Consider the following 72,089-nt stretch of genomic DNA (forward strand, 5'->3'; position numbering starts at 1 on the left):
CTGGCATGTATTCCACTGCCATGTGCCTGTCTTTCCCCTTTTCAACTTACTAAAACCTACAAAGTTGTAAATCTAATCTCTAAGCTGGCACATGCTGAGGCGATGAGACACTGCAGATATCTGAGGGCAGATAATCCTGTTTGTCTCCAGAGCTGTGGAGGCTGCAGGAAGAACTGGCAAGCTGCAAGAGGCCCTGACATTTGTCCATCAGTGTAAGGACGAGCAATCTTTATGTTGTTGTCATTCAGCCCGATGTCTGGGATTTGGTTTAGTTTCATCATTAAATAAAAGTGGTGCTTCTCCAAGAAGATCACTGAAAAATTTGATTCAGGAACAGCCTTTTTATTTCTTGATGTGGAGGCAAGTTTTGCTCTACTTCAGGACTCACAGCTATCATGCAGACAACTGTCAAGCAAAGGAGACCCTACAAAATGAAGAAGAAATGGAGATTAAAGCAGCACAATGGATTTTCAAGGTAAGAAAAAAATGCAGGGTTACCCAAATGTCCTGAAGGAGGGGGTGAAGTGGTATAATCTGGAAAGAAGGAGAAAGAAAATGTTAACATCATGAATAACAGCCATAGATTGTTTATCACCAGGACATTCATGTCGTTTTCCTTTATTCCTGAGCCTTGTCTTCTGCACTCTGTTCCTCAGTGTGTCCCAACCACAGTGAAAAATGAGGTGGTGATCCACCTTCCTGTTAAGTGTCTGCTTTCAAAGAACATTTTAAACATATCCATCTAACTCATAAAAATGATTAATACTTTGTGGAGCTAATCTGTTGTTAAAAGGGAGGGAAAATATGGTGAGGGAAAATATGTTGCTTCATGGTGTTTAGACACTGAAGAGGTCTGCATTCTTTAATGATGCTATGTCAGTTGATTTTTATTGGTAGTTAACAAAAGGAGATATGCCAAAGAAATCAAACACAGCATAATACTAAAATCTATTAGGGTGTTACAGTAAATCCCCTTCAGTGAGCATATAGAGCTGAACTGTTTTCCTTAATTAAAAACAACAGTCATGTATCCTCTAGATTTTGTCAAAAGCCTGAAAGCCGCCTGAGGGCTGAGCTGTTATTATTTAAGGTGAGAAGCAAGCTCTTCTGTAGCTCAGCATAGCAAGGGAGACAGGTGCAAGAAACTGTATCTTATTAAAGCTTTGGTGCAGAAGTAGTGCACCCTGGTGCATGATAGGGAAGAGAATGTGACAGCGAAGTCCTGCATTCTTGGAAACACTCTAATTTTGGCATTTTTTCGGACTTAAAACCAGTAGAGAGGGGCTAAGGCAGGCAGTTGAGGTTGTTGGCAGGGTTGATGAAAGGCAAGACAGGGAAAGAAGCCATTCTCCATTCCACATCTGCCCTACAGAGATTCAAGTTAAAGCTAGAATTGACTTCTCCATCCCATCTCCTTAGCCAATGCATGCCCATTTCCACAAGGCCATTTCATTTGAATTATAGGAATGCACTCATCCTAAATAACTTTCATTGCTTTTGCTGAGAGGAAATGCTCAATCTGCTTTGCTGCATTGGGAAACTGTTTCTGCTAATGAACAAAGTACACTCCTTTTAAAATTTCATGTCATCTGTCTCATTATCTGTCCATTTAGCACGAGAGCCGGGGGACTTCTTGGCCCTCTTGAAGGCAAAGGGATTTTTTTTCACAGGTACAATGGCTCCTGAATTTAATCCTTTCTGAAATCCATATATTGAGTTCTTGACAGCTCGTGTTCCCAGACATTTCTGTTTTACCCATCCTTTAATTCATCTCAGGTTAGTTGTTCCCTTCAGCTTGGGGATTAGTTTTATGGATGTTGCCTGAAATTGTAGTTTGTCACTGAGTCTCTGAGAACATGGTGCACAGGACTGAGTCAGGGACCTCACAGAGGACAACTTATTACTTCTCTGATCTGCAAAGGGATTTATCTACAGAGGTATCTAAATGCCATTGAAAGGTTCAGAGCCACCTACTGTCCGCGGTTCCTTTAACAGCAGTGCTGCCAGCTTCCTTTCTGCTGGCTGGCTGTCCCATTTGCTTTGTTCAGTGCTTTTGTTTATAAGTGCTGCAGCTCTGCTGATGTGGCTCTCATCTCTGGAAGCAGGGGCAGTCTGCAGAGACTACCCAGGAGATGCTCTATAGCCATTTCTTGAGCTCAGGTGAGTTGAAGCTGCTGTCACATGGAAGCTCGTGTGTGAGGCTGCATGCCTGGGGGAAACACATTTCAAAAACTTCATAAACCATATCAGCAAATGATCCTTTCATATATGTAACATAAGCAATGTTACTAGTAGTTAATGAGTCTACAAGGATTGGGTAAGTGATAGGAAGTTAGAAAACTTACCCATCTAGAAATGTGTACAGCCCTAAGGCTAGGGAACTAAAATAAATGGCAAGCTTTACTTAACATAGGAAAGAAATGCCTTTCTCTTTTCCTGATAGGGAACCATGGCTCTAAGGTTTACATGATTTCCTAGTAGTATTTAGGAAACCAACTTGAAGTTTGTAAGACTGGGTTGTCACTTACACTTCCAGAATAGAAGAGATCATGTTAAAACTTACTTTTTTTTTTTTTTAATTCCTTGTGGCATTAAAGTATACAGAAAGTTCAGATTCTTTCTGGTACAAAATTTCTATATGTGATGCTGGTTACTATAGACAGACTGTTCCTAGACTTGAAATCTGTGTGACTGGCAGTGTCCTTGATTGGACTGATTCCACAGTTCTCATTAATTCCCATGTTCCCTTTCACTTTAGATGAGATTTTTAATTTGATGCTTCTGAATGTGAGTGGTGGCTGCTTCTGAGAGCAAGTTGGCATTTAATTCAACATGCTGAAGAGCATAAAAGTCAAAATATTAAATAGATTATTCTTAAAAAAAATAGCAGTACACTTGAATTAGATTTATTTATTCTTGAATACACTTTCAAAAAGAAACTGAATTACCAAAGAAATGTTTTTGAAAGGTGGTAGGCAGAGCTTAAAGGCCTTTTAAATACTCTTTGTGACATTTACATTAGCTGAAGGAGTTGCTTGTTTCTAATCTCCATTTGCATTGCTTAAAAAGCCTTTCCCTCTGACACGTTTGCATCTTGATTTGTAGAAGTGTTAAAAAGCAAAATGGAATAAACTCTTTTTACCAGTCTCAACACAAAGATGCAAGAATTTTCTTAACCCAGAGCGAACATGGACACATTCTTGTGTACTCCCAATAAGCTTTATGCAAGTTAACAAAATAAACACCCCAGAAAAATTACATAGCACAAGGAGGTAGTGCAAGGTTTCAAACACATCACAGCTTTTTCTTATTGACAAAATTTGGCGAAAGTCCTGTTCCACAGAGCTCATTGCTATCGCTTCCTCAGAAGACGATGAGAATTCCCAGGCAGCTATCAGCAAGACAAGAGGGCATGGTCTTAAGCTGTACCAGGGGAGGTTTAGGTTAGATATTAGAAAGAATTTCTTTACAGAGAGGGTAATCAGACATTGGAATGGGCTACCCAGAGAAGTGGTGGATTCTCCATCCCTAGAGGTTTTTAAGACAAGATGTGGCACTCAGTGCCATGGTCTAGAAACCGCAGCGGTAGTGGATCAAGGGTTGGACTTGATGATCTCGTAGGTCCCTTCCAACCCGGCTGATTCTATGATTCTATGATTCTATAATTTTCTCCACAGGAGTACTACATTTTAGTTCATGTCCAGATTACACCTGGAGAGAACCTGTTTCACTTCTATAACATAATTATGATTTCTAAGCCTAGAATCTCCAGATTTTTTGGGGGTTACATGAACAATACACCTACAGACAATAAGTGACTGGGCAAGTGCAGGTGGACAGCAGTGTCAGGGCTCTGAGGGCACTCACAAATGTTAATGGCCCTGACCAGCCTCAGCTGGAGTCTCCACCCTCACCGGTGGACCCAGCAGCTCTATTTAAGTTTAGCCCTGAGGGCCTGTTCCCCTGAGCTGTTCTGAAGTGATCATCTCCAGTCAAGTGACAGCCATGTGGTGGAGCCACCTGGTTGAGCCCTTAACCCCCACCCTGGGCTGACTTTCTGGCTTGATCTTGGCTGTTTCCTGTCAGTGTGGGCTTGCCTGGTGGTTGATCTGAGGAGCTGACTTCCACCTTGCTATGACACTGTCTTATGGTCTGGATGTTTCTTGGATTGTCCCTGTGTCTGTGCAGTTTACCTTGCTCAAGTACTGTGGTATGGGATGTGGGATCTCCTTGCTTCCAGCTCACCTACTCTGAGGGAGCAGCCCTGTTCTTGCTGGGGATTCAAGCAGAGTCCTTTCCAGCTGCTGTTGACATTTGCCTCATTTGTAAGGGCATGGAGAAGAGAGGTGAAGAAAAGCGTAGTGGTAAGTGAGAAAGTGTGTGCCAAGGAGAGGTAGAGAGCAAGTATTAAGCCTCCTTAAACAATAACCTGTAGGCTGAGACATAGTGATACCCTGGTTATACCAGCATGGCCTTTCTTCTTGCCAAGTCCAATTCTGTGTGGGAGGCCAGGCAGAAATGGAAATGGCCACGAGCATGCTGTCTGAAGGAGCAGCCCAAGGGAAGTATGGCATCCTTTTTCCTTCACCTAGCTAATCTCAGGTCTGCAGGAAGAGCCCTTTGGGTCTGGAGATGTCAAACATTATTCTGTGAACTGCTTGTAATGTGGAAGTTACTCATGACCATACACAGCTTGGTCACATGATTTCTTTGATAAAAGAGGAATCCATTCACAAACAACTCCAGAAAGCTCAAAAATCATAAAAGATGTTATTTTCAAAGCCAGACATGCTAGTTGAATGATTGCACTGCCTTGCCAAGTATTCTAGTACCCTCAGGTAGCAAGTGCTATCAGTCATTAGTTGCTATTACTCTTGACAGTCCCTCTGAAGTCAGATATTGTCTTTCTCTTTTATGAGAGTAGGAAACAATTCTGATATTAGTAATATATAATTATATTAATATAATATAGATATTATATAAATATACTCACCCTCTTTAGGCAATATAATCCCTACTAGGTACATTTTTATGTCAGGAGTGAAGCTTATTTTTCATACTTAGTCACGATAACATTTGTATGTCTGAAAGCTTGTGATTGTGTCATAGGGTGTTATGAACATACCAAGCAGTAACTTATACCAAGAGCACATTCCTTCTGTTCTTTTGAGCAGGTGTTGTGCATAAATAGCTGAAACATAGTTCAACAGTCACATTTTATCTAATTCTTATGTTTGAGATGGGCAGGGGATGGAAACTGTATGGGTATGGATTGAATCACTTGGCAGCTAGCATTCTTTGTCTATGACAAAAATAGTTATTCTTACATAGCAGATGTAAAATTTGAGATGTTTGATGCTCTGTTTTATGCAAGAGCAATGCTTTAAAGGGAGACAGAATTCTGGGAAAGAAATTAGCAGTATTACCGAGCATTTAGGATCACCAAATTATGAGCAACTATTGACAGCTTCTTTGGTGATACAGTATACTTTTTGGTAAAGAGTGGGTTTTTTGCTAAATAGGTATAGATCAAGATAAAATAAAATCATATGCACTTAGTTTTAAAGGTAAGCAAAATTTTTTCTAGGACAAACTGGAGAACATTCTCTCTCTGTGCTCTTCTGTGGTAGTTAATTTTTTATTTCTTGACATGTATCCTTTATAACAAGGATATGTCCTGTCCCTGAAATGTTTTCACTAGTTAAGAAAGGGCTACTCCTGCACATTTTTACAGACTGTATAAATCCTTTTGAGACCTGCAGTGTTATCTTGGTTTCAGATGGGATAAAGTTATTTTTCTTCCTAGTAGGTGGTGCAGAGACCCTTCATGTTGGGTTTGGAGTTTTCTTCTCATATTTCCTCTGAATATCCATAGTGTACTATGGATAGCTCAAACCTTTAAATGTAACTCCTTTTAAAACTGTATGTTTTAATGTTTAGCATTATGCATGAAAGTAAGAACAGATGAATGTGGCTTATGCAGGAATTATACTATCAGACAGAAAAAGTTGTGTGCTTTTTCATGATGGGGTGGTGGAACAGTGGGACAGGTTGCCCAAAGAGGTTCTGAAGTCTCCATCTTCAGAGGTCTTCAAACATGAGGAACAGGAGGCAGAGGCCCCAGCCAGTCTCAGCTATTCTGCAAAACAAAGAGCTCTTCAAAGTCTTTCTTTTTAAACTGTTCTGTAATTATATGCTATAATAATATTTTTAATTCATAAAAAATTTTTTTTGCATCCAGAAAAACTGTTCAGAAAATAGCTGGCTGTATTGCTCAGCATTGTCAATGAGCCAATAATAGCATGTAGACAGCAATCAGAGGGCATTCTTTTGTAAAAGTTGTCAAAATAATAATGTACTACACATTAATGGGTGGATTACTTGCATATTAATGGTGTGCAAATTTTCTAGTCCTCAGAGATAATTTGTACTAATTTGCAATCATGTGGTTTTCCAATTTAGTGATTTACATATTTTACTGTTGAATTAGTCCTAAGGCTTCCTTTTCAGGTGTGTACCTTTGAAATAGAAAAAATGCAGATTCCTGGGCTGATTAGGATGTTACTGTCAGAAAGAATTTAGTGAATATGAAAATCAAAAGGCAAACTGTTTCTACACTAGTTCTGGAAATTTTTCAGTGAAACAATCCTATACTGACCTGAATTACAGAGATTGGTTTTTATAATATACAATGACCTTCTTTAAGTGGAACAAAATGTCATACTGGTTAATAAATAGGCTATTCAGCCTAAATCTAAATCAACTCATTTAAGATATTCAGATTTACAAAGATATTAATTTTGGATACCCTTTCAGCAGCAAGAATTAACAGTTTAGATAAAGGACACTCCATCTTCTCTGGAAGATGATGGAGACTTTCTTAAAAAGGCATCTAGTTTGGGTGTCTGGCAGTCAGAAAGAATTTACCTTTATTCCATAATATGTTTCTCACAGCCAGAATGATGAAAGTAAATGATTTCCAGTAAAATACAAAATTAAAATTATGTACCTTTTTGCATCACCAGCCCAACATAATACAGTTGGTATTGCTCTGACTTGTGGTTTTGCCTAGATACCATGATATGTTAGAGACCACCTGAGCACAGAGTTCCCATTACACTCTGCTTTATTTCCACTACACAGAATAAGTTGCAGGTGTCAGCAAGTCCACTCTAATTAGCAAATCCTTCCAGTGACCAGGAAAATGATCTGGGGTGCACTATCATGGTAATCAGAGGGCTGGAACAGCTCTCCTGTAAAGACAGGCTAAGAGAATGGAGGTTGTTCAGCCCTGAGAAGAGAAGGCTTCTGGGAGACCTTAGTCCAGAATTCCAGGGCAAACAAGAGAGCTGGAGAGGGACTTTTTGAAGGGCATGTATTGATAGGACAAGGAGGAATGGCCTTAATCTGAAAGATGGTAGGTTTAGATAAGATATGAGGAAGAAATTCTTTACTGTGTAGGTGGTGAGGCACTGCAACATGTTGCCCGGAGAAGCTGTGGATGCCCCATCCCTGGAAGTGTTTAAGGCCAGGCTGGATGGAGCTCTGAGCAACCTGGTCTAGTGGAAGGTGTCCCTGCCCATGGTAAAGTGGTTAGAAATAGATGATCTTCAAAGTCTCTTTGAACCTAAACAGTTCTGTGGACTATGGTAATCAAAGGTGGTTCTGGGTGGGAGTTTGAAAGTATCATCTGACCTTTGCTGCTAGGATCAACTCAAATATCCTTGCCTGCTGTTTAAATTCATTACTCCTTGCTGTATATGTAGTGAGCACGAAGATTAATTTTCTCCTTCTCCTTGCCAATTTGTACACAATGCATGCTACCTGATATGCATTTTACATGAGTGGTGCAAAAACACAAGAATCATTAATTCCACATATGCTTTTTCACAGTAATTTATTTCCACAAACATTTCAAAGACTTTAAGGGAAAAGCAGTATTTCTTTCAAGCCTTTTAATGCTTACTCAGTCCTACATTTTGATGATCCCTTCTGTGCAATAACATTACTCTCATTTATTTGCATCATTTTCCTAAGTCAGTTTTATCCAATCAAAAGAAAGGTGCAAAAAAGGATCAGAATATCCTATCACAAATATCTTAATTTCAAAATCCACCTCCATGTTGCTAGGTGACAGCTAGATGCATCCTTCTCAGAGCAGGTTGAACTCAAAGCCCTGCCAAGCCAGGAAATGCCAGGGAGAGACCCTCATGGCACAGAGGCCACGTGTGGGATGAAAACACCTTATTAATGTACAATATAAGTAACTGTATCTGTCTTCTTAAACTTTAAACTGAGGCAGGCAGAATGTTGTTTTTCCATCGCCACATCTAAAAGGTGGGCTGAAGGGTAAAGCTTGGGAAATGACAAGGATCTGTGAGCAGGGGAACTGATGAAGCCTGGCTCACAGCAGGTCTGTGTCTGCCTATTGACTGTTCTGGGTGTCTGAGAAGGCTGGGCCTTTCCCACAGCCCCTCCCTATTCTAACACTGATTCCAATGGAACTTTCAGGAAATTAGATGTTGAGATCTTTAACTTAACAGATATTCATTCTACCACCAGATGTGGTTGGAAACAGGTCAGGAGGCTATTGCCCTCAATATTATACTTTTAGTGTCATTCTGAAAATAAATCCAAACTAAAATGCCATGTCAACTGTTAAAGGTATGAACAGGCTGCAATAAATCAGGAGCTGCCCAGTGGTGCCTGCCAAGCAGCAGCTGATTGTCTTACAAAATGTCACATCATTTTTCCTGTTTCACTCTTGCAAGCACTTAATTACTCTCTCAAGAAGGATGAAAATTATTTTCAGGAGTCTAGAGATATCAGTTCTATGTTGAGGAATTCATACAGAAAAAGGGGAAAGGCTCAACTTTGTTTTGTTATGCATCTGGTTCCAGTTGTGAACACAGCTTGATTTCAGGAAGTAGCTGTGATTTTTTTCTGTGACATCTTGTGTGATTTATTTTAGGACTACATAAAGAAGGAAACAGTTCTTACTGTTCTGTCAACTTCACGGTTTCCTTTGAGGGTAATCAGGTTAAGAGCAAAAACAATGGGTCAGACTTAGACCAAAATAGGAAAAATTATTAGTTCTTGAACTGTATAACAATTGTCATTTATTATGAGAGGTAGGCAGATTATAATATTTTAAAGTACTAATTTTCTTGCACTGCAGTGCTTGATTTTGTAAAATCTGTGCTTTTCTCTTTTTATTACCAAACTAATTTGTTTAAACACAAGGATTCTTCCAAGACAGATGTCTTTGGGGAAGAGAATCTCCTTTTAGGGATTCCTTGCCCATCCTGGAGTTTAGTATCCCAAATAAGCTTTGGCACTCACACCCTTTGTGCTTTTTGGTACTTGGAACTTGTGCACAGATTTGCACAGATGCACTGGAGGGGCAGCTGAGTTGCTCCTCTCTGACCCTTTGTCCTGTTTTTTTCATTTGCAAATTCTTGCTCCATTTACTGATTTACATTACCCCAAATTCTGTATGTCAATACATGGGACACCTATAACATTTATATTGAATATGGGTGTTTTTCAGTTTGCATCCAGGTCTTCTGGATGGTTTGGCACAGAATAGTTCTACAGTCAGAAGACTGACAAAGTGAGTCACAGCCCTTAAATGCCAAGGACATTTCTGAAAACTGGCTTTCTTAATGTTCACTGAAATGTTTGATTCTGAAAGATAGTTGCTATTTTTATGACAGACTAGTCTTCCTCACTGCACTGCATTTATTCTGTTCATACAGACCCTATGCAGATAAACGCACGTGCTTCATTTCAGTACAAGAATAGCATCTTCTTGAATGATTTACCTGGACAACAATGGCATGCTCAGACTATAAAATTGCTTCAGACTCATAAAATTACCATGATTTCTCAAGTATCACACTGGTTTCTAAATGGGCACACTTTAAACAAAAAAGGCTGGTTTCTTACCAGCCTTTCCAAATAATCAGAAGAAATAAGTTACAGGTGTTACAGGTCAGAGAAAAAGGTACAGGCTATTGAAGACAGGAGACTTGCAGTCTCACTTTGTCTTTTCTGTGTTTGGTGAGGTGGTATGTTTGAAATGAACTGCAGAAAGGATGTTGGAAGGGATGTTTTGTCTGTCCAGGAGGAGGACATGATCTTTCAAAGCAGTAGTTTAAGGGAGGGAAGCCACCACAAGTGTGGCCTGTCAGTGAGTTGTTTTGAACAGTGATGCATAAAAATGGGACATAAAAATAGGTATATCCAGAATTCTATGCATCCTGAGTGCTGTTCTCCCTCTCAGGACAATTCTAGAATCTGCAGCAAAGTGCAGTGCAGAGAAACATGATAGACAGCCTGGAGTGGCCAGAGGAAAAGCCTGGCCTGCAGAAAGGAGTGTCAATCTCTCTGTGCATCAAACAGGAGAAACGCGGTTTCACAGGAACACATCAAGTGCCTCCCCAAAAAGCTTAGTAAGTCTGAGCCTTTTTTTGTTTGGGTTTTTTTTGTCTACTTGAGATCCTCTCTGACTTTAAGTTGTAACTCAGTATTTGTGGTGTCAAGGGAACTGATACCATTTGTAAATCTGCTTCTAAGCCTAAAGCAAACATGACATTCAGCCAGTAATTTGTGCTGTCTGCAATCACAGTCACTCTAATCCAGGCCGGTACTCCTACATGGGCAAGATCACACAGGGCATCTCTGAAAGAAATATTAGTGAGAAATTCTGCAACAAAGCCTCAGGCCTTTCCATTCACTTCCACAGGGATATCTACATGACAGGGATAAGAGTTCAGTACTACTGATAAATCAGTACTCTGGCATAGATATCACCTGAAGTTTTCCCATTTCCAAAATATATTTACACCTTCTCCTAACTGTCATTCTTATCAAATCAGTTCTTTTTCCTCTCATCATCATTCATATACCTTTTTAAGATGCTGGATAAATACTTCTGGTCACTAACTCAATCTAGTTTGCAATGAGACAAATACAGAGTTTGCTCTTCATGACAGCATCTATCAGCCTACAGCATTCTTGTTTCTGATACTGTCTTTTAACCTCATACTCTTTAGCAGTCTTTGATTGCCAGTTCTTTATTCTTTTGCTCTTCTTTTTTAGAGGAATTCTAGTACATTTCTCTTTTTATATTTTCCACCACGTCCTATAAGAGAGCTCTGTTTTCTCCCATCAGTCTTTTAACGTGGCTGCATAATTTTCTGAATGCATCCATATTTTATAAGGTCCAAAACCTGATGGAAGTTAATGGCAAAAATCACAGTGTCTTCCTCAGGAATCTTGTCAAGCTGGAATATTACTGTGCAGCAGCCACAATGTGCAACCAGGCTTTCAGATTCACTTTGAACTACTCAGCTACTCTGAAATCTTGATCTGTTCAGGAGCACTGGTTCCAAATTGCCCTGTTAATCTTCTTTTCTGAACCAGCTCTAGAATGTAACTACTAACTGTTTTATAGACATAAAAAGTGCAGTCATGTCAGTTTTTATTTTGTCTTTAATTTAGCTGTATTTATTACTTACCAAGCACGTGTGGTAAGGATCCTGCATAATAATCAGATTATGCATGACCCACAGTATATCAGGAATATTTCGGCAGGTCATGGTTAGATAGGTACCTCTTGAGTGACAGTGGTATTATGAAGATATTTTTCCTTTTCTAATTATGAAAAAAAAAAAGAAGAATATTTTTCTCTATTGTTCTTTTAATTTCCATTATCGATTGAGAAGAGAAGCCTTAATAGCAAAAGGAGGAATAGTGCTTTGGCAGTAATACTTAAATATTGAGGTTTCCCATTCAAAATATAGGTGCACAGCGACACCTTCTGGAAGCTTGTCATGAGCGTTACCAAGCAGCTTCCTCCATCGTTTGAAAACTCACAGTTTTGTATGTAGAAGCTAATCTCGTTCTGGTCAACATTTTGCCCAGACATTTGGTACAGGGTCTTTCATGTCGTCGGGACATACACTAGTGGAAAGTTCTTGTGATGGAAGAGATGTTTCTTTTTGAATCAAGCCTAACCTATAAGTATTCTTAATGATTCCAAATAATTCAAAGGTTTCTGGGGGGAAAAAAAAACAAACACAAACCAACAACAAAACAAAACAAAACCACACACACGCACACACACACACACAAAAAACCAACAAACAACCAAAAAAAAAACCAAAACAAAAAACAAACAAAAACCCAAAACAAACAAACAAAAAAGCCACCAACTCAGAGGATAGAACTAAAGATGTTAATCTCATGATTTTTAAAAAAATGTTGTTGGCATTATATTTTTTATTTATTTATTGTAATTCATCAGGTAAGATGGTCAGACAGAATATAGTAAAGCTTCAATTTGCCAAACATGACAAATAAAATGAAAAACAGAGTTTCGTAATACAGTCGCACTTGAGCAAATATTTCATTTTCTGTATGTGTCATATGGCAATTTCTAATTAGACCTTCTTTGCCCAAGCCACCGACTTCCTGGGTAGTCTGTCAATCTGCCAGAATCTCTGAGTCACCAAGGATTTTAAGCACATGAGTTGCACCACAGAGCTCCATCCGAGGGCTCACAAACCCCGCGGAGTCTGCGCCCATCAGCTGGACTGGGGCCAGAAGGGGGAGTAGAACCGTCGCTGAGCTGACTCTGACGCTCTGAAATCCAGCATTCAGTCCTATTACTAGAAATCATATCCTTATTTCTTATATTTAATTCCATCTCAAATGTTACTTGTCTTTAAGTTTTCCTCTGCCTTAGAAGTAACAAATATGTGATATGTAGGAGTGGAAAAGAAACAGAATTGCGAGTGGACACGGTGCCCTGACTTTGGGCAGCTTTGGAGTAGAGACTGACTGATACAAATACTGAAGCTAAGAGTTTTGGCAGAACATGCCTATGGGACTGGACAACTCTGAGAAAATACTTTACCCTAGAAAATAACCTTATGGGGCTGAAATAACTATCAAAGCTCTAAGCAGAGCCACCAATTAAAAAACATTCTGCCTGCACAGAGATCTAAACCAAGTCTAACTGCTGTGATAATTTTTGAGCATTAGTCCTAATGTAATGCAATCACAGGTTTTAGCATCTAGTCTTGAGGAAACTTAATCCTCCAGCAAAAGGCTAAGAGACACCCTGTGACATTATGAATGACATGGCATCGGGAAGAACTTCACAGTGGGACTTTCACACTTGGGCTTACACAAAATGAATTCTACTGGTGAACTAACATGAAAAATTAAGTACTAAAAAGCATCCCTGCATGTAGGACAAGTTAGTTAATGGTCTGTGGGACCATGCTACTCTATAGTTGGTCTTACATGTTTGAAGACTTTGGTTTATTCTGCCTCCCATCAACACGTCTTCTATTTGAAAGCAATGACTAATAGATCCATGAAGAAAAGTTACTTACACTTGTAAGAAACTGATGTTGAAAAGATGTAAATATTTAAAAGTTCAACAAAGCTGATTCCCCTAATATCACTGGTATTATGTTCACTTCAAAATATGGTTATTTAAATGTATCTTTTATTTTTCTTTTTACATTTTAGCTTTTATCAAGGGATAAAATAAAGAAAATACTAGAATACTGCTGATATATAAATAAAATTGAAGTTTAGTTAAGTCCCTGGAAACTCATTCTCCTTCTGAAAATATCTCTTCTCCCACAAAAGCCTCTCAATCTTCAAAATAATTTGTAACAAGTGCACTTTCATGTCAAGAAAAAAGTCAAAAATGGCTTCTTACTCTCTGTTTGAATTGCTCCCTAATTCACTATGAATCAGCTCCATTCAACAGTCTAAAAACTCTCTATTTAACAATTTAAGTGAACATGAAACACTGAAATAGCCTAGTACCCATAAGCTGCCATACAAATGTGTATGACCTCTCCTTGGGCAAGGAGCAGAAGTTCAGGTATGAGGCCCAGCAATCTACCCTAACATGTTAAAGCCAAACAGGCCCAAAAAGAGCTAATATGTGCATTATGTCACCCATTGAAGTGTGACTGCAAGAATGTTGGAATACAATGTTATTAAAATATAGATATGTATTACCTTTCTTATAACATGTTCTTAACAATGAGAACAAATTTATTTTTTTTTAAAAAGGTGCCATACAAATTTTCAGTAAAATATAAAATAAAATAAAATAAAATAAAATAAAATAAAATAAAATAAAATAAAATAAATAAAAACTATAACAGGTTTCTTCACTTCCACAGAGACAAAATTAGGAAGATATATTAACTGGACAAGTTGGCAGAAAGAAGGAGGCTGGAGTCTAAGAAACATACAAAGGGACAATATAAAATATAAATAGCAAGGACACCCTCACATAAAACCATTCCTTTCTGACATAGAATTAAATAAAACTACTGCAGACCACTTCCTAAAAGTTTATCAATAGCTTATGTAGACTACTGTGAAATATTCAGAAAAGTCTGATAAGTGGTAGAGGTGGGTTTTCTGATACCTGATATAATAGTAGATAATATCAATATTGAAATCGAATCCTGATTTATTATTTACCTAGTATGTTACACTCAAAGGTGCCACTATATGGGATAATTTTATTAAATACACAGCTCATATGTAAACATCAATTTTCCATAATCTATTTTTTGGAACAGAAGAAAGAGCCAGGTCAAATACTCCCATGCCTAGCTAGATTGTCAAGGTGTTCACATTTTGCTTTCTTTCTGTCCTAGTGAAGTTGAATTAACCTGAACAAAGCAGAGCGGTCATGGGGACCAAGAGTAAGGTCACAGCCACACACATGCAAAGCAAGCTACTCTCATGACTGAGGGAATTTTCTTTTGCACATGAGAAATGCATGTTCAAAATTCTTTTAGAGAGAGAGAGGGTTTCAATCTGTGTCTCTCAGCTCCCTCAACCTTAAACCCCATTTCACTGAAGTCCAAGCACTTGTTTATGCAGTTCTGTCTTATACAGCTGGACATCTGCACACATCCATTATTCAGGGAGAAAGGAGAAGCTGACTATGTTACCAACCTTAGGACATTAAAGGACGATATCTCCGATAGGAATGATGTTTTGAGAAGGGCTGGACCTTGATTGAAGAAACGAAGCCCTGAACAAGAACAGGTAGAAAACACTTTGAGAAAGGACATTAGGCCTCCACACAACTTAGCTGTTTCAGGATTTAGGTGGTTGTGTAGACATACAGTGATGCAGATGTACCTGCCTACAGAGCTAGACAGATTAGCCTACAAACACCAATCACTGGAAGACAGTTAGCTTAGGTGGATTTGTTTATCTAACAAGATTTATACTAGGGAGCATAAGTACCACATTTTTATACAACACTATGCACCATCACTGTGTGTCATTAATTTTGGAAAAAAAAACAAAACCAAACTTCTTTAATTAGTTGTTATTTACAACCATAGAATGGTTGAGTTGGAAGAGACCTTAAAGATCATCTTGTTCCAAACCCCCTACCGTGGGCAGGGACAATAGGTCGTGACTCTCCTGAGAGAAATGCAAAGGATGATGGAGCAAGAACACACACAAAGAAGTTACACTATGCCAGTATTTTAAACTTGAACTTGTTCAAGCATTCCTGCTAAGATTTAGAAAGCCACCTATGACCATAGACTAGAGAGGTCTTAGAGGAGGCACATTTACTCACCAGTCTGAATTAAATGACTGCCCTTCCTGGCAGAGAGACTAAGAGCTGAATTCAAAGGCCAGTAGTGTTAACAGGTATTTTGAGCTTGGTCTTAGGCCACATGAACAACTGCCTTGGTACACATACTGAGACTTTCTTCCCTTTTCTCTGACAGTGAGGCAATATCATTTAATTCTAATTATCAAGTCTGTAATATCTCCATAGGTCCTCTCTGGGTCTTGGCAATTATGGTTCAGCACAGAAGTCTATTTAACATCCCAGTTGTGTGCTTTCTGCCGTGACCAAAGGAGCAGAGATTTGCAGAAGAACTCCTTGCCATTGGGATGGTGAAATACTGAGGTTGTGGGGCAGGAATAAACCTTTCTATCTTTCTATTCTCCTGGGAACATTATCCAGCTTCTACCCTAGTTCATCTCTCCAAACACATCTAGGGGAACTCTCTGCTGCTAAGCAACAGCAAACTCTCCTTCTGTGCTGGAATGGCAGCTTTCCCCGCTAGTCTCAGCTCTAACAAACACCTTTCCCTGGCATCAATGGCACCATAGCCGTGTTATCCCACTGAAGTAGCAGTGCCTTTGGCCTTCAAAGGCAGTGCCATCACTGTGGGAAGGACTTTTTTCACACTGTGCAGGCTTCAGTTCCTCCCTGTCTCTTTGATGTCTGGTTGTAGGCCAGAAATAGGGATGATGTTTTGGGAAGGGCTGGAACTTGATTGAAAAAATGAAGCCTTGAACAGGAAGAGGTAGAAATCACTGCTAGAAAAAAAGAGAGGCAGAGCCCACACGCTGGTGATTTCTGTCAGTTCCTACTCAGCTAGGGCTCGTGGTCTAGCAAGGCGGGTTCCGCTCCGCAGGACAGTGACACTCAGCAAAGAAGGGTAAGGTTACGCTGCCCTGCCGCCTGCAGAGCGGGGCGGGCTCGCTGAGCTGCCCGGCCACTGCGGGAGGTGGAGGGGAAGGGTCAGGACCCTGGACAGGGCCGGGCGGCCGTGGCTCTGCTCCGCTCCCATCCCCGCCACTTGGCCCGCCTGCCGCCGCCACAGCTCCGTCCGTCGTTTGTGGTTGGCTTTTTGGGTGGGGATTTTTTTTGGAGATGCTCTTTTCGCGTAAATAGTAAGTGGCCGACATATTCCCCATGCTCCTCTGGCACTATGGCCAGCCCCCACCCCCAGAGCACTGGCTGGGCAGGAGAGGTCTCCTCTAGCCCTCACCTAAAGGGCCGGCTCAGAAAAGTTAAAAAGACAGAGCGTGCATGCAGGGCGTGCGGAGGAAGGCGGTGGGGGTTCAAGGTTGCTGCCCCTCCACCCCTCGGATTAGCACCTCGGTGGACGGGCTCTGCTGGGCTGTGCAGAGTCCCTGCTTCCCCCCCACACCCCCCCCGGGTGATGCTCACTTTGTGTTTCTCTCTCTCTCTCTCTCTCTCTCTCTTCCCGCCCCGTCACCCCACTCCCACATCTCCCCCGCACGCTGCAGACTCCGAGGCCTGCCAGGCCCCTCGTCCCGCTGTCAGCTCTGCTCTCCAGTCCCTTCCTGCGGCCGCAGCTCCCCGCCCGCCGGCCCTGCCCGCGCTTCGTCTCCGCGCCTCGTCGAGACGCGCCGGGGCCCCACTTCTGCCCCTCGTGCTTGGCGGCGCTGCTGGCCGGGCCCGGGGCCCGCTGCCCGCTCGCCGCGCTGCTGCGGGGCCGCTGGGCTGAGCCTCCGCCGGCCTCCGCCCCGGCCCCGCCGCCGCCGCCCAGCCGCCTCCCCTCGGAGCGCCGGAGATGCCCGGCGTGCCACGGAGCCGAGCCGCCGCAGCCCCGCGCTGCCCCCGAGCCTCCCGGCGCCGTGAGTACCGCTGCTGGGGCCGCATCTGCCCCTTCCTTCTCCTCCTCCTACTCCCCGCGCCAGGGAAGCCGCTGTCCGCCCACGTGTCCCAGCCGGCACTGGCGTGGGAGTCTCGGGGGCGCAGGGCGAGCTCCTGCGGCTCAGAGCCCCAGGCGCTACAGGCGAAGCTCGCTGCTCCCCCATCTGCCATCCCCAGCGTTTCCCGGGTCCGCGGGCTCCAGCGAGGCGGCTCCCGTGGCCGCCGTGCACCGCACCCGGTGCTCGGGCGGGAAGCGAACAGCCCAGACGGCAACCGGGAGTCCCGCTCCGGGAACCGGGAACGCGCAGAGCATTCACGCATCGAATCAATCTGGGTTTCACGGGAAGACAGTGTCACTCTGCCCGTGGACGGCGGTGGCACTAGGCAGCCGCAGTCGTCCCGTTAACCCTTCTCCGGCAGACGGCATGTGGGACTGCCCGGGGAGTGGAGGCGGCGGATCGTTATCGGTGAGATAATCCCCAAAACGTGGCGGTGTTGGTAAGGGCGCCGCTGCCGAGAGGGCCGACCCGAAGGAGCGGGGTGAGCGCCGAGCCCAGCGGCCCCGGGCACTCCCCTTCCGCGGGGCTGCGCTGCGCGGCTGCCGCAGCCGGGTCACAGCTGCCCCGCTGGAACAGGAGAGCCAGCCCGGGAGAGCCCGGCGGCGGTGAGCTGTGAGCCGCTGGAAGGCAGGAGGCAGCAGGGGGATGGGAAAATATGTATCCCTGCAGTCACTTAAAATGCGACCGTGTTCCAGCCCCGGGTTGATAAGCCCGGCTCTCCTGTAAGGCATCTGTATTGAAGCATCAGTACCAAGCCCCGAGGCGGCACCGCCGCCTCTCCAAACCCTTCCCACCCCTCCCCTCGGCGCGCACACACACACACACACACACACACACACATACACACGCACACACACACACTCCATTCACACGCTCCCACACCGGTCCCTCCGGCATTTCTCCAGGCGACGCCGGCCCCATGGCTCCCCCCGCGCCCTCCCCACTCCGCCGCCGCGGTGTGGGCGCTGCCGCCTTCAATCCCGTTGCAAACCGGCCCTGAGCCGTAGCGGCCCCCGGTGTTCGCCTCGCCGGGGGCGGCCCGGCGCAGCCCACCCCGTCGGGCCGTGCCGGGGCGGGGAGCGTGGGTTGCCGGCCTCGCTCTCTCCGGCTGCGGTCGCGGTAGCGGAGCCCACCCGCGGCCGGCACCGTGAGCGTCCGCGGGGACCGGGCGCATGCGTGGGGCCGGCGAGCCGCTGATCCTGGCCGCCCATCCCGCCGGGACCGGAGGGGAAGCGGGCGAGGACGCCCGTAGGGGTCCCGTCGCCGACACAGTAAGTAGCGCTCGGTGCCGCCCGGCGGTGACCGGGCACCTTGGTCCCGCCGTCCGGGCAGCCGCGGGCTCCTCGCCGGCAGCCACGACCCCCGCGCTGCAGCTGGGTCCGATCCGGGTGCAGCGGGACGGGACGGGACGGGACGGGACGGGCGGTGCTGCCGGCGGTGGCTCCAGTGGCCAAGGCGGGAGAGAGGCGGTGGCCGCACTCCCCGGGAGGAACCGGAGCGATCCGACGCAAAAAGCGCTTCTCCCATCTCTCAGAGGGTCGGGAGCTGCAAGACAGGAGCGCCTGGCGCTCAGGCTCGCCCCGCCCCGTCCCGTCCCGTCCCGTCCCGTCCCTCCCCACGGGCTCCCGGCGCGGCTCCCACCGAGTCCCCAGCGCAGAGCCCGGGTGGCACCCGGCTGACCGCGATTCCGGGAGCGGGGGCAGGACCCCTCCCCAGGGCAGGATCGCACCTCGCACCCCGTCACCTCCCTAGCCTCAGCTCAGGTAACACGTTGGCTCGGCCCCCGGCCATGCTTTCAGGGGCCCTTCTGCCTCTCCTCACGAGTGCGACCGAAGATAAGGCAGTATCCGTCCCCCTGCGCCCGGCCGTGAAGGGAGTCCCGCAGTGCGTCCGATCTCGGGGCCCTGGGCTCCCCTGCGAAGTTGGAAAGATGAGCAGCAACAGGCGAGTGCTTCCATAGAGACCCTTCCAGTATTAGCCTGCCTCATAATGCATCCTCCCGGTAGAGAAAAAGCTCTTCCCGAGCTCTGTCATTAGGTAATGTCAGTGGGCAAGAAAAAGCAGGTAATGAAAACTGGACACAAACGCAGAAAGTGAAACAAGATTATCCTTGTACGTTCCAGTAAGAATTACAGTAATTTAATACTGATGAAATTTACTTGATGTAACTGTTCCATTATTTCATTTTTGCTGTTTTACATTTGCTGAAAAACGTAAAATCAAAACTTTTCATACTATACCATTGCTATGACGTAACAGTGAGGAGTCTCCTTGCACCTCTGTGCCCACTGCACAAACAGAACATCAGCACCAGATCCAGGGCTCTCCAGAGCTAAGTCCCAGTAATGCTAGTTACACCACTGCCGTACTATGGAACCGAGAACCAGTAACCACTGGTTCAACTAAATGGGCATCAGAATCAGTATCAGCTTGGACCTCAGTCCTAGTTGTGGTCAGTTTAAAATTAGGAGCGTCTTTCTAAACTCAAAGCATGTTCAGACAACTGAATGTAAAACTAGCACTATGTTTTATAAAACGCTTAAAGGTGAGAGAACAGTTAGTTTATTTCCCCTTTAATTTCTTATCTACCCTTCACATCAATTCCTACTTTGATATCTTTTACTCTGGGTCCCAAACAGTTAATCATGGAAGCATCACCTCAGCTGTTACACACTTCTTTACCCCTTGGATAGGACAGTGGACGTATCTCAGAGTGAGTAGTGATGTCTGATGGCTGAGCTTAAAGTACCAGAAAGGAGTTTTCAGAGTATAAGGTGCCTGTAGCTCTTGGAGTCACAAGTTGATGAACTTGAAACTTTTAAGCAACTACCAGTACTCAGTCACTTATGAAAGTTTATCTCATCTTTTTGTCACTCAGAAAAATGACAAAGGAGGCAGCAAGTCTTGGAAATACTCCAGAGATCTCCTGGCATAGAAGCAGCAGGGTTCTTAGCTAGATGTTGGTGACTCCCCACTTGCTGTTTGTAGGTATGTTTCAAAGCTTGTCAGAGCCAGGTGAAGCAAAGATGCCCATAAAGTGTCATGGCCAAAGTGAAGGTGTGCTAAGCCAAATTCTGATTTTACTTCAGCTTTAAATTGACTTTGGTAATACTTCTCCTGGTTGATACTGTGCTATTTGGCAGTACAGCTGAGCTCACAAGGCAGAGTGTCACTATGACTGTGCCTGCCCTGCCAGAGCAGCCAGATGCCAGCATAGTACAATCCGAAGTGAATCCCGACAATCGGAATCAATAGGAAACAGTATGTGAATCACCGTTTAATGCACTCCTGGGTGAGTCATCCCAATTCAAACCAGCTTTCAGACCAGCACAATGTCAGTCAGCTCCTCACACAGTTCAGTGTGAGTCAGATCTCAGCACCGAGTACAACATGAAATGAGTCACCAACTAATACAGTGCCATGTGCCTGCAGTACCCGGTGCGAGTTGTCAGAGCTTCTGTGTGATATGAGTCACTTCATAGTACAGTAAAATGGGCTTTTTGGAGACCATTCATAATTAAGCACAATGCAACCAAGCCCTCAGTAGGAGATGATGGGAGTGAGCAGAGTAATCTGCTACATGCAGCAATTTCACTGCGTAGTAGAAAGGTTTGTAAAATATTAGGATGAATGATTTTTTTTTTTAAAGCAAGCTCCATAAAAATAACCAGAAGCAGATACTTCCTCTGACATCAGAGCCAGCCAAATCAGGGTTGAAGCCATGCTAAAACTCCCAACACTGGAGAAGCCTGGGGGTTTTTTTTGTTTGTTTTTGCTTCTGAGAGAGCTGATCAGGCAGTGTGACTGACATACATCCAATGAGGCTGACTCCAGCTGCCATAGAAGACAAGGAAAGGGATGCCAAGAGCCTGTGCTGTGCAGAGGAGAAGGACTTGACACTGATTTAACTTAATTGCAGTTTGCAATGACCTAGTTTGTGAAGGGACTTGGCCTGGGACAAAGTTATATCTATACTTATATTCATACTGTTCCACTGTCATAGCATCCACATAATCAGCTGGACTGGAACAATAGGTTGCTTTTTCTGTGCAGCTGGTAAAGAATTCTCCCATGTCTTTCCCATATTACAGAAGAAATAATGACAGACAGTGACCCTGCTAACTACATGTTAGAATAATATTTTCAATGAAGTCTCTTGTGATAAAATCCAAAGGAAAGCAATTCTTTATCCAGAGGAGATACAGGGCATCTCTCTAAAGAAAAAAAAAAAAAAAAACAAGCCAAAAACAAAACCAAAAAACCCCCACCCCACAAAAATCTCACTGAAACCTCAAGTAACTAGGTTTCTTAACAAGAAAGTCAGATTTTACTCAGAGAACGACTTTAGTGCAGGAAGTTTTTTGCAGACAGTGGGCTGATGTAGTGGCCAACTGGGCAGCACTGAATGCCAAAGAAAAAGGAGAAGAGGTCTCAGCTATTGGTAGAAAAATGCCTCAGTTGGAGGTGACTAATAAAGGCACTATTACCTGTTACTATGTGGGTGTGATACACTTTCAGACATTCAGACATTCCCTTTGAAATGTAAAGTGATGTTTTAAGCTGGATAGATGAACTCGGCTCCTCTGAGCTGCTGCTTCTCTGGAAAAATAAATTAGGTGAAACAGGTAAAGGCACTCAATTTCTGGACATTTGACATAAAAGTATCCCAGAATTGTTAGTTAAACTCATAGAAGGATAACACTTTTGCAAGTTTATCCACTTAAGCGTTTGACAGACTTGGGCACAGCAATGACACAAAAAGCTAGTTTATTCCATGTGGTTGCCAGTCTCCTTTCTGCTAACCTCTGTCTTGCATTTACAAACTCTCAACCATCTCAGTCATCTCACCACAACGTGCCAAATCTCCAGTAATAGAAAATACTTTCGAAGAGCTCTTGCTCTCACCTTACTAAGTGGGCAATTCAACAACTACGCCTAAAGCATGTGCACATGTGTGGGTGAGTTCATTAACATATATTAGAATTCTTCTCTATCTAAAATAGCACACTGCTTGATGCAGAAAGCCTGCTTGTCACATTTGTCAATGAAGAGGAAGCAGCATGAGCATCGAGTTTCCTGTTCATACTTCAGCTGACAATAAACTGCCACAGGCTTCAGTGGGAGTATGTTGCAGCCCCACATATATCTGAATTGTTAAAATATAGATTCAGAGATTTACTTGGAGCTTGGCCCCAGCTGCAAGTCTCTTATGACATTAGTAGATAAGGACAGAATCTCTTCTCTTCCAACTCACTGATCATCATTGCTGGGAGGATCCGAAGACAAAGCAGCAATTGTGAGAGTTACATAACCTTACCTAAAGCTCAGTGACACCAATAAGTGGTTTCCATTGCTTTAATGGAGTTTGGATCAGGCCTGAAGTATTTACTGAAAAACAATTGCACTATATGATCCACATATGTGCAGTCACTCCAGGTGGCTGTCAGCTAGCGTTATAGCACAGGGCTTCTCAGGCTGTGGAGTTACTGTGAAAGCTTCATGTTGTGGCCATGCAAATCAGCCCTGAGGACAAGTTAAAAGCTTGCACACCTGCCTGATTGTAACATGTACAAGAAGGAAACATTATGTCTAAGTAATTATGTTTAAGTAATAGAATCTTTGCACTTTGAGCTGAGAAAATGTCATTGTGCTCTAGCATAAAATGTGGATAAAAGTATAAAGTTTTGACTACAATCTTCTGCTTATTCTTGTTTTTGGTTTTTGGTTTGTTTTTTTTTTTTTTTTTAATTTATCTGATTTATTTTTTTTTTTTTAAATTTGACATTAGTGGCTTAGATTTTAAATATTCCTTCTTTGGGAATGTTATGTTCTTGTAACCCACCTTTCTGCTGAGAGATTAGCAAATACTATAAATGTTACAACTAAGCCAGATATCATCTAAGGTGTTTTTAAACAGGGAAATAATTTTCACTTCTGACCTTTACACTCCCTTGTGTTTATAAGGTTACATACAGAAACGCTTCATAATCTGAATGTTAGATAGGCATGCTTTGGAATGGAAAAGGTATGACAGACATACTTATTTCACCACTTCAACACTACTCTTAAGGCATACAGTAGTTTTTCCACTACTGTCAAAAGTAGTGTTTCAGATGCTTTCTTAAATCCTTGGACTATTTTTTATTACTTATTAGCATTCAACAATATGAGCATCTACTTTTTTATATGATTCATAGATGCTACCTTGCTGGATAAGAAGCAAGAACATGTGCCATTAATTTTCCTCTATTTTTGTTTCATTGTTCTCCCATTCCCTGGGAGATACAGAAACTCTGAACCTAGGCATCTGCATAGATGCTACATTAGATTGACTTGGAACAGTGAACCAACTGGAGGCAAGCTGATCAATGCAACTACTCCCTGTCCTCATTTAAGGGTTTGACTTATTGGTGCTTTCCATGCAGAACGGGGACAGTTCTGTGGATTCCTCCAGGCAGGACCTGCTGTGCCTAGAGAAGTTTCTTAATGTTTCAAGGTGCTGATTAACATCTAGGGTAGAGACTCCGAGGCTACAAAATCAGTCCAATTCTGCATAGATTGCAAGTAGTCAGAGGAGACTTGCAAGTAGCCAGTCACTTGTATGTAGTCAGAAGAAACGTCTTGCAGATGCAGAAATGACCATGTAGGACAGATTTGTGTACACAATTCAGGTAGGTAGAAGATGTTTTGTATGTAGCTCAGGATAATCGCTAGGGATGGACCATGTGTGTGCTGGAGTGGCCCCAAGGAGCATGAGACAGCTGGATGTAACTGCACAGTGACTCATGAGTCAGAGTCTCATCTGCTCCAGCCAACACCACCACTACGAGGACCTTTGCAACTGAAACTCCTCTTGCCAACTGGACACTGACTGACTGTTCTGTTCAAGGACTTGATTCCTCACAGTGATGCAATATTAGCAAAATCACACCCCATTGACCACCCAAGAATCATCAGATTTAGCCCTTCCCTATCCATATGGACCAGAAAGTAATATTTTTTATATTAAATTATGGCTACCCAAGCCCTCAGCAAGCAGACATGGAGTCTCTCAAAGACAAGTCTTTGAGAGTGCTGTCATTACTTTGGGCAGTCAAACTGATAACTGAACACAGAGATAACATTTCATGTTATACCCAGCTTTTGGCTAAAACTGTACCCAGGGTGGGTTCAAACAGAGCATGAGATGGTAGAGGTTGAGGTCCTTTGGTTACAGGTATCTCACCTCATTCCATAAGGAGTCTAAAAGTACTTTTGGATTCCTTAGTAAACATGAATAAGATAGAGGTCTATCTCCAGTTTTCTAATCCTCTATGTTTTCTTCTCTAACCCATTTTCAAACAAGGCATGTAGCTGCTCCAGATGGTGAGGACAGAGAAGACAGATTCCAGGTCTCAAAGTGCAGGGAACATCCAGCACAGAGGGTTCTCATACAATTTGTTCATGCTCATAGCACCTTCTGAGAGGTCTGGAAATCTTAGAGGATAAAGGAGGTACAGGCTGTTTAGAGCAGTGAAATTTCCAGTTTGGTGTGAAGGAGATAACCTAGAGACAATATTTGATCGGCTTATTCTTTCTCAGTGAGGCAAATTTTAGGTTATGGACCTCTCTTGTAGCACAGCAACCTAGTAAGGGAGTTAAAGGTAACAGGCAATTAAACACAAACAAGAGACCAGGGGGAATCCAAGGTTTAGGAATGCCAAGTGTATTAGTGGACAAAATGTCACAAAATAGGTTGCTGAAACTGTCCATTCGGGCTCAGAGGTAAGTTCTGCTGCTAGACCTTCCTCACTTACCTTGAAGCAGCAATATAACCTTGCCTCAGTCCTAATGAGGGAAAGCACTAGAGCTCAGTGTGACTACTCAAGTGACTTAAAAACCCACAGAAAACCAAAGAATCAAAACCCAAACAAAAGCAGAGCAGTGATTTGAGTTTGAACCTGAGGGGTGTTGATGTTCCTGAACTTGCAAGGATCTCAAGAACAGCATCTCATAGGTCTGTATCTCTAACTATTTAAATAAATGTATTTAGGAATCTAAACATAATTAAACTACCTTAGAAGAAATAAAAATATCCACCTCTAAAATTTATTTTATAGTTGAAACAAGAGTTCTCTTAAAGAATAAATGCAAAATTCTTCAGAGAGAGCAGAAACAAAGAACAATAGTTCATGCACACTGATACACATCGACTCTCTGCATTCCCTTAGATAGAAAAAGTCACTTTCAGTGATTGTAACCAACTGTTTAAATGCATTCAGGAATCAGAAGAAGGATTCTTTATTAAAAAAAAAAAATCTACAGATTTTGAAGAAAGGCATTTCAGATAATTCAGAACACCTCTGCTTACCACCATGTGGTGTTAAGTCCAACCCAAGATATGAAGTCACTTTTCCCTGCAGCATAAATACGAGTACCAGATCAGATCCTCAGCTGGTATCTGGTATAAATTCCCTTGTCTTCACTGACCAAAGGGAAGTGATACAATTTTTCAGCAGCTGAAAAATGTCATTTTTCAGGCACATACATGAAATTAGCATTAATGCACACTATATGTAATTAGCATTAATACTTCAAAATTGAATGAATAAAAACTAGGATAGAATTTCCTCTCACTGTGACAAGATCTTGGCATTCCAAAGAATACATCCTCTTTGTTGATGGACATACTTATATTTGATTGGCAAGAGAAAGGAAATAGAAAATACTTAATACTGGTCAATAAAAAATCCATTTAAAACTAAATACCAATTGCATGGTAGGCAAACTGAAAACCTTAAAAAGAACATCTCCACCTTGGTTTTTATCTCCAGAGTGTCAACTGACCAAATAAGCAACTGTCCTGGGAGGCTGCTGTGACAACAAGTTATATTTACCAATTGCCACTTTCAAAGTGCACGTCTGCTAATAAGGTGATAGAAGAATACTTGCACTCATGTTTACAAAAAATGGACTCAGGTAATTATTTCTTTTCTAACTGCATTATAAAATTTCTCTAGAAGGAGAAATTTGTTCAATCACAGGTTGTTTCCCATTTCACTGCCATATTGACTAATAAACAGTCTCATGTCAGATTTGAGTGATCTACCTGACAGCACCAGGTGTAGGAAGATGGCTGTACACATTGCTTTCCTCACGAATGCACTCTTTTGTTCTACAGCCAAATAATTGCCTTGTACTCTCCCCCACCCTTGAATGCACTTAGTTTTATACACAATTCAGTTCTCAGGGCTCCTTGAGCTCCAAAGCTGATTGCTGCAACTAATGTTTTCCCTGCCCAGCTCCATACATGCATTTCTCTGCAACACTGTACTACTGGTTTAAATAAACAGAGATGGTTATTTAAGCATCACATTCAGGTTGTGGGAAGAGGTTTAGGCTACCTCTTAAACTCCTTATGAAATGCAGCAGCTGGCAAGAGGGGCACACCCATGTGCTTCTTCAGCTACTTCCCCACTCTACCATTTGTGGATCTGCCAAAGGTATTCTCAGACAGGATAAGGAAAGAAAAGTTTTTAGCTAAATGATAAGTATCAATATTTGTCATTCCTCTAGCAGCTTTAAGGTGAACTATTAGATCAAAATGCTGTTGACAATTCAGACTTCTCATTATTAAAACAACCTGATCAGCCACAATATCAGCCTAGAAAAAAAGGAAAGCCCTCTTGCAAAATTAGGAGTCACACTTTCATTCACTTTGATTACAGTAGGCAATCCTTGGCCTAGTACTGTGGGATAATAAACTTTAAGGGGTCACCAGTACCACATACTATAGCAGGAGGAGCTACAGGTGAATAATTCTTCAACTAATATATATCGCAAGTCTCATCACTGATGCAAAGAACACAGATACTAGATTTTCTAATTGGTTTTACACTTACTGCATGACCCAGTCAGACCACCCGATGTCCCAAATTAACAACTGTAAAATTATATGAATAGAAGACCTTTTTACTAGGAGGTCTAGAAAAACCCTCTCCTTTTTGTCCTGTGCACCTGAAGTCTACGGTGGTAAGAAAAAAATAACAACCTCAGTTCCCACAGATCCACAAGTCAGTCAAGCAATTGTTCAAACTGTTGCTCGTGTGGCTTGTACTATGAAGAAGTAAGACATTTTGTTAATTCCTACAAATAATATTCACTGGAGCAACTGACAAATCTACTAGCCATTCCTGCACACAGCAAAACTCACAACAGTAATTCAAGCAGTTGCCTGGCAAGGCTCATTATACAGCTATGGTGGTTTCACTGAGAAGTAGCAAAGCGTGATGGAAAACTTCCAATTCCCATAGTGACATTCTGGATATACTAGAAGTAGCAGAAAGACATCTATATACATTAAACAAGGTTTTTCTGTTTGTGTCTCACTCATGGCTCTGTCATTAACTCACTGCATCTCAGACAACTTGCTTCATCTCTATGACCTTTTTCCATACACCTTCCAAGATCATTATACTTCCCTGTGTACAGTCATAATCTGATAGCCTTAATACTTTTTAAGGTACTTTCCTTTGAAAATGAATCCTTAAATGACTTACATAAACTCAGTGTCTGTGCCTTTGCCTCTATTCCAGGCAAGGAGCAGCTTATGTAAGAGCAAAAGCAGCAGACAGGGAGCTGTATCACCATGCACAGCTGCAAAATTGCAGGGTTTGGGCTTCACTGGTTTACCTTTTCCTTTTTTTTTTTCTTAAATTACATTTTTTTTCTTTTTTTTTTTTTCTGAAAAGCAAAGAAATCTAGAAAGCCAGTGTCATCATCATGGCTGGGCTTCGCGAACGAAGATTTGGGAAGGGCACTATCCATGTTTGTTACAAGCGCGTTGGTGGCTGAAAAGGCCAATACAAGATAGACGTGTCTGGTTGCAAAAGGCACAGCAGAAAGACTCCTTAGGAGATATATTCTGCAAGACACGATTCTTTCTGCGTTGTCTTTTCTCCTCAAGAGTGACCCTGCGTGCTTTCTCAAAAGCATCAGCTGCGTTATAGATGGTGTGTGTCCAGACCTCCCGATTGGAGGCAGGAGTAGACCAGTTATGATGATCAATATGGCCAAGGCTGAGATGTTGTTTCAGGGAGTCCTTGTATATTCTCTTCGGGGCTCCTCTCTTGCAGCAGCCAGTGGCAAGTTCACCATAAAGCAAGATCTTAGGGAGGCAGTGGTCCTTCATCCTGGAGACGTGTCCTGCCCAACGCAGCTGTGTTCTCAGCAACATGGCCTCAATACTTGTGACTGCTGCTTGTTCTAGAACAGATGTATTGGTCACATAATCTGACCAGTGAATATCCATAAATATTGATAAGAAAATCTGACATAACTTAGGCAAAGACTACGTGTTACTGTGCATTCGGGCCTCATGTCTGGCATTACAAAAGTGTACAATACAACTGTACATTTGCAACAAGTCACGCTGCAAACATGAGGGTCAACTTTATTTTGTGATTCTGGTTAGAGGATGAAACCCCCCCCACATTTGATGCAATATATCTGCTTCTCCCGCAGATTAATCACTGTTACGTGGCCAACGGAGCTGGTCCATGTAGAAAGGTGTATATAGAGCAACATGCTTGATGACAGAGCCAGAGCTGCATTTGAAAAATAAAAAAGATAAAAGCAGGGAAGAATGAAGTTTAAAAAACTGAGATGGATCACTTACTCCTTGCTTGTTCTGTGAACCTGAACCAGCTTGACATGGTTTTGTCCTAAGGGTCTTAATACTATTTGAGCCAAAGGAGTTGCTACAACTCTGTAATAACCTGCACCACCGCTCAGCTCTCTTGCCATTATACTACACTGAGATTAGGTTGTGCCCAGGCTAACTTATTATTTATCTCTGAATGAAACAGAGGGCAACAGAACATCGTAAGCTTCTACTGACCAGAAGTTCAATACATTTCCCAGTTCCCCTTTCTAAATTAACAACACAAACTCCTACAATTCTTCTGCACCAGTCATAGTTAGATGCTCTATGATTCAGAAGTGAAACAAAGCCATGATGATGCTGGGCAGTTTTTGTCATGCAGCTACTTACATATTCTTCCATGTCATTAAAGATGTCAAAGAAAATTCTGAAGAACCACCTAAAATGGTAACAATGGATCCAGAAAGATCTCTTGAATTAAGTCATGATGGAACGAGGCAGGAAGGAAGAGTGTATTCTTCCTATTTTCCCCATCCATACATTTCTCTTTGGGAAAAAGCAGACAACAGGAACAAAATTTTCTACTCAGATCACTATTAGTTCAATTGACATATGAATTAGAGATATGAATGAGTGACCTACCTACATAAAACATCTCAAAAGTAAGAGTGTATGGATTAGGCCATATAAACAGCACATCTGAATCCAAGTTACATTTTTCTAATCAATAATAATTGTTTACTGTTCAAAACCGCTTGAAATAGTGTTAGATATATTATTCTTCCAATAATGCTTTATTATACTATCACTTTCTAATTGAAATTGTGAAAAGGCTCTATTTAAAAAAGTATAGGTATCTGGAAGGAAATTAATACTAAAGAGTTTCATTCTATTCCTGTGAATCTGAAACTCTGAAGGAAAGAAATTTGAATCTACAAATTCATTCTGCATTTCACATTTATTCTTCCACATTTTGAAACAAGAAATGTTGGGGGGATGGGAAGCTATGTTCTTTTTGTGATTTTCTATTTCTGGTCTTTTAGGTATTGTTTGTCAGTTAGGTCTACAGAGTTTCAAAATGGTTTATAATTTCTATCTGTATATGGGTTACAATTTCTATCTGTATTGTTGTTCTTGTATTTTATTCCTCCTGAAAAACAGGTGCATCTTCTGCTCACCATGTCATGTTTTTTTCTCTTGGGAGAGTAGGTGGTTCTCACAAATATAAAAACTGCTAAGCTCTATAAGACAGAAAGAAATTCAGCATTAAAAAAATCCAGTAGCCAAAGTGCAGCAAAATGTAATGCTGCACTCTGCTAAAATAACCTCCTTTCTTCTCCTGACACTTCTATCGAGTACATGACAACGTCTGTACATTTCCCCTCAAGTTACAACAACAGTATTTCCTAAACTTGGCTGACCATCTTAGAAAGGAAGGCAATTTTTAACCCCCCAGTATTCATTTCATTAGATTCAAGTCTGATACTAAATTATCAATTTAAAAAAGAACTCAAAATTGGTAGCAGCTAATTTTAATTCCCCTACAACCATTATGGCCTAAAAAGAAGGTTTAGCAACCTGAAACAAACCTACACACAAAAGGATCTCGTGACATAGGAGGATGACTAGTTATATTATGTATTCAAAAGTCAAATACAAATAAAATGAAGAAAGACATACTCATTTTTGTACAAGCTGGCATTTCATCTATAAAAGACATCTGTCACTTACATATGGCACAACCCTCAGCATAACAGGGAGAGCATTATTAAGTGCTGTAGAGCAAATATGAAGCTCAAAGATAGGTCAGAAAGGGACAGGGACTTTAAGGGAACTTCATTTCATCAACACCAATTCTCTGCATAATCTGCAAAATGCAGGCTCCAAAAAGGTTTCCTAGAACAGTGCAAAAAAACCAAACAGTGCATCCATCAAAAACTGTTTCACACTGTCTTCAGTTGGGGGTCAACCAAAATACTGTCATTATTATCATCTATTTGTGTGTTTTCTCCTATTATTCACATAAGCACTCGATTCCTTCTTGAGAAAAAAATGTTTTAAAAACTGTGGCAGTCAGACCTACAACGGACAAGTGAGCACTAGCACTTCCCCCTTTGCTACAGCGGCAACCAGCAGGTTTGAGACATCCTCAATACTCAACAAAGACCAGATTTTCAGGAGAGCTCAGGTGTCTCACTCAAGTATCATTAAGTTTGTGCATTGGCTAATTGAGTGTAAGAAAAAGAGATAAAAGAAATAAAAAAAGAGGCCCTAACTCCCTCTGTTCTTTACCATTTTCTTTAGGATTGGCCTCGAAGTCAAAACCTCAGGAAATACTTTTCAACTCTTTGGCTTATATACCACTGTGCCAAGAGATCTTCAAGACCCCTCACTTGTATGTTTTGTTCTCTGCATCACCACTCCCTTCTCATTGTATTCCCACCCATGTGCAGAAATCATTAGCCCTTTGCCTTCCATCACAGCACTTAAATGAGTGAATCTTCCAGTGGATTCAACACTTAAGGGCTTCCATGGGGGAAAATCAGGTGTTCAGCTTTTCAGTTCCTTTGGAGCTGTGGCCTTCAGCACTTCTTGGTAAGACTTCTAAAGCAAACAAAAGGAAAAAAAAAAAAAGAGAGAGAGAGATTTCTTACTTCCCCACTCTTTTGCTGTCTTGCAGCCCATGGGATCAGAGAGGACGGAGATGCGCAAACGGCAGATGTCTACGACCCAGGACACCCCAAGTGCTGCACAGGCTCAGCTCAGCACGGGAAATCGAGGGTCCAATGCCTGCTGCTTTTGTTGGTGCTGTTGCTGCAGCTGCTCATGGTAACCCCTCTCCTTAAAACCTCTGGGGAACAGAATTGCAGGGAAGGAACACATATCTAGTATATGGGACAACATAAGCCAAACAAAACACCTGCGTAACTCTGCAAATCTGGGACTGGGAGAGATGACTGTGTACAACCTTCTACTTCAGTCTACTCTATCTTTGCCCTGCCATTGAAATAACAGATTCTTAAAAAAATAGTTGCAGAGTATCTCTGTTGTACTTTTGTTGTTAATACTGTGCAATGGAAGGTCTGTTTTGTGCAGGACTGGTTCTCCTCAGCATTGAGATTCACCAAGGCTTCCACAAAAAACTGAAAGCAATACCAGAATGTATCACAGCTTTAGATTTAGATTTGGGACTCAACAAGCAGCACTGAGGGTGTTAAATGGAGTTAGTAGAAGGTGGAAGAATTTGTAGGTCAGAAAATGAATAACCAGGTGCCCAGCACTGTTCTTTTTCCCCTGAAGGCAACCAGATCTGTTGTCATTAATTAGTTCTGCCAACTCACGGCACCTGCAACTCATTTGAAGATAATCCTTGGGATCAGAGACTTAAACATTGTGAGTACTTGCTGAAGATCAGGAGTTAAGCAGAAATAATTCTGAAGAACTCCCATTACAGGGTGTTAAGGAAAGAAATCTATCAGGTAATCAAAGCAAAAAAGGAGAAGGAATCACTTGATTCCTTAAATTAATGATGTGTTCACTTTCACTTTCTCACCAGCTCCTCTAGATCCAAGTGATTTCATTCAAAACTGCAGTAAATCTTTCCATACTCTATCTGTATCTGTTTAGGGGATGAGACCAGAACTTGCATTTAAATAAAGAAAAAGTCTTAAACAGCCATAGGAGTTCAACCAAAACACTGACAGCAAGCAGAGTGCGTCTTATAAACTCACTATCCACCACTCGACCACTTCAGAACGAGCAAACCTGGCACCGGGGGAAAGGGAAGAAGTCATAAACAGACTTAGAGCCCACACTAGGAATCTATTCCACCAATTTTCCAACAGCACCTCATGGCAAATGCTTTGGAGAACACCATTAGAAGGCAAGGGAAGAGCAGGCTGATTGTTTCTTTGGTAGTGGTACTCAGCTCAGTAGAAGCCAAGACACCCAAAATTCTGCCCTCCCTAATTCAAACAGTGAATATTTTGCAAGGATAAAAGGTTGCTTGGACAGGTTTTTTGCAAAATGCCCAGTACTCTGGCTTTGATCCTAAAAAGCTTTTCAGCAGGTGCTTAGAGGTAAACTAAGGCAGAATTTAAAGAGCTATTAAGTACTGTGCCTGTACTGGATCAGAGTTTGCTACCTTGCAGAATGACGTCTATGTTAAAGCATCCCATACAAATTCCAGTGCCATCTCAACAGCTGTCCAGTGCAATTGCAAGTGGTTCAGTCCAGAGCTTCATTACACAAACATGTTTTTCCATAAAAGGAAAAAATAAGACATGTTTATCTAAGTCAGAGTACAAAAAATTTGCATTTTACCTTTTAAATTGTTGATAAAGTGCTTTTTTTTGACATTTTACCTGATATTTTCCAGAATGCTCATTTTCTGTGCATGTCACTATTCAAACAATTCAAAGAAAGTAATTTACTCAATAGGGTGTGTGAAAGTACCCAAATTTCATGATGCTTAAAACTCCTATTTGCGTTTCGGAATCATCTGGGAAACCAATACAGGCTCCGAAACAGAGCAGCTTGTTTTAGCTTTAAAATAATTCCTGATTTTTTTTTTTGAGAACAATTGTTTTCTAGTAGCAAGAAATGCAAAACAAACCGTAATTAAGCTATTTATATTCCCTATTCATAGACCCTTTCCTCAAAATAGCCCATGCACTTGGAACAGAAAAATTATGAATAAGAATAAAAATAACAGTCTACATGAGTCATGCAGCTGAGCTGCTGAACATCCAATATTCAGCATACTCTTAAGAGTAGATTTAGAATGAAGTTAAATGAGTTTCTCAGCTGGATGCTCAGAGCCTATGTTCATTCCTACAGCCAAAACTCAAGCCTCCAGGCTGTTACTCTTCCAGATCCTGAGAGGATGTAGTGTTGCACTAGTCTCTTTATTGTTTACATTTCTAGGGAAAAAAACCTGCCTGTAAGTAATTTTCTGAAACATGGTGTGTTCTCTTAGGTAAGCTTTTGTTATTTCTTTTGTCTTTTTTCCCCTTTTGTGCATTATCCTATGAAGACTGTAATCCTTTCTATTGGATCTTGGTTCCCCTAAATCCAAAAATAGCTATGACAAGAATATCACTTCTTGTCTGTGTGTGAGGAGGAATACATAATATATCAGTTTATATATTCAAAAAAGGCCAGTAAAAAGGGTAGCAAATGCTTCAGACCTATATAACCCAAAAGAATAGAGAACTAGGTTTACTACTTACTTTTTTCTTTTTTTCTGGAAAGGTAAATTGAAATAGTTCATTGGTTTGAATGTATGGTTCAGATGTTGCTGAAAAAAACTGTTTGCAATATCTGCTCCCCAATAGGAAACCTTTCCTACCTCTTCAATGCATGGACTGCCCCGGCAAAGAAAAAAGCAGGTCTCTGCAAATCATGGACTAAGAGTAGGCAAAGCAGGAGAAGGAGATACCTAGTAAACAGTAAGACTGCAAAGAAGATTTAGCCAAGAGTTTAGAAGGCAAAAAGGGCAGAAAAATCAACCTGTTTAACATAAAATCTTATTAGAGATAAATGAGACTCTTAAGGATTAAGGTAACAAAACTTAGAACATCAGAATGGATGAAAGGTAAGATACAAATGAAGAAATTAAGTTTGATATTTATCAAATTATAACAACTGTGTTGCTTTATTTCAGCTGGAGAACCCATTTCATATAAATTACAGGGACCTTTTCTTCTTGACATATTTTAAGCAGCTTTACAGATTATATGCATGTCTGTGTGTATGCACATGCATTTCTCACTAAGTTATGAAGACCTAGATATACTGGAATGTAGTCTCCATTCCCTAAAAACAAAATGTATTTTCTCAAATCCAGTTTCAAATGAAAAAGAATCATTTACAACTACAAAAGAAATTTTTACAAACTCGAGCCATCTAAGCTAACATTTGATGAAAGCAGCACAATTTGACAGCTATCCTTCCATGGGACATTGCTAGTGATTGCAGCAATTTTTTTTTTTTGGTAATGCTACAAACAAGTGCTTCCAGTCAGACATATTCAAAACAATATTCAGCAATGATAGATCCACTCTGTGCTCCAGGCCTCATTCACATTCTGAAGCATATACTAGAACTTTCTTAAAGCTGCAATCAATTACCACACAATCTGGCCATATCTACATCTTAACTCTGAAAGATGCTTACCTTTCCAACATTACATATGGAAGTCTCTAGCTTACTTAAAACTTATATCCAGCTTCTGAACTCTGGCTTTCTTGTAACATGGTATTACCACTCCAAACCAGAGTCTTGGCCCTCATTGTGCCCTATGGATATAAAAAAAATAGCCAAGTAGGAAAAAAACCCCTAACTAAACAAATTCAAAACCACCTACCTTGGAATCTAACTCACATAAAACCAGTGCATCAAGTCTAACCTAAGTAAAAACAGTGCGTTGAGCATACAGAGTATAATAAGCATCAACGGAGAATAGATTTGATATATAATAAAGGGTAGGCACGTATACATATATATCCCATATGCATATATATCCCATATGCATATATACTCGTGTATACACATATATAGGGAACTGGACCTGATGATTCTTATGGATCCCCTACAATTTGAGATATTCTATGGATCTATGATCCCTCTGTAGAAAGTCTATGTGATACAATATCAAACAGCATTCAGCTACATTCAAGTTTGCCAGGTTTATACAACTGTAAAATTAAGGTCAGACTTTAACTATGGCTAATGTGGCTGTCATTAGCTTCTGTCCTTTTAGCTTTTTTATTTTTTTTTTTTTTTAATATCTATGTTCAGCCTTTTTCTCTACAAAGTTGTCTAAAATTTTGTTTGCTACCTTGCAGCCTTACTGTTAGAAATCAAGATGAAGAGAGAGCAAGGACAACATCCCACGAACTACAAGGAGAGGGTATTCCAAACTGCGAGGAAAGGTATGGTCTTTATTAAGTGTTCTGTCAAGCTAAAATGAAACAAACCCAACAAACCACACTAAGTCATTTCAGTGAATTACCTGAAACATGAAAATAGCTATTATCTACTAGTCATCTGCTTTTTACCTCCAAAGGTCTGATCTATAATATTTTACCTTGTTTATACGCAGCATGTAACCACACGTAACTACTCTCATAACATGACAGATCAAAGCCAACACTGTAAACAGTCTCCCTTTTTTCTGAAATAATTTGAAAATACATCCTGTTCCCACCCAGCAACTATGTAATGAGGTTAACTAGCAGTGCTCAGCCTTACAAAAATAATAAATATAAAAAGGAGCTCAAGAGTTCCCAAGAGTTAAGCAACAGTCTTCAGAATTGCTCAAACAGGTAAAAGCAACTGCAAAATGGTAATATACAGGTGGGTACCTTTTATAGTGTTTGAATCATTGCTTCTTTATACGGATTTTCATTCAATTTTAAACAATTTTTAACAACAACAAGGATTATTAGGTACAGAAAAAAATGCTTAGCTGTTGCAGGGGTACTTCTTTGTTGCAATTACTTCGAGCAGTAAACTGCAATTTCTGCATCAAAGCACTGGCAATCATCTGCATCAGAGCTTCTGATAAGCACACTTTCAAAAAATATCTTATAAATGTATTTACTAGAGTTTGCACTTGAATAGTTCCAGTGAGGAATCAGAGCCCCAAGAACCTTATGATTTTGTTCCATTGTGATGGCACATACCTCCTCCCAATTACAAAAAGCTTGAGTAACAATCACTTATTTCTCTCTTCTTGTGCTCTTCTTCCTCCTCAAGCCCTGCTCCTACTCTTGAAGAAGTAAATGCCTGGGCTCAGTCATTTGACAAGTTGATGCTTACACCAGCTGGCAGAAATGCTTTTCGTGAATTTCTACGAACAGAATTCAGCGAGGAAAACATGCTTTTCTGGATGGCCTGTGAGGAACTAAAGCAAGAATCCAACAAAAGTGTCATTGAAGAAAAAGCAAGACTAATTTATGAAGACTATATTTCTATCCTTTCTCCAAAAGAGGTATATTACTTTTCCTAATACATTCTTTGATGTTGCTTTGCACAGAAGTTCTAACTTGTTTAAGGCTACACCAGTACTCAGGGAGAACTTTTTTCACATCCCCCAAGTCCACTTCAATCAAGCAGAGATTTAGGGGAAGGAGGCACCCATCACTGAGGTGTTATCCTTGCTAAACCTAAATTTCGTCTGTTGGACAAAGTTTCTTTTCTTGTTGCACTAGGAAGGTGGTGCACACATCTCTCCAAAAGCACATTAACCACAAAGAAAGTGTTATTCGCAAATCGCTCGAAGAGCAGCTGACAAAACATGCCATAGAACAAACACAACAACTTCCTGAAAATTTTTAAAACTACTTGTCACTTCGCTGTTAGCAAATATGTCAAGCTTAAAAGACACCTCTGTTCAGTTTGAACTGCCAAGCAGGCTGGAATTTTAAATCTTTCAATATCCTTGCAAAACTGCAACTTAATTGTTGTGGTGCAAGCTATACTTACGTACTTATAAAAATACTGGTTAAACCTAATCAGTCTATTCTCATAATACTAAAGTCTTTCTATAGACACTACAGCCTTGTAGAAAGAAAAAATTACATTACTTGCATGTTGTATGGAATTATTATATAACCATACCTGTGGTTCACATCAATTCACCCTGCTTTTTAACAGGAATTTGATTAAGCAACAGCTTCCCAGGTCACATTTTCCGACTGCGTCATACTGCTTACTCCAAATTCAGTCTCTTTACAACAGCACTAACTCTCCAGGAAATGAACCATCACAAAAAATTACAAATCCTCTCTACCACCGAGCAGGAAGTTGGTCTGGAAATAACCCACCGGTCTCTAAGACTGCAGTAATAATAGGATTGCAGGCAGCCTTGTTCAAGTAAGGTACCTCAGTGAAGACATTTCTGTATCCATAGTCAAGATATTACTACTTCCAAATTTTAACACATTCAATTTTGCCTAAGTATATTTATCAGTCTTTACACTCTTGGAAGACATCAGCTGAAATGGTTAAAAAAGATCGCTTTTTCAACCTATGAAAGAAACCTAAAACCCCATCTGTACTATTCACCACTATTATTTACATGACTTTCTATTTTAATACACAGGTCAGCCTGGACTCCAGAGTAAGAGAAGTGATTAACCGAAATATGCTGGAACCCTCACAACACACCTTTGATGACGCACAGCTTCAAATCTATACCTTAATGCACAGAGACTCTTACCCACGGTTTATGAACTCTGCTATTTATAAGGACTTGCTTCGGTCCTTATCTGAAAAACCCGCTGAAGCATAGAATTTATTCTTAAATGTATTTGTTTTAAAACAAATGGAACTCTGGGCTACACAAATCCACAGGGAATTTAGAATTAATCAGATATCCACCTGAAAATAACTCAGGCAAGTTTTACTACAGACTGAATTATTTAAATCCGCACTGACAGGCTCTGTCACAATCAGCTAAATATGGTTTCTGATCAAATTCAGTGTTATTTTCCAAAAGGGAATGAACACAATGAAGAGAAAATGTTGTTCAAAAATGCAGTATTTTTTCAAACACAGCACACAACTTGGAAGCAAAATTGTTACAATGTGTGTCTGAGGTACAAATGCCAACTGAGCATGAAAACTAAAATTAATTTTTAGTGCAGAGTTAGAATTGTCTTGAAAACCAAATCAGTTGCCCCATCCACACTGTGACCCAAGTTAAAAATATTACTGTCGATACTGTGGTACTTACTCCAGGCAATGCCATCATACCTGGCATAGGTACACTCTACTTGTTTTGGTATAAATAATATGTACATGGTGTGCTAACGGAAATCAGCACAGCAATCTCAAGTTTACAAAAGTTGCTGGTTGAAATAATGCTGCCTATATAAAAAAAAAAATCTTTTGCTGAAAAGTTATTATTTTACTACTAAAATCTGCTGAAAGCATTAAGTTCTTATTGTTGATGTTTATAAAGTTAAATTATTTACTTCAGAGGAAGACGTGTCTGGGCATTCCAATTCCAAAATAAAGCACAAGAATTGTCACATATTCTTCTTTTCCCTCAGTAGGTATATGTAAAATCCTTCACTACTCACTCCCAAGAGGATGGCAGTATTAGCCATCTTGGTTTTGTACATATTAAACTCCCCCATTACCTGACAGATCTTGTAAGGTTTCTATTACAGACACACACACAATTTAATTAATAAAAGCAGGAAGCTTGAACTATTGTGTTCTGACACAGCACTATTTCAGACTGTCTGACAGCACCAGCTCTATCCAGTAATAAACCATGTTCATTTACTAGTATCCCCAAAGCATTACACTTGATTTCTTGTTATATCTCTAAACCATTAATCACAGGAAATACCAGGAAGAGAGTAAGTTGAATCCACATAATCTATGTGTACGTCTGTAATTCTAATATCTTCTTTCTTTTAAACTACAAGATTCACTACAATTCCACTATATTAAACTCTGGAGTTTATAGTGGATTTCCATTGAATTGTATTTTTTCCTGCCTATTTATTTAAATGAACCAAATGGCACATATAGTTATGAAATTATACATGGGAAACAAAATGAAAAAAAAATACCCCTAGAAAAGGAGAACCAGACAGGCATATTTCAATGATGTGTACTGTAGCCTTTCCAAAACCTACTCTTTGCCTAATTCCAGCACTACGGGAAGTACAAAATGGGGACTTTCTCTAAAAAAAGGAAATGGGAATAACACAATAGAACTTGAGAGATCAATTTAATTGTTTCCTCAATACCCTTGGCAGGAGACATATTCTCCTCTTACTGCATCTGCATTATTAAACAAATTAATGATATTTCATTACATAGCACCACAGGAGAAGACCCAATACATGGTAAGTTAACAATACTATGGACCGGTTCAAGGCCAGGTTGGATGAGGCACTGAGCAACCTGGATTAGTGGGAGGTATCCCTGACTATGGCAGGGGGTTGGTACTGGGTTAAGTTCCATTACCACCCAAATCAGTCTATTAATCCATGACCAGTTTTCATCATCTCCTTCCAACAATATAACACTATTTAATATGTCAGCACAAAAAAGTAAACAAAAAAACCCCTAGAGAGAGCAAATCAAAGTGTTTTTGCCCTCTGTAGCACAACGCTGGATGACTAAGCTAAGAGGAAATCCTTCCATATATAGCAACTCAAGACACAATTCAGTTAATGTTTGCCACTGCTTAACCTATCAACACTGGTTATCTCGGCTGAATTTCTATTAAACACACCCAAAGTACTATCAATACAATTTCATTTTACATGAAGTATTACATGATAAGTAGTAACTTCAATAAAACAAACTAGATCTCTTCATAAGGCAGCATTCATGGGGAGCTTACACTTGAACTGACAATGCTGTACTTCTTTTAATCAGGGCGGGTAAGAGTGCTTTAAACTCTTAAGCTGACAAATTAAGTTTAACTAGGTCAAATTAAGCTTGTTGGAAAGATCATATGTCTAGATGACAAAAACTTCAAAGCATGTCATCTCATGAAATGGAGGATTTAATGTCTTTTAAGTTATTTCTCTTCCCCGCAAAGATACTTCATTAAAAGCTGAAAGACAGACCAAACACTCACTTCATATCAAACAATAAATTCTATTATTCTGCAAGAAAAAGAAATAAAAAAAATGCAATGAAATCAGAGGAGAGAGAAACCTATAATGGTTTGGGCAGTTTTATGGTTAAAATTAAATTATTAAAATAAGAAAGTAGTAATTTCTAAGCTTACTTTTCATGTGCCACAACTTCTAAGCAATTAAAATTCTCCAGACAATTTTCATTTTACTTCTGCATTACAATATGTTGACATTTGCAATGTGTTTTTCCTGAAATATCTTAACAAATTTTAATGCTGTGTTTTAGGCTTAAGCTTGCACCTGACACCAGTGGCAGAATGCAGATTCCTAGATATCCTGAGAGTATTTCCTAAAAACCCAAACAACCCACTCCCCTAAATACCTTGCTATTTTGAAGCTGGTTAATGCTGGATTTAATTGAAGTAAGTCATGGAGGTGGGAGAAGGAGGGGGAAGAGAAAAACAAAAAACCCATCCACAGAAGACAGGTTTTTAACTACATTTCATGCCTATATACTTGCTCATGATGCACGAAGTTCTCAGGGCAAAAGCGAGGTGCACTGAAAAGGAGAAGTTACCATAGACAAGCTGTTACATGGATAGCAGGAGAAAATAATCATATTGACATATTATTTATAATTAATCAAGAAATTATCACAAAATCAATTTATCCTATCTTGAAAATGAGCACGCTTGGTTTGCCTTGGCATTTATCTAACTGCAGGATGTCATTAAGCTCTAACAACTTTCCAGTCCACTGGCATTCTTCCTTCAATGTCTGCACATCATAAAGCAGTAACTCCCACAGAACATGCATACTGTTAAAGATTGCTCTTTTTCACTAACCTGCTAAGCACTATTAAAATTGCATGGGCTTCTTCAGCCAACATATTGTGCTTTACAGTGACCTTTAAATTCCAAAGTCATTAGCACAATATAAACGAAGGAAAAAAACCCATGTATGTAGGTGCTCTGAAGGGCTTTACTATATAAAAGTTAAGATTAAAATTTATCACACAAGCATCATGTACTTATGCAGTTTCTTATTACAAAGCATATCTGAAAAAAAAGAAAGTGATGAGAAAGACTCTCACAATGTGAAGTAAATTTTTAACAACTTTGCTCTAAGCAGTACTTAGGAGCATGTGTGTTCTGCCATAAAAGGTATGAGTATTGTTTCAATGACACTAATGAAAGATTTCCTATACTAATGTTGTAACTAAATTAATCCCAAACCTTTTAAAACAGTAAAACAATTCAAGATTAGTGATGATCTATCGAAACAGAAGTCAATATACAGCTGTAAGAAATTGTACTTACAGGAGTGAAACTCCTCAGGTTGTTTATACGACTGACTATTATTTCAAGATCTATTTCCAAAGGCATGTGCTTGAAAGGTAATATAACCACATTTTGCAGAACAAAGACTTCATGTTTATGATTTTCAGTTTTGCCCAGGCTAGTCTGGGTTGCAAGTTTCGATTTAAAATTCACGTATGTGACCATAAAGTGGAATCCTGCACTCTGGATAAAAAATAGGTACTTCCTTTGCAATGCCTGGAAAGTGCAATAGGGCTGCAGTGTGGGATTCACAAAAGCCAAGATGACTGGGCAGATATTTACCTTCTACTTAGTGGTAGTCAAAAAGAACTATTCAGTACAAGGTATTTTAAAACCCATACTTTCTCCTGAACGAGATAACAGAATATATAAGGAAATGTCTTGTAATGAGGGATACAGAAGTTGTGTTTTCTGAGCAGAATCCTCTAGCCTTGCTTACAGAAGAAAGATTGGAACAACACACACACACACACACACTTTAAAAGCAATGTGGCCCCCTCTTTCTCTCTACTAGATTAGTGTAAAAACCAGCTTAAATTATAGGTTACTGTTTCATCTGAGAGAAATCAAGTGTCGATAAAGATAATAACAAACCTGCTATTCTCAGGGGGGAGAGATTCATCACCAGTTCTGCCAGTATGTTTTCACTGCATAAAATATCTGAATGTACTGGGTCAGTCATGGCACAACTGCAGCTCAGCAGACAAGCCAGCCAGCTGGATAAAAGAGACAGCCCTAATCCCATCTCTGCATCCTTCTCCTATACATCCTTCAGACTTTGCACCCTCTCTGATAGAGAAAGGCAACTTCAGACAGCTGGGAAAACTGCTGAACAGAGGTGCATCCAAAGCTCATTTTTAGAGAGTTTTAATTTTGGATTTAGGTAATCAAAACAAAGCATGAATAGAATACATGTATTGTTGGATTTAGTTCTTAGAATTCGTCTTCTGCTGGGCAAAAGAAACTGTTCTTTTTACCTTGGGGACAGAAGAGGGAAGGGTGAAGGCTGCTGCTCAGCCATAAACTAAAATGTGGTTTCATGTAATGTTATTTCAACTCCTACTTGGACACATCTACATCACAGAAAGCGCTACCATAGTTCTAGTTGTTTTAATAAAGTCCAGATATGACTTGGTGAGTACAGAAAGACAATTATTGTATTTTCTCAAAAGATAATTTTTGTAAGTGTCACAATCAGGCATAAAGATTAAAGGACACGTAGTGTGAGGAAGGTTATGCAAACCAGCTTGTGCCTGCCCTGTGGATTTGTGCTGTGAATGGCTGTGAAAATTCAGGTCTACTTGGCATCCAATTTACAATCATTTTTAACACGATTTTTTGGACTTGTTCCTTTAGAAAGGTCCCCAAACAAAGCACTCTAACTGATAGTAAATGTCTGTCATATAGTTTGTAGTCTTTAACAACTTTAAAAAAAAAAAAGGGCAATTGTGCATCTTTAAGTAACTCTTAGGAAGTATCCTGCCAAAGGACCTACACATAGCCTTAAAAACAAACTCATGCTCTTAGTAGAAAAAAATGTTTTCTGATGGGTGTTAATATAAGTTGAGCTAAAATGTTTATATATAAAAAGCTATGCAAGAAACTTTAAATGCTGAGCAATGTTCTGGCTGGAAAAAGGTTTATAACAAAACTTTTTCTATTTTAATCGTTTTTCCCCTCAGCAGAAAAGTCATGTTTCCTTCCTTGCACAAGTTGACTGGAAAAGCTTGCTCTATAAAGTATTTGCCAAACAGCTCTTGTCTGACAAAGCTCAAGTATCACCATACTATTTCCAACTCATTCCTTACAACTGCCACTGTCACACAAAAAACATTCAACATAGAGAATCTTGTTTTTCCTTTACAGTCATGGAATTTATTCTCCAGCAACCGCAAATACTCTTCCCAACCCCCCATGAATACTTAATACGTTGCCAGAATAGATCTCCTCAAGCCCCAGGCTTCTATAAATTAAATAATATAAAATTAGTACTTAAAGTCATGTTGTCATGTTTTTCCTTGAAAGCACACTTGAAAATACTTCTAAGCATGTGCACTGTTGAAAACCAAACTCTAAAAAAGCAGTATTTATACCATTCCACATATGGAAAAGACCGTAACTTCAATAATTTATTTCCACCTGCATGTCTCTGATTGACATCAGATACCCTATAATTCAAAATTCAGTTCAAGAACAAAATCAATGTCATTTATATGAAGGGAATATAGTATTACCTCCCCAGCCAGTTTATAATGTAATGAATTGGTTAGCTGGTGTTATTAGGGCAGCCCACAACACAATGCCTCTGCTCATTTACAAAGTCTAAACCCAATTTGGTTGTCGAGCACATTAAGCAAGACTGAATACTCAAACCAGATTTAACTATTTTAAGGCATTCCTGGAAATAAAACCTACTGAAAGAATGTAAAATACATGCTTTGGGCAATAAAATATATTGGTTATATAAACAAGCTTAACGAACCACTGCAAAAGAGGTCATCATATCCACTAATAAATTTTCAAACCTATGACCCAAATTTAGTCCTAGTCCAGAAACAGTACACACAAGCTAGAGAGTTAACTGAATTGTGGTTTAGCTAACAACGGAATTTATGTAATGAGGAACTGATATATCTTTTCTCTTTGCAAAGCTAGTGAACACAGCAGCAAGAAAGAAATTCCATTCTTACAACTGAACAAATGTGGAAAGGTAAAATACACATGGGAGGAGCGTGTATATTTCAGAACACAAAAAATACAGTACATTATTCACATAGTTAGAAAAAAACCCAAGACAATTACCAAAATATTTAATTGGTAAAAGTTTAATGTCAACTTACTTATAAAAATGAAAAAATATTTTAAAATTCACCATACAATTGAGCAACCTGGCCCTACTGACTATCAGCTATAGGAAGGCATTTAAGGAAATGATGGTTGTGTCAAAACAAAGGCTAACTTCAGGCATGTATGCTGCTTTAAAGAAAAAAAAAAAAAAGAGAAAGGAAACCAAAACCCCCTCTTATTTGCAGGAAGCTAAAAGCTTAGCCTAGTTTTTAAAGCTAATTACAAAATCCTCTTTCATACTGGTCCAGATGTCTTGACAATTTCTTCTTCTAACAGAACTGTCAAAAGAAAAGAATTTTTTATGAGATCTTTATACAGTTTAGTTGTACATCTTTGCAAGAAGAAACAGACATACGACACCATACTTAGGATATGGAAATTACTAGTTACAGCATTTGCTGAGATCGTAACTGTTCCTTCACTCAGGCATCTGTATACGGACACTTCTCTAACTGCCACATTATAGAAGGTTTTAAGGACAAATGAATTTTTCCAGGTACTGCATTAAACAATTTCTAAGCTTTACATATTATTTGGATATCTTGGAATACAGATTTGAACAATATTCGGTAATAAGATATATAAAACAAGATGCATAAAGTATTTTTTTATGTGGCAATCTTAAAAGTATGCTGTGCCATGGCTCTGCAGAACTGCAGCATTCTTAACACAGAAAAATAACAGAATGAGGGTATCATGCTTCCCATTGCATGCTATCACATCTTAAATTGTAAATATTACAGGCCTTCATTTCAATGTTTCTCCACTTTACTGGACTACCAGTGATCCTCAGAAGCTTTTTAAATTCCCATTTCCTGAACTTAAAAAAAATTAAATCAAGTTATCACTGCCCTACACTTATGATGACACCGGAATATAGTAGCAGTCAGTTCTCTTTATTATCCCCCCTCCTCTTGTCAGAGTAGCAAAAAATGGAGACAACGATAACAACAAAAAGTCTAAAAAGGCCTATTCCACTCATCAATGCGGAGATTAAAACCAGTTAGATCATCTTTGGGCGAAGAAAGAGAAAACTAACACAGTGACTGACTAACTTGTCACTACTTTGTATGGCAAATGTTGCAAGGACTAGGTCAACATCCTGACTTCTCTCCCCATTTGCAACTGCCTTACTTGTGTGATCTCACAACTTCAGTCAAAAATACATTTTTAATTCGAAGGTATTTTGCAACATTAACGTGGAATATCATTAATGGGCTAAGAAATAACTAAAAGTCAACAGAAAGTCATTTGTCTTATTTACTGTAAACCAAAATTAACCACAGAGCCTGGCTGCCTGCTATCAAATATGCAGAGCAATCTAACAGTCTTACCTTCCATCTGTTTCCACATTCATTACAGACAACAAATGTTGTCATGGGTTCATCAGCACTGCGGGTTTGAACCTTTGGCAAAGGCAAGAGACAGAGTGGAAAAAGAAAATTAGTATCTTCAATTTTTGTTAGTGTGTGTTCATGTAAGTGTTTAAATCAAAGTTTAATATTAAGGAAGCAAATTTCGATCAAAATACAAGTGAACTTTACTCAACAATTGAAACTGGTTTTTTTTCTAACTATAAAGCCATCATAAACTTAGATTTTGACAGATTTAGTAGCACTAAAATACCAATTTTGGCATTGAAACCGTGCACTTATTTCTAGGAAAAGATTCTGCACTACAGAAGGCTACATGTTCAGTACAGCTTTACATATATTTACCAGTGTAAAGGCTTAAAAGTCTCATGACTGAAAACTAGCTTTCTACTTAAAGCATCTGATACACAAAATTAAATTATAAATGCAGTTGATCCTAAGATGAAAATTACATTCCCTGAAGCACCGTTTAACAAATTAAAGCCCTTCTTCTTGCAGTTGTAGGAAAGACTGTAAATCAGGGCCTAGGGTTAGTCGAATGGTACAATAAATATATATATAATAATATATAGATATAATAAATATATCTAATTTTCTTCTGTTTAGTCCTTCAGTACAAAAAAGTTTACACACGTTAAAACCAGTATGTTATCTCTCCTCCACACAAAAACATATTAATAAGATGTGATAAAAAGAGTTAGCAAAAACTCAGCATTGCAAAGAAACTGAAGCTCCAGCCTATACAGATACTCAGCTTGGGTTTACATAAAGTCTTTGGCAAATAAATACAACACACACTATATGTAAGCACACCTAAGTGCATCCACCTACCTTCACATTTTGTAATTTGTCAGCATTTTGTTAAAAGTTCATTTTGTAATTCCAATTTTTTTTCTCTGACAATCTTTATATAGGACTTAAGCTTTGAAAAAGGAAAACGAAGAGTCTGAACAACCACGCACCTGGGTGTATGTACAGTTCTTCTTTTTGCACTTGCCACATGTAAACAGATCAGTTTGGGTACCTCCTGTTTTAGCCATCTGGTGCTCTCTGATAGCTTCTTTGGTCAGATTTTTGCGCATTTCTTTCAGTTCATCACTTGCCATTTCCTGTTAAGGTCAAAAAGCAGACAGAGTTTACTAGAGAGTTTTTGCTTTAAAACAAGTTACAACTGTGCGAGCCAATACCATTTTTTATTTAGAATCCATGAGCAACAACTCTACTGAAAGGCACTGAATTTCTACACATTTTTAAATTTACAAGAATTCAGTTGGGATATCTCACAGCACAGAAGCTACAAAAAGTTAAAAATGTTCTTTTTTTTAAACGCAGATGGGGAAAAAAAAAATCTGTAAAAGTTACGACGTCAAACATCTAGAAACATTTCTATGCAAATGCATTTAATATAAGATAGACAAGGGAGAGGACTTTAAAGTTCTCCAGAGGGGCAAAAAAGATCCTCTCCCTAGGTTAGATCCTTGGATAATTATCTCATTGACCTACATAGGACTATTACAGGAAAAAATTTACACTATTTTGATTATTTGCATATTTGTACTGAAAAATACAGTACAGCCATAGTTTACCATATGCAACCAGATATCATACACACTTCGCTTCAAAACACTAACCAAGGAGCTCAGAATCACCAATTTTCTATTTCCTTTCAAACAGTTCTAGTGTGCAGGATCTCCACAATGTCTAGTAATCTAGAAAACTATTTGTTTCATTTTTCTTCAATACAGTTTTACTCCACATCCCACACAGATGTGGAATGCAAATCTTGTATTAACGCTGTTTCACTTCAGAAGTAATCTTAACACTAAAGGGTTTTTTAGCCTTTAACATTTTAATTCAAGACATTAATTAAAAAAAGAATAGGCACTGGACAACACAAAATATATGTTTGTGCATCCATACAAAAACATGTGGGGGAAAAAAACCCCTCCAGAACACATACTGAAGGTACAATTTCCTTTTTTTTTATACATTCTTTTACCAGTCTGTTTGCCCTGACCTTTATGTAAAGCTACAGCAAAATAATACCAACCAACCAAAAAAAACCATCACAAAAAAATTTTCTTTTGGAATAATCACGATTTTCATTAGTTGATCATAAATTTAATATCTTTCAGTCTCCTTTGTACCTGATCTGGGGGGGTAGAATCTAACATGTAGAAGCAGAACTACAAAACTGAAACAAGATGTTAACTGTGCTTCCATTTTTCTCTCCCATAAAATCAAATTTTTCATTTGACTTTCCAGATTTATTTTGATTTGCAAACACAGTGATGATGTGAATGGGAAATTTTATTCAAGTGTCCAAAATGTTCAAGATTGATACATATAAGATACATATAAGTTTTAAATAAATACTACAAATGACAACAGAAGAGGGGACAGATCCTTAAATTCACAAAGCGATACCTTGCATAGGAGTGTAACTGCAGAGGTCAGCATGTGAAAAACAAATGGCAAGACAGACTAACAAATATCCAGAAACATGAATGGATAAGCAGCTTGGAGTCACTAGCCAGTCATATTTACATCTTCCTAAACTTAAAACACTATTACCAGTATATCATGTGGCCTTTTAAAAACACGCCATGTTTCGAGACAGCAACAGTTTACCTGCCTGCTGACTTACAGTCAAAAGTCAGACATTTAGGATCCAATAACACACATCACTTTCATGGCCTCTGCCTCAACAAAGCCCTGTAATTTAGGCTGTGCAAGCCACAAACAAGCCACAGTCTTTCAGAAGTGTGGGCAGCTTACATAAATTACTTTTATGGCTAGTCAATGCAAGCCAGGATGTTAGTCCAATGGGGAAATAGTTCAAGACTATGTTTTACTTACCTCTGCTGTCATTTTGGCAAACTTGTCAGGAGGAATGTTTCCACATAATACATTTTTCCTTAGATTAGGGTTCTTTGCATCCTTGAGATTTGCTATTCTACTTCGTACTCTATTTTTGTATTTCATATCAGTGTTTTTTAATTCTTGAAAAATAGGTGCTTTGTATTTAAGGAGCAAAACATTAACAAGTAAAACAGAGCACTATAAAGGATTCATTTTGGGGGGCAACTTTTCTAAAGCAATGTACTTCTTCGCTTTTGATCAAGTCCCCAACCAACAGTCACTTTCCTGTTCAACACAGCAGACTTCATGTCCTTCTGAAGCCTAATCACAAGTTAAACACATGAACCATGAATTTTTGGGTAGGAGGCTCTCAACTGAAATTGTGAAAAGTCACCCATAAGCTTATGGCCAGGTTCTTGGACCTCACACTAAGAATTAATTAATTTCCAAACCAAATATTCAAACAATGACAGATCAGTGACATTTTTTTTTAAAGAAAAAAAGAAGGCCAGACCTCTGTTCTAGAACTATTCAAACATTGCTATCAGAACCTCCCTTTCAAAAACTCAAAATTCATTTAGAAATAATCTTGTAGAAATAAAGACATTAGAAAAAGGTAAAGACTGTTAACAAGAAAAGGTTTTTAAATAACATAGAAGAGCCCAGCATTTTATGTAAGAAAGCTTCAGAAAGACATAAGATTGCTGCTGCAAGGAAAACATACTGAGCTGAAAAACCCCCCCCCACACACTCACCTACATGCATTGCTACATGTTTTAAGGCAAATCATTTCAGTTGGACTCTTTTTTTAAACACTAAATTTATGTACTGATGTGTTGAACACAGTTTGCTATTTTTGTTTTACATGAGATTTACAAATACTCAATATGTAGATCAAGTTAATTAATTTTAAAATTATCAGCGCTTTTAAAAAATATTCCTGTTCTAGGGCACACAGATATGCAACAAAGGATATCTTCTTCAATCTGAGAACCCAGCTCTTCTTCATCAGCACCAATAGCAATATAATCATCTGAGGAAAACAAATACTAAAATATTAGCAAACTGAAATTCTCAGTGTTCTCTGTCCCTGAGAGCCTATTCAGCACTCTGAAGCTCAGCAAATTATGAGACACCTGCAGTAAGTCTTCCTTTTGTGTAGGTGAGTTTTATTTACTGCATACTTATCCTTTCAAAACTTGCTAATTGGAAGAACAAGAATAAGTGAAATGAAGCACAACAGAAGTTTAAAGAAATTAAAAACCTTTCACAAAACCAAAAATTCTGACATCCAGTAACAAACACGAGTAGAAAAAAAAAAACCTGCTATACAGAAAAATTTAAAACATTCTTTTAGGCTTGGCAAATACCCATCTCCACAGCATATCTGTGCATAGAATAAACTATTATAAAAAGGAAACATTTTATATTGTGTTTAGTCAATTGTTTCAATCCACACAATACAAGAATAAGCAAATAAATGTTTTCCATGCAAGCAAGAGGAAGATTTTATTAGAAACATAGTAATTAAGTAACAGAAACAGTATTATTAGATTTTTTTTTAAAGTTCAAAGCAGAAATGTGTCATAAAACATGTAAATTAGAAGAGATGGACCACAGCAGTCTTGAAGACAATGTAACACTTGAACCACAATTTCTGAAGATAATTGTTTACTGTTTCTGACCAAAACTCTTTACTCACAAAGACAGCAGCCTTTCCATGATAGCTGAAGGGCAAATTAGATACAGTGTTTTACCCTCATTTCAACATGGGTGTACTTCAATGAGCAATTCAAACACCATTTCTCCTTAGATCTCATGCCGAAGGCCATAAAACCAGAAAAATAACCTTATTTTTTGACCATGGATCATCAGTTTATATGTGCTGTACAAAGCAACACATCAAAAAGGGTTCTTGGAAAACTAGCTAAAATTAAGAATACATAGAATTATAAATACTAAGATGCTACATGCAACTTTCTGGTCATAAATTGCTTTAGAAGTCTATGACCCACATATCCAGAGGACCACAAATTCATGGTATTTAATCAGCTTTCATTGTTGTCTGTATCTGAATTCATATGAATTAAAAGAAAGAATAAGAGAGTGAAAGGGGTAAACATGGATGATTCAGAAGCCTATTTACACTGGGTCAAGTTACACCCAAAGAAGAGAGAAACAGGAGCTGAGTCATAAGTTTGGTAGAAGAGCATGACCCACTAGAAAAAAATTAGGTAATTCTGAGAAGTCCAGCTTTCAGTTTGTTCCTTATCTAGTATATCGTTCAATTTGCCAGTGTAAAGACACTCAAGTGTACATGAGAGGTGAAAAAAAAACTCAAACCAAAACAGTCAAAATTTACAGATGCCCAAAAGGCATGAAGAGCAATACAAGACTCTCCTATTCCAAGTATCTCAACGAAACATCAAGAATAAATTAATACAGAAAGGCAGCGTTCAAAAACCAAAATCTGAAAGTCCCTAGGATGTCTAGTTTAAGAAAGGCAGTCATGTATATAGTGGTACTCTCTCAGTCAAAAAGACTGAGTTACAAAAAAAATAGTGGCTTCTGCAAAAATATTTAAATAAGGCATTAAAGGGGGCAAAAACCTTCCTGAAAAGAAGTTGCCCTGTCAGAAAGTTATCAGATGAACTGAGCCACAAAATGTCCCACGTTACCAGCAACAAAAGTGTATTTTGATACATTTCCATGCTGCCAAGGTTACTCACTACTTGCAACTGGTAGAACTGGCCTACGGATATACACAAACGAACAGACACAAAAAGGGTCTATTCTACCCTACGGGGGAGGAGAAAATTAGAGTGGGCTAGACAGAAATAGAAGAGAAGAAAACAGATAAACTTGAAAACATATTCTACAAAGCTCACCTCCTGTTCTGAGAGCTGCAGAGAGCATTTCTCTACATTTCACTCGTACAGAGTCTGAAGTGCTTGGAGCTCGGGGAAAAGAAGGGATGAAAGAATTTGAAGGAGCACTACCCTCCTCCTTCCTGCTGCTGGAATTGCTACTTGAACTGCTAAAAAAAGGCAAAAAGAAAACTATTTTAATGTTTTTTCCCTTCTTCAAATGACTTTGTTTCTGGGCAAAATGCAGGTCTTTTGTTATATCCATTTGATGGCATTCCAAAATAAGAACACAGGCCACCTTTTAAAAGCTATTTATAGCTCTGGAGTCAATATAATCTATAAAGTGTCTTTAGACTATTCACCAGGGTATTCCACACAATAGTCACAGCAGGTATTTCATTCCATTATGTGGCATACAAGCTTTAATTCTCAGTTCTTTACATTAACATGAAATCCTTTTTTTTCCTCCCACAGAACTTTAAAAAACAGTGAAGATACATTGCACCAACATCCACTCCGCAGCAAATGCATTGTGCTCAATCTGTTTACTGTATTGAAGGGGTACCATGGTCACAACCCCTTTCCTCCCCAATTGATGTAGTTTTGCAAACTGTAAACTGAGTTTTCAGCTTCCATCTGGACATATAGTTAGAAGCTAAATTCCAGTTTGAAAATGGCTGCTGAAAACAGATTCACTAAAACCTGAAGTGTATAGAAGAAACGAGCTTGCAAATACTCTTTTGTAAATGTTCTTTAGCTCTCCTGCAGTGACATTAATATGGTCTCCTTTTTATGTTAACATATTTTGTGTTTACCAAAAAAAATGCAGATTGTTTATTAAACATAAAAGCTAACAGACAAAGTAAGTATTCTAAACGTCCAGCACATGCAATTACCACAAAGCTGAGACTGAAAGTTGTTTTACAGATCTCAAAGCTCAGTGCTAGTACTGAGAGAGGACGGAGCATTTGACAGATGGAATAAACAGTAAACTCGTTTGGCCATATCTTGACTTACGGTTTTCTTTTTTTTTTTCATGTCAACAACAGCACAATTTATTCCTCTACCAACACATCCTTTCTTGTAGAAAACTTAATGTCTTTCAGAAAAGAACATGGTAGCTGTCTCTAATATGACAAATTTGGACCAAATACTTTAACACTAATTTATACTTAGTGAGATTATTTGAACAATCACAAAGAATTAAGCACCTTTCTTCTCTGGCTTCAGGGCTGTTTTGAGAGGAAGAGGCAGGCTCCTTTTTCTTTTCTTCAGATTCTTTATCAGTTGAAGGTCCATCTGGAAATACAAAACACAAAAAACTCTCTTCTACCCAGAAACAGTAACCAATTTTAAGCAGTGGTAAAATACCTTTCACGATTTCTCTTGAACCAGCTGGAAATGCTATGAGCTCCCACTCTCTGCTTCGACCCTCTCTCACAGTACAGCCTTCCACTCTCCAACACCCTCCCAACCCCGCAAACTGAAAATATGACAACACTTCAGATTCTTCGAGTCAAGTCCGGCATCTGCTTAAACTGGCAGTGAAGACATGATGAAAACTTAGTCTTCTATGATTTATTTTTGCCAACACTGCTGCAGTAGGTAGACAGTAACTTCTTAGTTATTGCATCAAGTCTCTGGAGTAAATACTTGCCATTCTTTTTAACTATATTGCGAAAGCTAGCAGGGTTGCCAAATATAAAGACCATTTTCCTATTTTTGAAGGAGTTTTCCAGACACACAGACAGTATTTTCTGTGATAGCTCTTAAATTATTTGCCTCAGCATTTAAATATATTTGAATTTGCCTTTCCCATACAGGTTGTGTTTCACCATGATTTTATAAAGAATAATGACATAAGTCTTTGTGAAGGGTAATCACAACATTTAACTCTAGCGTAGCAAGAACACAAACACCCTTTTATTGTAAAGAAGATTTCAGAGTGGCTAAATTGAGCTCCTGCTTTGATTTGCTCTCTAGAAAGGCTGGCTCTCCACTGCCTACAGAGAAAGCCTAGTGAGATTGGCAGCACTCACTGACAGATTTTGTGAATTCTTCTTTCCAAGCCCTTATAGAGCTAGAATTACACTTCTAAATTCATAGACTGTGTTACTGCAATAAGCATATATTACAAACTTTAAAAAGAATTAAAAACAGATCAAGAAAAGGAAGGAAATCTGTTAAGGCTCAGTCTTGCCCATAAAGATGTCCTGAACTAGGCATGCAAATTCTTGTTTAAGCATCTAAAAGTATCCTTATTTCCAGAAGAACCCCATCCCCACATTTCTCAGAAGAACCTGGTGATAACATAACACACAAATTCAGGTCTCTCATTCAAACAACTGAGCTTTTTTTTAATTTTCCTAGAGTAAAACATTTCTGTACTGGTTTTTAAATAGGAACACTAAACTGAACATGATTTCGATACTTTCCTTAACTTTTTGAGTTAGGGAATTTACCCAATCAAATATCACTTTGCTAAAGAATCATCATCATAAAAGGAGATCAGAGATGAGGCACCCATCTACTATCCCATCTCCAGCTGCACCTAAAAAGAGATGGTTTTTACAACATAGTATAGGAACCAGCAAAACACACAAAGTTCCTTCTTCAGAATATTTCCCCAGCCTTCAAGAGCTCACCCACTGTTTGTAACACTGAATTCAATCCTTGATAAATTTCTCCATTTAAGGAAAAAAGGAAGATTAAACACAGTAGATGACGGATTGATTGTCTTTAACAAGCTAAAGATGTTATTAAAAAAATTCCTAATAAAGGTATCAATTTATTAACTAATACTTATAAAAAAGTAATTTCACTAAGAAAGCAAATGAAGCCATAAACATGGATCACACCAGGTCTTCGCTATGACACTTGAAGTGCACAATACCAGAAGAAAACAAGTCCCATTTTTAACATGCATACTCACATGACTGCTCTCTATTGCAACAAATGCTTACATGATATATGATTTTTAAAATCTTCTAAATACACATACAATCTCATTTACCTTCACAACCTTCAAAGCACATGATCATCTTCGTCAGAGGTTTTAAGACAAACCAATAGATCAAATAGGTATCTCTGCTTCAGCCCATTCACCTCCATATTTTTTTCTGGCTCACAAGTAGTCAAATTCAGAGCTGACCTATGGATGTCCTGCTTATTTTGCATCATACACACCACTGTGGTATAGCTGGCGTCCAGTTTTCATCTATCAAACACTTCCATTCAACCCAGCACCATTTCATCAAACAAGGCAGGCCCCTGAGAACACCTGCCAATACCAACACCTGCCCCAGTGGAGGGCAGGGTGTGTATGAGGCACCAAGATAATGCAGGACGTAAAAGCACAGCTCCTCCTACACCTGCAGATCAGTCTGTGCAAGCAACTCTTAAACCAAGACCAGTTGTCTCTTCAGCAGCTGAGACAACTGGACCATCTTCAGTAAGTATGTCTCCAAAACTATAATTCATTTAATCACTTAAGAGTTTACAGATATTTTTGTTAAACCCAGTTTAAGAAATCTGAAAATAAAGTTAACAATATTATCCTAACTGTTTAGGATAATATTGTTATCCTAATGAATCATATGAATCATAAACTGGAAAGCACCAAGGACAGGAGATGCTCTGTCATGCTAGATTTATTCTTAAGCTCACACCTTAATAAGAATATCTTATTTTATTGAGATACTGTATTGACAAAAGAACAGAATGCAATTAAGAGCCTACTAGACAGCATTTCAGCTATCCTCTGGGGAAAGGAAAGAAATGCCCTTAACAAATTAAAAGTCCCTACTAATTAACTTATTTTACATTCAGTGGCCAGACTCTAATGGAAAGGAAGAATGACAGTTAACAGGAATTACAAGACACAGAAATTCTAACAAAGTAACATGGAAAAAAATGGCCCTTCTGTGAAACACCCTTAAAAATTCCAACACATGGTTCACCTCAGGAAGTCCATAGAATATTCTAAATATTTATAAATATTTATAAATTACAAGTTGCTTTAGAGAGGCACAGTTCCTTTTCTCAACTCTATACCTATTCAAACTTTGAAATAATTTTTTTCAGAAAAAAACCTGAAATTGTCACCGATTTTAGGATTGAAAACTGTAACTTCACAGTTTTAGCAAGCCATAAAAAAATCTTAAAGCTTTGTTTTTTGTAAGAGAAGCTAATTTATATTAACAATTCTTTAAAATACAAAGAGCACAGTAATGATATGAATTTCCTATTAGCTATCAGAATAAGACTATCAAAGTCTGATGACTGCAATGCAGTTTCTATCTTGTACCTGTAACTACTTTGAAAGATACTCCTAGCTTCTCTGGTGAAATAATCTCTCCAGGGTCAAACATGACATGATAGTGGATTTTGTTACCAAAACAGAAATTTTAATATAATATTATACAGCCAGGTAACATAATTAAACTGAATGTTAGAAGTGGTTAACACCTTCATCCTAGATTTTTCTAGCTATTTTACAAGCCAACACTAGACACTTGCTAGTAACAAGAAAAAAATTAGAAAATATAAAGATGTTATTTATTCATAAATCTAACTTTAAATTAAGAAAAATTTTAAAGTAACAATTTTCCCAGAAATTTTTCCTTAATGAAAGGTGGCTATTTATTCTCTGGAAGCACATGAGAATTTAATCTAGTGAGATACTGTATGTTACTGATTCAGGAATCACCACCTGAGCTTGAAAAGTTTTCTGAATAATCAAATTAAGTACGTTAAAGGAAAGAGATATGAGAACATGTATCAGATGACATAATTAATTTAACAATGATTCTCATATTTAATAATTATTTAGGCTCCATTTTTCAGACTCTGACCAAAATAATCTTGAGATGCACAAGCAGCTATACTGGTCAGCAATTCCTCTACAAGATATAGTAAGGCATAAAGGTAAGATCAGTACACTTTCTTCCTAGTTGTAGTTTTGTGGGGAAGAATAACTAAGAATTATGAATAATGAACAAAATCATTACTTGTTTGGTATTTTTAAAGATTTTTTTTTTATTATCAGTTACAGAGGAGGATGACATATGGACTTCTGCACTATATATGTGTTTCACTTATATAGTACAATGTAATTTGCATCATGTGTTATTATCTCACCACTGATAATCCTAAAAAATAACAGATCTACTAACAGTACATGGAACAGCTCCAAATATATATTTGACAGTTGATTTCCACATCTCACACTTGATATGAAAATGAAACTACTGAAATTATTTTTGCACTTGATTCTACTTGATGTCTTATAAAAACATGTACTCTTCTTATCAATAGTAAACAATAGTCTTAAACACTATTAGACTCTAATTTAAAATCTTGTTTTGTCAGTAACTTTTTTTTATCAAAGTCAGTAGGTTTCTAGATGTCCTTGAACAACTTCACCTAAAGACAGCATTAACCTGTAAGACAGTCCTACACTGTACCTGCTTGCTCGAGTAGAATCAAACCCAGGTGCAAAATAACAAAGGATATTATGAACAAAGGAATCTGAGTAAAACACTTCTGTGAAGCCTGGCTGGTGTTACTAACACTTAAACATTCTTTTAAAATAAAATTATTCAGGCATGCCCTTCTTTGAAATAGGCATTTCAAAATGTTTGTGGCCTCACCTTTAGTTTTCAATACTGACAACAGATGATCACTTAATGTTAAGATTATTGTCCAATGATTCTACATTTTTATTCAGTACACAAAGTTTCTGGAGGTGAGTTTACTTACAGGTCTGGGCATTCTTTTTCACTGTATACTCTTACAGTTCACCAAGTGATGGAGGTTAAATTCCTTAAGGAATTTTTGTTGCTTTTTTAATATAAAGAAACACTTCTCACAACCTAAATGAGCATGCATGGATTCATTTTCTGCGTGGCATACTCTGTAAACTCAGCTACTTGGCATAACAATCAGTATTTGCAAATCCTGTGTTCTAACTGAACACTATTTTATTCTGAGAGCCGAATTTGGTTCCTTATGCAAATTGTGACCACCCTGGCCGTGTGGTTTAACGTTCTTACGACAATATCTGAGAGCATCCCTGCACTGTGGCTCAGCCAGTGAGTCACTTCAGACAATGCTCACCAACCCTGTGCTGCGCAGCTCCCAACCCCCCTGAACAACCACTGCTAACCTGTCAAGGCTCTAGTCAAGTCATAAAGATCTGGTGATTCACAACTCACTTTGACTTCCTCTCATGTTTCCCATGCACTCTTAAAAACTGAATTCTGATAGCATTGAACTGAAACAGTACATGCAGCCTGAACAGTAAACAATTCTTGCCTAAATTCAAAATGTCATTTATAAAAATAACTCACAAAGACTTCAGACCTCTGAGTACAATGCTCGGTACGATTAACAGCTGTCCGCTTCTGCTGCCATCTTTGATCCACACCATTTTACATGCACTATAAACAGCATAATCGAAACTGATTTCTCAAGCAGCTCAACATACGGTATTTCGTATTCTTCCGAGAAAGTCAAAACTAATGATAAAACAGAATAAGAGTACTTCGTAAGATTCCCACCCATACTGATAGCCCACCTTTCACAGTTATGAGAGTTTAAGTTCTAATGAATAACTGAGCAGTGATACAACAGTGCAACATTTGTCCTACTCTGCTTTATTACAGGTCTGTGTTACAACCAAGGGGAATTTAGCTATTTAAGTTTTGAATGCTGTATTTTCGGAATAATTTGATTTTATGTAATAAGCACACTACTATGACTAAACTAGACCTGGCATGATAATGTACACACAACAATATCTGTCCTGTAGCAAAAATTAGTGCATGAACAAAGGTCACACCCACTGCCTCAAGACATATCCAGTTCTGATTAATGCCAAATATTTGTTATTTGCTTTCCAGTTCCTCACACGTCTGACTTCAGCTCTTGCAAGAAGCCTTAGGTAGAGTCTCCCAGTTGTGTTAAAACAACCTGAATCTAGCAAGTTATGAAAGGGAAAAGTCCCCCTTGCCCCAGTTACTGATGCAATTCCTGTGCAGGAAACAGTAACTGCAAACAGGCTGGACCAAAAAAAAAAAAAAAGGTAGTTGAAATTAAAGCCTGAAGTAATAAACCAATTAGTTTCCAACTGGTCAGTTACCAGCCGTGATCTCCCGGACAGGCACTTGAGCACTAGTTGTAGCACAGGAGGCACCTGTGCAGAAAGAAAGCCAGACCACCCCTTTCAGCAGCAGCCTGAACCCAGATTGACCTGCCGCGACCATCAGACACCACATTCTTGCTCCGGAGTATGAACACCCTCTGGTCCTCAGGCAGGAGTAACACTCCCCATGTTTCACAGCATTTGAACACTTTACACATCAGTCAGCTTTAAGTAACAATATATTAAGACAAATTTGACTGACTGAAGATACTCAAGTGTTAAAAAAATGAGACTACTATTTTTACTGTCTCAACAAACAAGCAGCAAATCCTTTGGTCGAAGAACAGCAATAACCAGGTAAGTTCCCTACTCCCCAAAAAGAGCAGCATCCGAGCACACTCTCAAAAGCTGAGTATTCTGTTGGAAAAGAGAATATCTCCTCTACTTTGTTCCCTAAACTAAGCTGCAGTATCAAAACTTTGAACTCCAGAGGAAAAAAAAAAAAGTAAAAACTACAAAACATTGGTAGGGATTTGGGTTGTTTTTAAACTTCGATTAATAACTTGAGAGCTAAATGACTCAATCTAGCTGCTACTTTTACAAGTTTTTAGAGTAACTCAAGTTAATATGCAAGTCCATTTCTCCACCTATATATCTTATCACTTTTATGCACTGATATAATAAAGTTGGACTTTAAGTTTTAAATGGAAATTTAAAAATAAAAAGTATATTATTTTCACTATTTACCAGTTAAATCTGATCAGATCCTATAAAGATCTTTTATAAGCATGCATTTTATAATAAAAGTCATTATGATTTTAAAGATATTTTATCTGTATGTCTAGTATTACCTAAATTTAAATACTAAAACTAACATAATTAGTATTATCTAACTTTTTTTAAGGTAAGCTGAAAAAAGTTTGCTGTAGAGGCTGTTGCTCCTTACTAGAATATAAAAATTGAAAGTTGTGACAAATTGTCCATTTCTACAGGTAGAGTATTTTCTACATAATTTACAAGACAGGAATAAAGTACCTGATAAAACACTTCATAATTGATAAAAACGAGGTTGAGTTCAAATGGCAGGGGACACTAACAGTGTCCTGGTATTTGGCATATTCTTCAAGACAGAATGGTAAATATTTAAATCGTAACATAAGTTATTTTTTATTTAAGAATTTTAAGCTTCCTAAATCTTATTTTATCCAGTCTTAGATACAAAGAAACAAAACAGAGTGCAGCACAGTATATGAACAAAAATATCTGGATAGAGTTTGAGATTTGCATGTTTTCAAATACAATAAGTACTACCAAGTAGTACCCTTGAATAAAATCTAACAGAAAGGTTTCGTTAACTGCATTAATTGCTTTAAGGGAAATTAAACAAAAAGTATTAACTCTCTAATTAGTAAGCTGTTTAAAATTATGGTTTTGAAAAAATGCAGACCTATTTCTCACTACCTGCAAGTTCTAACATATTTTTAACATCATTTTTATGCTGTTCTTTTTCTCATCACAAATCACTTCATAACCAAACTTCAAAGCCTCCACACTCTCCTATGAGATTTTGCACTAGTTCTTCAGAGTACTCGTTATATTTGACACAGGAAATAGTAAAGAACAGGTTTGTTAGCGCCTAGTGCAGCAGCACAGTCACTCCAGCTCAACTGCAGGCAACAAGACTTCAGATATGAATCACATCAGAGAAGCTGATTTCCTACTGCTTGCCAGCCTCAATAAAATATATTAACTGCTTCTCTGAATACACTCTCACCGTAATGCACTGGTGACAGTCAAACAGTAAAAACCAGTTACATCAGCACAGAAAGTTTCAGCACTTAGACAGGAGCACAAATATATCTTAAGCAAGGCAGTGTCAAAGATGTGCATCAAGACTACATACAGTCAAAACATGCAGGAGCAGGGAAGTTTGTTTCACCATACCTAACAGTTTCTTCCAAGACTTGATAAGAGATTTTGCTAAAGATGTAACCTCTTCATCTGTGCTTTGCTTGCGTATTGCATTCACTGACATTCCAATCCTGGTAGACTGCAAAATAAATAGAAATATACACCATAGAAAGTGACATGAAGATCATTTAACAAGTAAACATATATAAAGCTGTACTTGAGCACATTTTTTTAAAAAGTATCTTTTCTTCTTTGCTTTTGTGATTTTTTTATTTTAAGATTAACAGGATGAAATGCTGCAAGCCTTTACATAACTTATTTTAACAGACTTATTTGCAACAGACATTGCAAAAAGAAACACAACAGTATTACCATTTGTCTCCATCACAGAAGTCTGGGGAGGGGGTGGGTAGGAGGGTAAAGGACTGTATTTATATTTTGTTATGATCAGAAGCTTGCTAACTGCTTCACTAGCATCATAGTCTTAGAATTTCCATTTAGTAGTGGCTGTGAAAGAAGTTGTAATACCAGCTGGGAGTGAGCACATTTTAGTTTCCTAAAAATTTTGGCAATACTGAGATTCTTTAAAACCTTTAGCACAGAGAGTTCTGCCTTTAGATAGTAACAGAACTCTCTGTGGTTAAGATTTTAAAGAATGACCCAGCCTCTCTCTCTCTCTCTGAAAAGGCCAAGACAGCTTTAAGCCTTTGCCACTACTGCCACCTATAGAGAGAACAGAGGAGTAATTCACAATCCACGCCTTTTAAGACATAAATTAAGCTCCACAACAACATTTTAGAAGAGTTATGACTGACATGTTCATGTAACAAGTAGAAAATTTCCACACTTTTAGCTTCAGAAGAGGAGAAAAGTATTTAACAATACAAACAAGGATTTTATTACCATTTCATATTTTGACCAATGACTAAATTAATCGTTCTTAAGATGCTCAGTTTTGTTGCATTACCATTGACAGAACTCACTAAATATAAATTATTCTACTTACTTTTGCAATAGTTCATCATGAATTTCCTTCTCCTTTAAAGGAAAATTTAAATCTTTGTGGCTCGCTAAAAATGGAAATGATTTGTTCCTGTAAATTACTTCTTACAACCCACACAACACTTTTTGAGGCACCATGAATGTGCTAAATGATTGGAAACATACTGAAATAGTCAGTAGCTATTTCAGCCAAGAAAACACATCAAATAACCTCAGGTTTGAGCATCAGCTCAAAACATGCAGTTTGGATTAAAGAAAACAGATGGTTACTCACCTGTAACCAAAGTGTTTCAAGATGGACTGACTCTGCTCACTCAGATTAACAGTACTGGCCAATTCTCTTGAAATTTTGAAACTGAATCTCAACATTATGTTCAGACAAAGAATAACATGTCCTTGAAAATCCATAAAGTATCATATTTGAATGAGAAAAATGTATCTACAAAAAAACCCCAACCCTCCATTGATAGATATCTGGGTATAACCACAGCCTACGCTCATCAGCAAAGAGAAAACACACAATCTTACAGACTTACTTAGGTAAGTAAAACCCAAAAACTCAAGTAAAACTCAAAACTAACTGGATAAATTAATTTATTATTTTGATCACACAAGAGAGACAGATTATGGTAACCATTTAAACGGCCAGCTTTCTTAAGGCAGTGCACAAAAACAGCTCATTTGTTTGCTTTTCTGGAGCAGTTGGAAATTTCCTCAGCCTTTTTGTCTATGGAGTTGTTCTTGTGAGGGCCATTTTTAAAGTGAAAAACTTTAAAAAATGAAGTGATTTTCAAGTGATTTTAAAGTGAAAAACTCCAGTATTTTCATTCTGCCCCACTGCAAATTCTAGAGTACTTTTCATCTGCTTTCAGAGTAAAGATGGGCAACAATGGCATAAAATGGTCAAAGATGACATAAGACAGATGTTTTCACCCCTGAAGCATTCGAGCTGTAGGCCAAGCAGCCTTCAGTGGATATGAGCAACAGTGAGCAGAAGTAACCTACAACTGAACCCAAACCAAAGCATATGATGGCAGCAAGTCTCTTCTAAACCAGAACAAATGAGGAACATAGCAGGGGAAGAAAAGCAACCACAGAAGCAAGCAGAGGTTTTACCAACTTTAAACCGTGAGAGTATGAGGACAGAGAATTGGTGAGGACAGAGAACTGGTGAGCTCTCAGACAAAGCAGAGCCAAACCAAATGCTGAAGAACAGCCACCTCCAGGTTCCCAGGTCTCCCAGCTTGCCAGTGAACTGGCACGAAGCCGTTGACAAGGACTGTACATCACAGTCTAGTTCTGCATACGTGTGTGTAATTTCCAGTTAAACCTGTTTGTTAAAATAAAGCCTGTCTGTCTCACTCACTGTTTAGCTGCACACTGGCCACAATTAGCACGAGGGACATGATGCCTTTAATACTGTGTGGCTGCTAAACAGCTTTGCAATTCAGACCATCAGATAAATCACGTGTGAGGAAAGGCTACTGGCTCCCTGCCTAGCTGAGCAAGGATCAGCTTGCTTACATAAAACTCGTTAGATATCACACAGTCGTATTATTGTCTATAATCACTTCAGCTTTCTGTGAAAAGAAATCTAGCAAGAAAGACACAAGACATGAGCACAAGTCCAGACCACTGATATGCATCTTCCACATACTTGTATACTGTTCAGAGGACTCACCAATTCAGACTGAAGCAGCAGTCATGTTACATGAAAAATCATTGCTTCTCTTATTATGAAGGAATAACAAAACTATCACATCTGCTAGCAGTGCTTTTCTCAATGTAACCAGCTTTCAAAACTGCTTAAAAATGGGTGTGGAAGTATGCTTTTCACTTGTGTCCTGCATTTCATCAATTCACACACATCAACAGACACTTCAATCCACACAGAGCGCAGTAAGTGCTCCCACTTTCTCATGATCATCACTCTTCCTGACACAAGCAAACTAATGATCCACTACCAGAGCAATGGGTATTATTTTGCATTACTTTGTATTTCAACTCTTGCTCCATGTCCTCCATTGCTTAAGCAAATTTGGGAGGCCAATGTAGAAAGACATGACATGTTTATACAACTCTCAAGAAAAATAATGTCAATTTGAGTCTAAACATGTTGCTAAATGCAATCTTATGCAGTGGAACTGTTTTGAATACAGCAGCGGATATTTAAGAATAACTTTCTAGCTATGTCCTAGCACAGTCAACACACTATGTTAAAATACTTGATCCCTTTAGACCTACTGTAACATGGAGATATCTTCTTTACAAAGTTGTATGGTGCTGCTCTAACACAGATTAAAACCAGTCTTTTACTGCAGATATTATTTCACACTAAAAACAGGTACCTGTAATATGGAGGGGAATAAATAAGCTTCTTTCAAGTAGGATAGAAAATTGGACAATACTAATATGCAGCCCTATATAAATTAAGTCAGGGTCACACAAGTACTCTAAAAGGCAGACAGTTTAGTTTGTCTTGCAAGATTAAGAGTCCTCCTCTGTTGATAATTTTACTAATGTTTTTATTATAACTAATAAAAGAATAAGTTATATATGTGTATATTCTTCAGATCCTCATGGTTCTCAGGTAAAATTGTTCTGGTGTTCTATGTAAGGCTTCTCCTTCAGTCTTCTTCACACTAACCAGAACAGGTTTGCACAGAAGCATTGACAGAATTGTCTGAGCACTTTACAGAGATTTTTCATTTCAAAGGCAAAAAGCCCCATTATTACACAAATATTTAGCATTAAGACCAGGACAAAGAAACTTCAAAGAATAAGGTTAACAGAAGGTTTTTCTGGGTTTTGTTCTTGTTCTGTGCCAGGTATTTTTTCTGCAGGGTTCTGAGTTTGTTTTTTTTTTAAGGAAGGAGGTTGAACACAGGGAAGACGGTCTCAGTTCTATCAGCCATGCTCATTCATGCATGAAGGTGACACTTTAAAATTCCGATTTTCTGTCACAAACAGAACTATCAATAACCTACTAAGTTATTACTAAGGATGCATGAATCAAGAATGTCCTTGCTACTGATACTTTTAAGATTTAAACTTTATGGCTAATTCTGTACCTGTGACCATTAACTGTCACCTAGGAAAAAGTTAGTTTTCAGTCTCCTCCAATTTAAAAGAGGCTACCACAGCAAATTAAGTCTTAGATTTATCTCTATCATTAGAAAATTGTCACAGATAGGGAATATCTGGTTACTTTGGAACAAAAGCTGTTAATTGATGAATTATGTGACAAACTCTGAAACTTGACAGGCAAATAAAGTTTACCCAGTGTATTTTTTGAAAGAATTTATAAGTAGTATATTAAATACTGTGTTAGAGATGCAGATATAAGCAACATTAGCGAGAACATGCATGCAACAGGGAGAGATTGCACTTCAGCCCAGGAGAATAAAAGAGGAGGAGTATAATTACCTTAAGAAATACAGTACTCAGAGTTGGGGGGTAGAGTGTCAAATACGACTTGCCTGAAGGTATGAACTATGTTTCTCCTCACTTACAATCCAAAACCAGAACTAACTACATAAGAAAAGATGGTATGAGCTATAATCAGGTACATTCTCCTTTAGGAGGAAGGAAACACATCACCTATGTGTTAGAGTAAGAACGTAAGATTCTGTGGAAGGTAAACTCATAAGCAGTTCTTCCCCTTTTCCATGACAAAATTCACTACTTTGAACTTATACAGAAGGATAAGTTTTAAGAGCTTCCTAGTGGAAGAAAACACTTAAGTGTCCTAAATTATGGTGAATTCAGACTACTTTACTATGTAACAAAACTGATACTTCCAAGGACTTTCTACCTAGAAATCTACTTTAATAGCACAACCCTCTTTCAAATTTGCTGGCTCCACCTTCATCACTACGGAGTATTTGCAACATAACAGCAATAAGAAAATCATACCTGTAACAACTCAAGGGTCATGGGAATATTCTTAAGCTCCTTCAATAAATCAAGAGCTCCAGCCTGAAAAAAAGAAAGGAGATAAAAAGGTCAATCTAGTAGCAATCAGAAACGTCAAATATAATGCCAACAATATACTCTTATCTGTCTTCAGGGTTGCAGATTGGATTCAAACTATCAGTTCTCAATTTATCCACAGAACAACTCCAGGACAAGGAAAGTTCTGCTTTACAAACTCTAAGCTTTAAGGGGCCTTAACTTGGAAATCCAAGTATTGACTCAAAGACAAGGGAAGTTTTATCTCACATTACTAAAATATCAGTCAAAGCATTCTGTCAATTACCAACCAACACACATCCTCAAGGGTACTTCACTTAACAGCATCACAAACAATCCAGATGACAGTAGCAATTTTCAGTTCAGAACAACCACACCACATCTGTTTTAGCACAAGAATGAGCTGAGAAGCTCTGCAGCAGTGTGGTAAAGCCATATATCACGAGATTTTCTTTTTCCCTTGCTAAGACTATAAGGAAAGGTCCTAACTAACTTCTGTGGAAGCAGCAACTTTCTAGACAGATGAGTCAATTCAGAAACTGTACTATTAGGTATTAACAAAGTCTATACACACCTACTCCAACAATTCATTCCTTAGCAATGTTGGCCTTACTTAAAAAAAAAAGGTTTCATAAATGTGAGATCCATAATTCTCTTTAACCTCTACAATCTTCTCTACCACCTCACCACCTCTACTTCAGCAAAGCTCTGCACCATCCACTTCTTATCGTGCACATGGTTGTCAGACAATAGAAACCTCCTAAAGGCTGAGATGATTTGGCCGTTGAATTCAAGTGCATGTGCTGCTGAGCCTGTGAGTTACGAAGAGCAAGAAGGCAACTGCTTTTGCATCTAAGAGGCCATTCTACTTAGGCCCAGTTCATTACCTTCCCACTTTTTTTTTTTTAATTCATGAAATTTGGAAATAAACCCCACAAAATTTCCACCTTGAAATTTTTTGGAATTTGACCCCTTTTTCTTTCCTTACCTCTGTCTCAACTAATCCTATTTTGCTTTGCATTTTGCTTGCCTTTCTTTTCAAATTCTCCCTAATCAACTTCTAATATGTCACCTGTTGCAAGGAAACATGTAATGTTCTGCTGTATCTGCAAGTCTTCCAATTTAACCACTAAAGATAGCACAACAAATAACCACCAAGAGGCTGAGAAAGATGAAGGTAGAACATCTGTGTCACAGCAAAAGAAACACAGGTTTGGACACCTTCAGCTGTCTGCTACAACCTCTGTTTTTAAACAGTTCTGACTCAAGCCTCCAAAATCAAACATTTCACTAAATATCACCTTATACAAATTCAATTCACTTATAAAACTAAAGTTTTACTATTTTGCCAAGCTAGCAAAAAGCCTTATTTAACTTTTATTCGTGATATGCAAAATTTCTCCAGTTTTAACCATGGAATTTTAGCTGCAATGATGCAAGACTGAGAAATGTCATGCTGTTTCAGGTGCTAAACTGAGTTAGCATACTAAACCCTTTCTTTCTCTAAACAGCCATAAGATTGGTTTCTTTTCTGCAAACCTAGATTCAAGTAAAAGAAGTTAATTACCTTCACTGCTACAAAACAAAATTAAATTCAAGGAAATTTTCTTAGCTGAAACAAAACTAATGACAGAAGTCAATGTGCCGTTTTCAAAAATAGTCTAACACTTACCTCTCAACCAATTAATTTATCAGCAAACTGTACACAGTAACTTCAATAAACACGGGTTATTGTAGTCTGCAACTTCAGCATGAGTGACACTATAATGCAAAGCAGCACACTCTTCATCTCATCTTAGAAATACAATCTAGTCAAAATTTCTTTGCCTCTATTATACCCCTTTCAGATTGTACATGTCAAAACAATTTTATTACTCCCAGAGTAAACATTTTCCAAGACTAGGAACTTGATACATAGGAGGTTAGCAAACAAACAAACAACACCAAAAACAAGTTAACAGATATTACTTATATTTTATATTAGTTTCTGTAGAAAATTACCAAAATTTCTAATGAACTAATACTTTCTAAGCCTTCACACTTCTCTAATCAATTATACTGTGCACCAAGAGTTAGATACTTTAAAATTAAATTTAAATGGAATTTAAACTGACACCAACTAAACAGTTTTTCATAACCCCTTTTCGTAGCATAGAAGTCTTTTTCTCAGAACCAAAGTGGAAGTTGCACAGTACAACTTGCAAGTCCTTTTTTTTCTAATGTAGGACTTCTCTGTTTATAAAAAACCCCAACCATTAAGACCTTTATTATAAATTTTTCTTTAAAGGCATTTCTATAAATTTATAGACAGTGAAAGGCAACACCCCATAGCACCAGGTTGGCTGGCTTCCCGTTTACCTTGTTACTTAAATTAACAGAAGTCAGCTTCACGCAGATTTAGCAGATTACTCCTCTCAGCTTCTCTCAGTTGATCAGATCATAACACCACAGAATGGTGGTCTATATTCGTATTTTAAAGCTGTGCTTCAGGCAATAGAAAATAGAGTGCATTTTTGAAGACAGCAGAGCTATCCAGTTATAATTCTATTTTACTTAAGGGAGTAAACAATAACATGGACAATTTTACATTCTCTTCTCTACCATTCTTGATTTTTTTTTTAATCCATGGGTGCAGCCTTATTTCTCACATCTATTCATTACAACAGCTTAATGAAAGAAAAGTATACTGATGTACAACAAAAGCTGGAAGACACTGCAGCTTTTAATCCAACTGCAGACATTCTGAAGGAGGACTAGTATCTACTTCCATTTGAAGCAACAGCAGAAATATGTATCTCACAGTGCATTAAATATTATATCACATTACTATTTACCCCTTCAAAACAAAACAACTGCATATATCTCTTTACTAAAATAGTTATGAAATCTGCACAGCTACAATTAAATCCTTAGTCAATCCCCGAGAGTCTGACTCAGAAAGGGTGTCTGCATGACCTGCCTTTTCCACTCATCAAAAGGAATGCCAAGGAGTGCTCTGCCACAAGCCACAGAGTCACCTTTTGTATGAGACATGAAGCATCTCTTGCCACCTGAGTCTTGACAACTTCAGAGTGAAAAAGTATCAATACTTTTTTTTTCTTTTACTATTAATGGGTTTTGTCAAATCATTCTCATTCAGAGAAACAGCCCAAATACCTGTTCTTGATGAGTAAAAATGGAGAAAGGAATACAAGAGGTTGTCAAGGGCATCATTATCCAGTGGGTACTTGTGTAAGAATGAGTTTCTCAATTCTTCTTCTTCTTTGTGAGACAATAAAGTACCTTTTCATGGAAATCACTTTAATAAGTTTGCTAAAGATAGTATTTTATCTGCAGCGCGGAACTAGGTAGGAAATCACACTGTGCAATTAAAGAATGTGTAATTAAAGAAGGTATCTTATAAATGACAAAGACTAGTAAGGAAAACACAGAGACATCTCCTGTGTTAAATACCGATGTACATCCTCTCCTTCCTAAGGGGTTGGCTAGGGATAAAAACTAAGGGGTTTTATCATTGTACACACATGTATTTTGGACAAACTGTCAGATCTCGACTCCTGGCGACATCAGCAGCTCAAGCCCTCGGCTTCAGAAGGTTTGAGACAGTGTCAAACTAACAACAGAGTTGTTACTTGTGTGCAGGAAGGAGCTGGAGCAAATGAGCTCTATTCCAACACAGTAAAAACGTACAGCGCTCTCTGGTACTACTCACACTCTTGCTCCTGGGACAGAGGTGAAAATCAAGGCTCCAGCCAGGCCCAGCTGTGCACGCTGTGTTCAGCCACATCAGACCTACACTGACCCCAGCGAAGTCACTGCATCCTCCACTGAGGTTTGAAAGTTAATTAAGTTACACATGCCAGAGCATGGATACATGTCCCCAGCTGCTGCTAGGAATTTTATCCAAACTCCTAACCCTCCCAGATCACAGAGAAATCACAGGAAGAACAATCACAAATACACAAATTTCCAGAGAATAACAATGTGCCCACCCAATATAGAAGTAGTAAACAGAGTTTACAATTTACTTACATGCTATTTTATGTAACCATAACCAGTTATTTCGCTGTTGCTGTACACTGATTTTACTTACTTTGATGGATTTGTAGAAATAGTATAAACATGATATGTTATCTAAGTAAGTTCTGTATGAAGGGCACACATAATAATTGAGTTAAGCTAACTGAATTCTGCCTAATAATATTCTACTTCCATTCTCGGGTACAAGTTATTCTCCTGATTAATAAACAGAATTAAAGTGTTTCAGGTTAGAGAAAAAAAAAGAAAGAAAGAGGCTCACACTCCCCATCTGCTTCTGAAGTTTACCCACACGACTCTGGCCGCCCTGCCGCAGCAGGGTTCGGGTTCTTCATTCACATCTTAGTTGGCACATCCCACATAAAACTCCAGCTTTCGCGCCTCGAAGTGACAACACCGACCCACAGGGGACCACCACTGCAGCATTCTCCTCGAGGGGACTGGGCTTCCCACAAACCCCCGAGCGAGGCCAACGCCGCGATTCCAGTGAATGGGGAGCGAAGGGAGCAGCCCTCCGCAGCCGCTCACGGCGGGGGCCCGGGCGGGAACCGCCTCCGCTGAAGGCGCCGGGGCTGGAGCGGCGGGGCCGCTCCGCCGGGGAGCAGGGCCGGCTGCCGGGCCGAGGGCCCCCCTCCTGCGCCGGCGGGGCGGGGGAGCCGCCGCAGCCCCGCGGGGCGGAAGGAGGCGCCGAGGCCGCCTGGCAGCGCGGGGAGAAGCGGCGGCGGGAGCGCGAAAGGCCCGGCCCCGCTGGGAGCAGGGAGCGCGGGGCCGGCCGGGGTCGCGCCGGGGCCCGCGGCGCCGCCGCCGATTCGCCTCCCGCCCCGTCCCGTCCCGGCGCTCACCGCGTTCTTCTTCTGCACCATTTTGTCCATCTTCTTGGCGATGCGGATGATCTCGTCCTCCGTGGCCATGGCGGCGGCGGCCCGGGCGGCGGCGGCGCCAGGCAGAGAGCGTCGAGCGCCGGCCGCGGCAGCCAGGCAGTGCTGCGGCACGCCGAGAGCAGGGGCGGGGCGGCGCGGCTCGTACCGCGCCCCGCAAAGAGCCCCAAACGCACCAGGAGGACAATTAAATGCCTTGGTTGGGCACTGGAACGGGCGTCCCAGGGAAGAGGTCACAGCACCAAACCTGACCGAGTTCAAGAAGCGTTTGGACAACGCTCTGGGGCACGCGTTGTGACTCTTGGGGTGTCCTGTGCAGGGCAAAGTCAGAATAACTTGATTCTGTGAACCTCTCACCCTCTCCCGCCCACAGCAGTGCTGCTAACGCTGCCCCTCTTCGCACCCCGCGTAACACAGAGCAACCCATCCCGCCGGTCATTTGCTTCCCACGACCGAGCTTTCCTTCGGCTGTCAGGAAGCAGAGAAATACAGTGGACACTTGATTTTATCAGCGTCAAAAGGATGGGAAAATACCCTCTTCCCGTTAACAAGAAAGGGGTGGGGGTTTTTTAAAGTCTATCTAGAAGGAGCGACTTTCATATGAAACAGTGAGGGTTTCAAATTGCCGTCTTCGAATAAAAGTTCAGAGGTCAGTGTTAAGGAAGCTTCCCTGTCTGACAATCCAAGAGGCAATCTGGCAGGAATACCCACACTGTGCTAGGACTGAGGCTTGTCAGTGAAACAAGATTTGGAGATAAACTTTTGCCATTGGCCAAGCACCACACAGTGAAGTGCTAGAATGCTTCTAAGTCTCAGAGCTAGTCTAAATCTTGTGTGTGTTCTAGTGGGGCATATCATATCTGTAGAGCTCCAATTATTTATTCTGCATATCATCAATGAAGTTCTGCTGATCAATTGAGCTATATTGCCTTGTTACAATCTGTGGTTGAGAACAGCATCATTAAGCCATTTCTGCTGTAGAACAGGAGAGTTTACCTCAAGAAAACAGGAGGCATATCTGAAGGTTACAGAAAGATTATCCCCTACTAAGA

The 72,089-nt window shown here is 39.3% G+C and overlaps 2 protein-coding genes across 9 annotated transcripts; one reads left to right on the forward strand and one right to left on the reverse strand.

Annotated features, from left to right (window-relative positions):
• Positions 1–224: 224 nt before the first annotated feature.
• RGS20 (regulator of G protein signaling 20) lies at positions 225–39,228 on the forward strand. Of its 6 annotated transcripts, none has more exons than XM_051772291.1 (5): positions 225–475; positions 31,869–32,017; positions 36,037–36,123; positions 36,950–37,184; positions 38,298–39,228. In XM_051772291.1, exons 1-5 carry the CDS (start codon positions 353–355, stop codon positions 38,484–38,486), a joined length of 783 nt encoding a protein of 260 aa, XP_051628251.1. In that variant the 5' UTR covers positions 225–352; the 3' UTR covers positions 38,487–39,228. The 6 variants fall into 6 exon arrangements, with proteins under 6 accessions (XP_051628251.1, XP_051628270.1, XP_051628260.1 ...); XM_051772310.1 differs by lacking the exon at positions 225–475 and adding an exon at positions 17,322–17,469; XM_051772300.1 differs by lacking the exon at positions 225–475 and adding an exon at positions 17,762–17,955.
• A 5,101-nt stretch (positions 39,229–44,329) lies between these two features.
• TCEA1 (transcription elongation factor A1) lies at positions 44,330–72,054 on the reverse strand. 3 transcript variants are annotated; one of them, XM_051772168.1, is made up of 10 exons: positions 71,002–71,795; positions 66,065–66,127; positions 61,181–61,286; positions 53,304–53,391; positions 52,114–52,262; positions 50,202–50,258; positions 49,223–49,377; positions 47,326–47,472; positions 46,325–46,396; positions 44,330–45,268 (listed from the first exon to the last, which is right to left on the reverse strand). In XM_051772168.1, exons 1-10 carry the CDS (start codon positions 71,068–71,070, stop codon positions 45,260–45,262), a joined length of 915 nt encoding a protein of 304 aa, XP_051628128.1. In that variant the 5' UTR covers positions 71,071–71,795; the 3' UTR covers positions 44,330–45,259. The 3 variants fall into 3 exon arrangements, with proteins under 3 accessions (XP_051628128.1, XP_051628138.1, XP_051628118.1); XM_051772178.1 differs by lacking the exon at positions 71,002–71,795 and adding an exon at positions 70,422–70,695; XM_051772158.1 differs by lacking the exon at positions 44,330–45,268 and having other exon boundaries at positions 45,296–46,396; positions 71,002–72,054.
• Positions 72,055–72,089: the final 35 nt, after the last annotated feature.

The sequence above is a fragment of the Manacus candei genome, unplaced genomic scaffold (genome assembly GCF_025592945.1).
Source record: "Manacus candei isolate 608988 ecotype Guabito, Panama unplaced genomic scaffold, ASM2559294v1 h1tg000008l, whole genome shotgun sequence".
Taxonomy (NCBI): domain Eukaryota; kingdom Metazoa; phylum Chordata; class Aves; order Passeriformes; family Pipridae; genus Manacus; species Manacus candei.

Coding starts and splice junctions, on each gene's coding strand:
- RGS20 (XM_051772291.1), top strand. CDS start 353: ATGTGGAGGCAAGTTTTGCTCTACTTCAGGACTCACAGCTATCATGCA. Junction 476..31,868: donor CAGCACAATGGATTTTCAAG/GTAAGAAAAAAA, acceptor GCTGTCTTGCAG/CCCATGGGATCAGAGAGGAC. Junction 37,185..38,297: donor CTATCCTTTCTCCAAAAGAG/GTATATTACTTT, acceptor TTTAATACACAG/GTCAGCCTGGACTCCAGAGT.
- TCEA1 (XM_051772158.1), bottom strand. CDS start 71,070: ATGGCCACGGAGGACGAGATCATCCGCATCGCCAAGAAGATGGACAAA. Junction 47,473..49,222: donor TTGCCAAAATGACAGCAGAG/GTAAGTAAAACA, acceptor TGACCTTAACAG/GAAATGGCAAGTGATGAACT. Junction 46,397..47,325: donor AGAACTGTACATACACCCAG/GTGCGTGGTTGT, acceptor CCTTTGCCAAAG/GTTCAAACCCGCAGTGCTGA.